This window comes from Bufo bufo, chromosome 10 (assembly GCF_905171765.1).
Source record: "Bufo bufo chromosome 10, aBufBuf1.1, whole genome shotgun sequence".
Taxonomy (NCBI): domain Eukaryota; kingdom Metazoa; phylum Chordata; class Amphibia; order Anura; family Bufonidae; genus Bufo; species Bufo bufo.
In genome coordinates this window covers 82,115,748-82,187,836 of record NC_053398.1, presented here as the reverse complement: position 1 = coordinate 82,187,836, position 72,089 = coordinate 82,115,748, and positions in this window count along the sequence as shown.

Sequence of the window (72,089 nt, the reverse complement as noted above, 5' to 3'; positions counted from 1 at the left end):
CTGTCTTTACAACGCTTGATCTGCAATGTTCCAACTCACTGAAATTATACCTTGCATATTCTGCAGCATCTGAACAAGCAGTATAAAGCAGTAAGTGATTACATCATACATGAGACCACCGCAGGAGGGAGCATGTTTTAATTTGAGCTCCTCAGGGGCGCGTGGCATGTACTCAGGCCCTTTGACAAAGCCACCAGATTTGTAAAAGACAACAACAGCATCATTAACAATGTTATTCTCCTAATATCTATGTTAGAGCAAATGTTCATACTGATGCAACAATGGATGGTGGAAGAATAACAGCTTCCAAATCATGCTCGTCAACCTGTAGTTGTTGGAGTTCTATTGAGAAGGAAGTGAAGGAGGATGAAGATAAGAAGCTACTACTGGAGGAGGAAGAGGAGTTAGTGGTGGAGTTTTTCTAGGCACAGCCTGGGGACATGGCTACTGATGATGATAACACTGGGCAACCAACCATCGCAGTGGGGGCAGAGTATTAAAAAACTAAGTTCTCGAATACACTGGAAAGCATTTGTAACATCCTGAAGTATGTCACTAAACTTCTGTTCCCCTGCTTCATAATGTTGAATGTAAATGTGTATTACCATCTTGTGTGATTTAACTGTGTATTTGCCAAAATGTATATTTTTAAGCCTGTTTTGTATTTATGCTGTAATTCTTAATGTACACCAGCAGGTGGCAGCAGTATACAGCAGGTCAGAGTTAGTATCTAGCCTGGAACAGTCCATTCCAGTCTAGTCTCCCCTACATGAGCAGAAGTGGGATGTCCCATGCCATGCTTTATGATGAGGAGAAGGAAGTTAAGAGGAGTGTGAGCCACCCCCCTGCTGGGGTAGGCTGTGTTAGTAGGAGCTCCCAGAAACAGGGACCCCAACCAAGGATCCAAGCCTCGGCTGAGGCCCCAGATCAACCTTCCCAGCCTGAGTCCTCTACCTCAGCTGGTAGACCAAGAAAGCAGCCTTTCACAGAACTATCAGATCTCCAGGAAGCCACCACCATACCCTGCGAGCAGTCCTGTAAGTAAAGATCCTAAGACAAAGAGAAGATAATTACCTCACCAGCTAGTCAGACCCAAACTAAGCAGACCACAGACAGAGCAGAAGATAGATACCTGCCAGATTCTCTAGGCATATGATCAGATGCAGAATACATAGACTAAAGCTGTAACTTGTATGGATCAAAACGGCATATCATACCACCAAGTAAAGAGAAGTTGGACCCTATTATCTGTGTGGATTTCCCTCATTCCTCAATTACACCTATTAACAGAACTCATTTTGTTGCATGTGAGCCAGAATACAGGAGTCCAGCCGTACTACAGGTAGGAGACACCATTGACACTACACAGAGACATTATCCCCCTCTGGCATTCCTCACCTGGTACGTGAGCTAGAACATCTTAAAGGGCCCTGCTACAGTACCTGCGCAAGCTGCAACTGGCGTCACGAATTTATACATATATAAACTGACCCACTGCATAGCATTCCCACTGACCCAGTGTCCTGCTCATTGCATCAAGTGGCGTCACGAACAGGATCGGATTGAATTGTGTGTCCATCCTTGCTAACAGACCCGGATACAATTGTGAGTTAAAAACTGACTTAAACCGCATGTTTCACAGTATTAGCAAGGCTGAAGATTGTGCAAAGGTCGCTGAAAAGTGACTTTCTTACTTGTATTGCTGTGCCAAGAAAGCGCTGAACGTGCGCTACAGCATTCACAGAGTTAATTCGATATTGTGGAATTCGCCATATTCGTTTAAAATGTCGCCTCATCTTCATGCCCAAAGACAAAGGAACAAAATAACGCCCTCTCAAGAGCGCGAAAATGCTGTCTACGCCCCCCAGAAGCGGGAAAAACTAGCGACACCCCCTCAAGAAAGGCGCGAAGATGTCGAATACGCCCCTTCAGGAGCGGGAAAAATCGAGACTGCCCACCATGAACTTTCTATTGTGGGCCGAGGTGATAAAGTCTCCACCCCCTGGGCTGCACCCTCAGAACCTGCTATCTGCCAGAAGGAAGAAGAGGCCAAGATGGCGTTTCCCCAGCCTCGGTGGAACCAGATGGCGATTTGTGGAGAGGCCGTCTATGAGGAGCGTCCGCCTGAGATCCATGTCTCCCAGATAATAAAGAAAGGTGGACCCTCGGTATTCGCTACCATGTTGGAGGCTGTGGATTCCTTCCTGGCCAAGACAGAAGCACCGCTCACCTTGCCCAGCATTCCGGAGGAGACCGCTGCTGAAGTCCCGGCTCCTGCTGCCAAGAACTCAGACCTGATGGAGTTCCCGGAGGCTGTGGATTCCTCTGCCCTATCAAGTGCTCCAGCAGAAGGCGACGCACCAATGAGGATGGAAGTGGACGTTGTGCCTGTTCCCGCGGACCCAACCACGCCAACCCAGTCAGTAACCAGTCTGCGGCGCAGATGAAAATGACGTCCCCAGATCGTCACCGCCCGGCCGCAACCACAGGTAGGAGCTGCCGCGCTCCCTGAGGCCCCGGCCTGGTCCGTGTCCATCCATCCGCCACGTCCCGAAACCCCAGCAGTGGCCATCAACCTTAGGCCTACCACGCCACTACCGCCAACTGGTGCGGCGGAGGCGGCTGGAGATTCCACTCCGCCGCCCAGCTATGAAAAGTTGCGGAGCCTGAATCCTGACGTCCCACACGAGATCACTGTTTTTGCCCAAACTGCATGGGAATACAAATCCGCGGTTGAGGAATGGGTGAAGCAGGTGATTGCTAACCCTCAGCCCGGAGACCCCAAGCTTACCAGGAGGACCGGAACCGTCTTGTGGTTCTCGGTTGAACGTGGTGTCGGATTTGTGCAGGACAGCCACTCCGGCACTGAACTATTCGTAGGCCGCTGCTCAGTTAAAAGGCACTACTTGCCCCAGGCCCGGCACAATTTATACTCGGGTGACCAAATCGAGTACACCCAGATGCGGTCCATGCAAGGACTTTTTGCTGCCAGAGTCACTCTCCTTGATAAGCCACTTTCTCCTGCCATCACCCCAGAGACCTGGCAGGAGGATCCAGGCTCTGCGGGCAGGACCCGTTGTTTGCAAGAAGCCCCGGATGGCCGTCTACAATTTAAAGAGAGGTCACAACCTGCACCTGCGCCCCTCATACCAGACCTGTCGCCACCACCAACCTTGAGAGTGGGACAGATTAACAACAGCGTCCTGACCTTCAACCCCAAGGTACAGCCATGCTTCATGCCCCCCTACATGCTGCCCTGGAAGCAGCCCCAGCAAGCTGCTCCACCTTTTCCTGCACCTATGCAGCCAGAAGTTCTGTCAGTTCCTGCACCGGCTGTGGATTCCGGGTTGCAGCAAGCTACGGCAGCGTTTTCCAGGCTGTATGCACAGCCAATCCCTACAGCAACCGGTAGAGGGCAGAGGCGCACCACTACCAACACTACCCTCAGCTACCAGCAGAGGCTAGAGCACCCTCTTATGCATTTTAGCAGCTCTAGCAGTGATGAGGAGCTGGACACCTACCTGTAAGGTGTCCCCACTACAATAATATAACAAGTGACATTGTTTGGGAGCCACTCCGTGGACTGCTACCTGACGGGTGAGGACCTGTTGGCATGTTATGTGTTTTAACCTTTTGTTCCAGGTTGCCATTTTTTGTCCTCATCCAGATGGTCATGCCAGTTAGGACTCCCCCCATCAGCACTTAACCCCTTCACTTCCAAGTTAACTGTTTTATCCCCTTTCTCAGGTTACTTGATAGCCTGCTGTTGCTGCTATTAAATATTTTAACCCTTTGGATTACAATTAACTTTTGCCCTGTGGATTGCAGAACTTTTATCAATTTCCAGAGGATTCTGCAACTTCAAGCACTTCCAGGAATAAGGACTCAAGTTATTGTTGAGCCTATCCTTGCACTATTTTATATAATATGTTTTATTGCAACATAAAAGCTTGCACCCAAAGAAAAGACTCAAACGTGATACCTGAGTTCTTTGTGCCAAAGAAAAGACTCAAACGTGATACCTGAGCTCTTTGTGATCTTATATTATGATAATTTTGCACTATTATAACAGTTTACAGTTATGTAACGTTTAAGTAACATGCCCATTGTGTGTAGTATCTTTCCAGATGCCACAATGTGAATTTATGCACTATTCAGAATGATTGCACTTAACCATTGCACTTAACAAAAATATATCAACTTACTTAAAGTGTGCCTTTTTCACAGCTCTTGTTCTCTCCCCTCTTATACGGACTGTCTTTATAGGGACATTGAATACTAATGGCCTACACCCGGTGATATATACCCATAGGTACCCAGGGTAGGACCAAATGGTAAGTCCTGACAGGTCTAGTTACTTCACAGGTACCCCTGCTGCTTCGGGAATCGTTAGAAGCCCTAGGCTGCTCCTTCCCGCTTGTTTTATGTTCCGGATTGTTCCCATCCGTAGGTGTCTCATTTCCAGGAGCGCACGGGATTAAAGACCCTCCTCCTGTGACTTGCCAGACGAAACGGAGACGACAAATACCTCCCCTTCTGAGCGTTTGCCTAAGGTAAGGCGCCTCAAGCCTTAGAGCCATATATTCTAGCTTCCTCATAGACATCATAGTGATCGTGCTATAAGCCAAATTTCTTCAGGCTATGATGCAGGGAAGGGAATACAGGATAAAGCCACCCTTTCATTTGCGGGCTTTGCATTGCATAATGGTGGGATTACGGAGTAAAGACACCCCCATGCTTTCTTTGATGTTCAGGGCCAGAACATACAAAGTCAGTCAGTGATGTTTGCTTTGTGCAGTTATAGGTTCACTGGTTATACCAAGAGAAGGAAACTGTGTGTTGGACACCTTACTCTAGCGGGCAGGAACCTCGAGGAAACCGTTAAATGTTTTGTCTATGTAATGTCTTATATGTATATTCATGCAGCACTTTGTATTTTATTGGGTACCCAGAGCTTTTTCCTCACCGTCTGTCATGCGCCGAGGACAGCTTCACTTAAAGTAACAGGGTATGTAACATCCTGAAGTATGTCATTAAACTTCTGTTCCCCTGCTTCATAATGTTGAATGTAAATGTGTATTACCATCTTGTGTGATTTAACTGTGTATTTGCCAAAATGTATATTTTTAAGCTTGTTTTGTATTTATGCTGTAATTCTTAATGTACACCAGCAGGTGGCAGCAGTATACAGCAGGTCAGAGTTAGTATCTAGCCTGGAACAGTCCATTCCAGTCTAGTCTCCCCTACATGAGCAGAAGTGGGATGTCCCATGCCATGCTTTATGAGGAGGAGAAGGAAGTTAGGAGGAGTGTGAGCCACCCCCCTGCTGGGGTAGGCTGTGTTATTAGGAGCTCCCAGAAACAGGGACCCCAACCAAGGATCCAAGCCTCGGCTGAGGCCCCAGATCAACCTTCCCAGCCTGAGTCCTCTACCTCAGCTGGTAGACCAAGAAAGCAGCCTTTCACAGAACTATCAGATCTCCAGGAAGCCACCAACATACCCTGCGAGCAGTCCAGTAAGTAAAGATCCTAAGACAAAGAGAAGATAATTAACTCACCAACTAGTCAGACCCAAACTAAGAAGACCACAGACAGAGCAGAAGATAGATACCTGCCAGATTCTAATAGGCATATGATCAGATGCAGAATACATATAAATTCCTGCCACATATTGCCAATACCTGCTGGGACTCTAGACTAAAGCTGTAACTTGTATGGATCAAAGCTGCATATCATACCACCAAGTAAAGAGAAGTTGGACCCTATTATCTGTGTGGATTTCCCTCATTCCTCAATCACACTTATTAACAGAACTCATTTTGTTGCATGTGAGCCAGAATACAGGAGTCCAGCCGTACTACAGGTAGGAGACACCGTTGACACTACACAGAGACATTATCCCCCTCTGGCATTCCTCACCTGGTACGTGAGCTATAACATCTTAAAGGGCCCTGCTACAGTACCTGCGCAAGCTGCAACTGGCGTCATGAACTTATACATATATAAACTGACCCACTGCATAGCATTCCCACTGACCCAGTGTCCTGCTCATTGCACATTGAAGCATTGCAAACTGCATGCTTGGTTGTTTACTTGCTGACAGATGTATATTAGCATCAAACAAAGTGATGACTACTGAATGGTCATGCTTTTGCACCCTTGCTATCAAATGGGAGAATGTTTTCCTGATGTTGAAAAGGAGGCAAAATGGTTGTATTACCAGGATACGCTCTGTACGCAGCTTGCCACAACTTTTGCTCAGCATACACTTGCTACGTGCCTGACCAGGAGGCCCCACTGAGACACAAACCTCCCGACCTCTCTGCTAACACAAACAGCAGAAGTCACAGCAGCACCAGATGCAGCCAATTCAGTTTGATGAACAAGATGGAACTATTTTTTCAAGTGCTGCTCCAAGCTGACACACATCAGTAAACTGATATGCCCGTCTGAACGACCAGGTCCTGCCAAACCTGTACTGTTTCCTTTCTCCATCACATACTCTGTTTCCTGACCCCATGAACTTCTAGGCAGGCAGATTGGGACAGTGCCAGGAACTGGCCCAGTTTGCTATTGCTGTACTGTCTTGTCCAGACTCCAAAGTAGTGTCAAAGCGTGTATTCAGCACCCGAGGTGGCGTTGTTACACCCAAGCGGACAAAATTTTACTCCACAAGTTTAGAAAACATCACATTTATCAAAATGAATGAGGCATGGATCCGTGAGGATTTTCGCACACCTCCAACAGAGGCCAATGAATAGATCTGCCAATGTTGACAGTGGCTATTTATCACCGACCAAAATATGCCACAGCTGCTGTCTGCCTGTCCATCATGTTCCATACTGTACTGCTGCTGCCTCAGCTGCTTCTCCACCTACTGCCACTACTTTCTCTATACAACCACACATCTCCTATCCATAAGGTTTCATACTGTACTGCTGCCGCCGCACCTATAGCTGCCACTAATATTACACTTACACAGCCACACATCTCCTTGTCTGTCAGGTTCCATTTCCACACTCTACTGCTGCTGCTCTCAAAAAATTGAGAATTTTTTGATACTTGTTCAGAATAAGCTACTGCTTCTTCCGATACTACTGTGTCGTGTGTGTATAAAAACGGGCAGGAATCTGCCCTATTAGTCGCATCATTTTTGGACTGCTTGCTTCTTCCAATACTGCCATGTGTGTGTATAAACACAGGAAGGCATCTGCCCCCAATCAATGACAATGTTTGGAATGTTCTTTAGTTTAAAAGTTTATAAGAAATCTGATAGGTTCATGCATTGGCTGGGGGTCTCCCTTATTATGGCGAGTGCACTTATAGCAGCCAAAACATACTAAAGAGTAGAGTTGAGCGAACACCTAGATGTTCGGGTTCGAGAAGTTCGGCCGAACTTTCCGGAAATGTTCGGGTTCGGGATCCGAACCCGACCCGAACTTCGTCCCGAACCCGAACCCCATTGAAGTCAATGGGGACCCGAACTTTTCGGCACTAAAAAGGCTGTAAAACAGCCCAGGAAAGAGCTAGAGGGCTGCAAAAGGCAGCAACATGTAGGTAAATCCCCTGCAAACAAATGTGGATAGGGAAATGAATTAAAAAAAAATAAAAAAAATAATTAACCAATATCAATTGGACAGAGGTCCCATAGCAGAGAATCTGGCTTCACGTCAGCAGAGAATCAGTCTCTTCATGCCATAGCAGAGAATCTGGCTTCATGTCAGCAGAGAATCAGTCTTCATGTCATAGCAGAGAATCAGAAGAAAATTGAGAACCGCACACTACTAATATTTTGGTGCCGATCAAGGGCTGCAAGCAGCCAATATACAGTACATGAAAGTAAAATTGAGGCACACAATTTTTGGTATTTGCAATTCAGGCGATTTATTCTTTGTATCATATAGTGATATCATCCATTTGCCCAATCTGTTTCATGATAGGAACATTTTCATAAACCGGACGTTTCGGTCGCGCAGGACCTTCATCTGCGGTTTTATCTGTTCAGACGGGTGTATGAGCTTGTGGGGCGCTGGATGCGCCAGGCAAGGGATGTGCGTCAAACCGGCTAGTCCCAGAGCTGCAACGAGATTTCGCCCATTATTGCACACCACCAGGCCAGGCTTGAGGCTCACCGGCAGCAACCACTCATCGGTCTGTTGTTCTATACCCCGCCACAACTCCTGTGCGGTGTGGGGCCTGTCCCCCAAACATATGAGTTTCAGAATGGCCTGCTGACGTTTACCACGGGCTGTGCTGAAGTTGGTGGTGAAGGTGTGTGGCTGACTGGATGAGCAGGTGGAAGAAGAGGAGGAGGAAGCTGAGTAGGAGGAGGAGGAGACAGGAGGCAAAGAATGTTGCCCTGCGATCCTTGGCGGCGGAAGGACGTGCGCCAAACAGCTCTCCGCCTGGGGCCCAGGCGCCACTACATTTACCCAGTGTGCAGTTAGGGAGATATAGCGTCCCTGGCCGTGCTTACTGGTCCACGTATCTGTGGTTAGGCGGACCTTGCCACAGATGGCGTTGCGCAGTGCACACTTGATTTTATCGGATACTTGGTTGTGCAGGGAAGGCACGGCTCTCTTGGAGAAGTAGTGCCGGCTGGGAACAACATACTGTGGGACAGCAAGCGACATGAGCTGTTTGAAGCTGTGTGTGTCCACCAGCCTAAATGACAGCATTTCATAGGCCAGTAGTTTAGAAATGCTGGCATTCAGGGCCAGGGATCGAGGGTGGCTAGGTGGGAATTTACGCTTTCTCTCAAATGTTTGTGAGATGGAGAGCTGAACACTGCCGTGTGACATGGTTGAGATGCTTGGTGACGCAGGTGGTGGTGTTGGTGGTACATCCCATGTTTGCTGGGCGGCAAGTGCCAACGTCCCTCCAGAGGAGGAGGAAGAGGCCGAGGCAGCGGCAGCAGCAGAAGAGGCCGAGGCGGCAGCAGCAGAAGAGGTAGCAGGGGGAGCCTGAGTGACTTCCTTGTTTTTAAGGTGTTTACTCCACTGCAGTTCATGCTTTGCATGCAGGTGCCTGGTCATGCAGGTTGTGCTAAGGTTCAGAACGTTAATGCCTCGCTTCAGGCTCTGATGGCACAGCGTGCAAACCACTCGGGTCTTGTCGTCAGCACATTGTTTGAAGAAGTGCCATGCCAGGGAACTCCTTGAAGCTGCCTTTGGGGTGCTCGGTCCCAGATGGCGGCGGTCAGTAGCAGGCGGAGTCTCTTGGCGGCGGGTGTTCTGATTTTGCCCACTGCTCCCTCTTTTGCTACGCTGTTGGCTCGGTCTCACCACTGCCTCTTCCTCTGAACTGTGAAAGTCAGTGGCACGACTTTCATTCCATGTGGGGTCTAGGACCTCATCGTCCCCTGCATCGTCTTCCACCCAGTCTTGATCCCTGACCTCCTGTTCAGTCTGCACACTGCACAAAGACGCAGCAGTTGGCACCTGTGTTTCGTCATCATCAGAGACGTGCTGAGGTGGTATTCCCATGTCCTCATCATCAGGAAACATAAGTGGTTGTGCGTTAGTGCATTCTATCTCTTCCACCCCTGGGGAAGGGCTAGGTGGATGCCCTTGGGAAACCCTGGCAGCAGAGTCTTCAAACAGCATAAGAGACTGCTGCATAACTTGAGGCTCAGACAGTTTCCCTGATATGCATGGGGGTGATGTGACAGACTGATGGGCTTGGTTTTCATGCGCCATCTGTGCCCTTTCTGCAGAAGACTGGGTGGGAGATAATGTGAACGTGCTGGATGCACTGTCGGCCACCCAATTGACTAATGCCTGTACCTGCTCAGGCCTTACCATCCTTAGAACGGCATTGGGCCCCACCAAATATGGCTGTAAATTCTGGCGGCTACTGGGACCTGAGGTAGTTGGTACACTAGGACGTGTGGCTGTGGCAGAACGGCCACGTCCTCTCCCAGCACCAGAGGGTCCACTAACACCACCACGACCATGTCCACGTCCGCGTCCGCGTCCCTTACTAGATGTTTTCCTCATTGTTACCGTTCACCACAATAAGAAAAATATTATTCGGGCCAATGTATTGAATTAAAATTCAGGCCTTTTTTTACAGACACCTAACACTATCTGGCTATCTATTTAGGTACCGTATTACACTAATACAGGCACACCAGTAATGACAGATTTAGCTGAATATAAATGTGAGGCCTATTTTTTAGGCGCTGTGTGACAGGTATACGTTTAATCACAGAATTAGACTTGGATCTGCACTGTAGCGTGTGTGTTAAGTTTTTCAGAATGACCCTATCAGCACCTTGAATCTAATATACCCTTTTAGGGATAGATTTAAAGTAGGTCTGATACAGCAGAAACCACTAATTTTGAGAATTGCAAATTCGGGAATTGTTTTTCAACCCAGAACAAAAACTGTGCTTTTACGGTCACTAAAAATAACTTGACCAGCTAAAACAGTACTGATTTGGATGAATATAAATGTGAGGCCTATTTTTTAGGCGCTGTGTGACAGGTATACGTTTAATCACAGAATTAGACTTGTATCTGCACTGTATCGTGTGTGTTAAGTTTTTCAGAATGACCCTATCAGCACCTTGAATCTAATATACTCTTTTAGGGATAGATTTAAAGTAGGCCTGATACAGCAGAAACTACTAATTTTGAGAATTGCAAATTTGGGAATTGTTTTTCAACCCAGAACAAAAACTGTGCTTTTACGGTCACTAAAAATAACTTGACCAGCTAAAACAGTACAGATTTGGATGAATATAAATGTCAGGCCTATTTTTTAGGCGCTGGGTGACAGGCTCAACTTGCCCCTGATGTAGTATATGGCCCAAAAATAACCACACTATTGATGGTTAAATGCACTTGGGTGACACAGGCTCAGCCTGCACCTGATGTAGTATATGGCCAAAAAATAACCACACTATTGATGGTTAAATGCACTTGATGACAGCTTGACCCTGATGTAGGATATAGCAAAAAATAACCACACTATTGATGGTTAAATGCACTTGGTGGTAGCTTGTGCTGGCGCACCACAAGCCACAAAATGGCCGCTGATCACCCCAGAAAAAAGTGACTCAAAAACACTCTGGGCAGCCTAAAAACACTGAGCAATTGAATAGAAGCAGTTCAATGATCCACAGCTGTAGATCGATCACTGAATGAAGTCTTTTGGAGGAGTTAATCTGCCTAATCTCGCCCTAACGTCGCAGCTGCAACCTCTCCCTACGCTTGTATCAGCAGAGTGACGTGCAGCGCTACGTGACCCAAGCTTATATAGAGGCTGGGTCACATGCTGCACTGGCCAATCACAGCCATGCCAATAGTAGGCATGGCTGTGATGGCCTCTTGGGGCAAGTAGTATGACGCTTGTTGATTGGCTGCTTTGCAGCCTTTCAAAAAGCGCCAAGAAGGCGCCGAACACCGAACCCGAACCCAGACTTTTACGAAAATGTTCGGGTTCGGGTCCGTGTCACAGACACCCCAAAATTCGGTACGAACCCGAACTATACAGTTCGGGTTCGCTCATCCCTAGTAGTTAATGATTGTATATAATTAGTTAGATTATAATCAAATATCCACATGACAGGTTCCCTTTAACTGTATAACTGTATCTAACTACCTACACATTCGAAACAGAAGTGAAACAAAGAGGCGCAAACACCTCCATAGTACAGACCAGTGCTTTAAGTGGGCCAAAAGAGGTGCCGGTACTCTATTAGGCGCCGGTGCTCCCCCCCCCCTGCACATCAGACCCCCCCATCACACACATATATATTAGTTCCTCTATGTACCAGTACAGTACCCCCCCCCACCACCGCACATTCGTTCCTCTCTGTACCAGTACCCCCCTGCACATCAGACCCCCCCCCCACTCATCACACACACACACATTAATTCCTCTCTGTACCAGTACCCCCCTGCCAGGGGGGTACTGGTACAGAGAGGAATTAATGTGTGTGTGTGTGTGATGAGGGGGGGGTCTGATGTGCAGGGGGGTACTGGTTCAGAGAGGAACGAATGTGCGGTGGTGGTGGGGGGGGGGGTACTGGTACATAGAGGAACTAATATATATGTGTGGGATGGGGGGTCTGATGTGCAGAGGGGTACTGGTACAGAGAGGCACTAATGTGTGGTGGTGGTGGGGGGGGGGGGTACTGGTAAAGAGAGGAACTAATGTGTGTGATGAGGGGGGGGGGGTCTGATGTGCAGGGGGGTACTGGTACAGAGAGGAACGAATGTGCGGTGGTGGGGGGGGGGTCCTGGTACATAGAGGAACTAATATATATGTGTGTGATGGGGGGGTCTGATGTACAGGGGCCCCCTACACATCAGACCCACCCATCAGACACATATATATTAGTTCCTCTATGTACCAGTACCCCCCCCCCACATTCGTTCCTCTCTGTACCAGTACCCCCCTGCACATCAGACCCCCCCCCCCCCCTCATCACACACATTAATTCCTCTCTGTACCAGTACCCCCCTGCCAGGGGGGGGGGGGGGTACTGGTACAGAGAGGAACTAATGTGTGTGGGGGGAGGGGGGGTGCCTGTCACTCACCAGTACTCTTCAGAAGTTGGATTCCAAAGCAAAGTCGATGTTCTTTGCTGCACCGTCCGACTCCTGACTCCAAGGAGGACCAGTCACTGGTCGCCGCACTGATCGCTCCTCAGTCACAGGCGCGCGGGAAGGAGTTGACGTCACCTAACGTGAGGTCAACTCCCTGCCTGCGCCAGCCTGAGCCGTACTCTGCAACGACCCGCCCCCCTCCACTAGCTGCCCAGCCAACGACATTAGGGAGGAGATACTGCCAGCTCTCCGCTGCGCTCCGGTACCGGAAACCCACGTACTGGGCGCACGGAGAGGTGCTGGTACTCTCCAGGGCAATTTTTGGAAGTGGCGGTACTGAGTACCGCCGCGTTCCGGCCCACTTCAAGCACTGGTACAGACTACCATCTCCCAACAGTAACTGTACAAGAAGCAAACAATTAGAGCTGCTGAAACGCACAGCATTGGAAAAGCAGATCAATCCCAGAAGTAAGCATTTCAGCTACTGACCTAGACATAGTGTACCACAATACATGTCTTTACTGCCTATACAAGTGAAAGCAAGAAACCAACATAACTATTAAAAGATTATTGCTTTACTGAACTGTACAGCATAGAAGTCTCAAAGGTGACACTGAATATTACTTATACAACCTGCCATCCCAACAGAGTCAATGATGCAAAATCAAAGATCATCCTACAACACAAGGGGCACAAATGTGACACACACTGTGACGGGCACCCCACAGAGAAAAAAAGAAAAGGATTGCTCTGGATTCCAAGAAGCTGAAGAACTCTTTCAATATAATAATATCCCAAACTCGCAGAAATTAAAAACAAAACTGGTTAAACTAAAACCTAATTCAGACCTCATTGAAAGCTATACATCAAATCCATCAGCACATCAAGAAAAGAATATACTGTATGTACTGAGTTATTATCACCAGAATCTTACTCTCCAGACAACAGCCCTGTAAAGCAAAAGGCAAAATGGAGCGATGAAGAACAACAAGACACACAAACCGATAACCCTAACCCAGAGGAAACAGATAAAGCAACTGATCCAGATGAACTCCTTGATGCATTACCATCCACTGAAAAGTCAACATCAGAAGCTTTCATAAAATAATCCTTGATGCTACTAAGAAAATCCTTTCTACAAGATATCTCACAAGTGATCTCTCCTATCAACACAAAACTCAAAGAAACAAAAAAAAAGAGTTTCTCATATAGAATCAAAAATGTCTGAATATTGCACCGTACAAAATGCAATTGCAGACCAAGTAAACCACCATACAGAAGCAATAAACCAACTGAAACTCAAGATTGCAGATTTAGAAGACAGGCAGGGCCGTCTTTAATAGAATTTACTTGGGCCCCCTGGATCCCATACCCCCCCCCCCCCCCGCACTTACCTGTCACGTCCAGGGCCTCCAGGTGATGTCTCCACTCTGTCATCATCTTCTCTGTAGATCTTCTCTCTCATCATCTTCTCCACTCGGTCTGGACAACTTCTCTCACCCGCCTCGTCTCTGCAGAGTGTGACACACAGACATCTTAGCTTCCTCACATTCTATCATTATCCCCCAACTGGAGTCCCCACAGTGTTATCCTGCTGCTTGCTGTGCCCCCCCCCCCCCGGGGTGTATATATAGGGGGTGCAGAGGTAGCAGTCGCTACCGGGCCCAGGAGCATGAAGGGGCCCAAAGACACTTGTGCCGCATAAGAAGACACACAAAGCACTGAGGGAAGGGGGGCCCAAGCTGAACTCTTGCACCGGAGCCCATGAGCCTTTAGTTACGCCCCTGCCCCTCCCCAATACCCCCAAAATACTATCCTGAAGAAACATTACTGCCCCCCATAGTAATAGTACTCCTCATAGTCCCACCAATAGTAATTCCCTTCTAGAATGCCCTCATTAGTAACACTGCCCCAACCGTGATAATGCTCCTCAACAATGCCCCCATTATTAGAAGAGCCCTCCCATATTAATAATACCCTCACAGAGTCCCCAGTAGAAATAAGGCCCCCTATTGTTCCCCCAGTGGTAATAAATCTCCCTACAGACCCCTCAGTAGTAATAAGACCGCCTATAATGTCCCCTGGATCTTCAGTGCCCCCTGCAGTTATAATCCTCCCTCCACCATACAGTCCCATGTAAATAACATCACCTCCTCCCCAGCCGCCTCCAACGCACAATCCCATGTAAACATCACCCCCTAAGGCTACTTTCACACTTGCGTTCGTGCGGATCTGTCCTTATCCGCACCGATAATACAAACAAATGCATCCGTTCAGGACCGATTCGTTTGTATTAGATTTGAATTTCTAAGTCCCAATACGGATCCGTCCTGACTTACATTGAAAGTCAATGGGGGACGGATCCGTTTACAATTGCACCATTTTGTGTCAATGCAAAGGGATCCGTCCCCATTTACTTACATTGTAAGTCAGGACGGATCCGTTTGGCTCCGCAAGGCCATGCGGACACAAAAACGCTGCTTGCAGCATTTTGGGGTCCGCCTCCAAAACGGAACGGGGGGCTGTACGGAGCCGAACGAATGCATTCTGAATGGATCTGCATCCATTCAGAATGCATTGGGGTTAAACTGATGCATTTGGGGCTGCTTGTGAGAGCCTTGAAACGGATCTCACAAGCGGATCCCCAAACGCAAGTGTGAACGTAGCCTAAACATTAAGTCCCATGTACATAAACATCATTCCCCCCCACCATCCACTTTCTACATACGGTCCCATGTAAATAACATCACTCCCTCCCCCAGCCACCTCAAGCACACAGTTCCATGTCAATAACATCCCTCCCTTCAGCCCTAACATACATCCTAGTTAAATAACTACAACCCCCAGCATTGCTCTGCCTCTCCCTTCACTTACCTCTCCAGTCCTCATATACCAGCGGTGGGGAACCATTTTGCTGCCAAGGGCCATTTGGATATTTGTAACATCATTCGGGGGCCATACAAAATTCTCAATAAAAATTTTTTACTGCTGTATTTGGTCAAACATATAATTGACTTAGGGATAAGTTACAGAAATTGCACTTCAATTAAAATAATCTAGAGGGCTGTATTTTTGCAGCACAAAATAGCGCCTGCACTATATATATACAGTATATTACATACAATACAGGCGCCATATTGACCACACATAGCAGTCTAATTTTTAAGTTCAGAATGTTACTTATTTGACATTAATGGCAGGAAGCTAAACCCAGGGGGTCCAGAGAGGGGTTCACCCAGCTTTCACTCTCCCTGCCTCTTTCTTCGCAACTGTCCCTGCCTTTGTCCCTTTCTCAGCAAAATATCTGCCCCCACCTCCATCAGCCTGAAATCAGCCTCCTATCAGACCCCCCAGGCCTACATCAGCCTCAGATCAGACTCCCATCAGACCTCTAAGCCTCAGATTAGACCCCAATCAGACCCTTCCTAGCTTCAGATCAGACTCCCATCAGACCCCCAGCCTCAGACCAGACCCGGATCAGACGCCCAGCCTCAGATCAGCCCCCATCAGACCCCCAGGGTCAGATCAGCCCCTATAAGACCCCCCAGCCTCAGATCAGACCTTCATAATACCCTCCCTAGCCTCAGATCAGCCCCCATCAGACCCTCCCCAGCCTCAGATCAGCCCCCATCAGCCCCCCTAGTCTCAGATCAGACCCCTATCAAACCCCAGCCTCAGATCAGACCCTCCCAAGCCTCAGATCAGACCCCCATCAGACCCTCCCCACCCTCCTTTAGCCTCAGATCAGCCCCAATCAGACATCAGATCAGATACTGTATTTAAGATAAACAAATAAACTTACCTCTCCAGCTCCGTACGGCGCTGCCTCTTGGCAGATTCACTTACCCTCCCTGTTCTTCTTCCTGCCGCACTATATTGTCACCTCACACCGCACAGCGTCAGGTCATAGTGCACGTCTACGTGCACTGCGTCCTGACGCTGGATGTGTCAGGACACAGTGTGGGGCTGAAAGAAGACCAGGGAAGGTGAGGACAGCCAGTGGAGTGCTGTTCTCACCTTCCTGTGCCTCCCGTATGCTAATGACCGCTTCCATAATGGAAGGGGTCATAAGCATTTTCACATTATGTTCTGGCAGGGGGCCGGGGGCCACATGAAATGATACCGTGGGCCGCATACGGCCCTCGGGCCGGAGGTTCCCCGCCCCTGTCATATACAGACATCAGCATTAGGCTCCTTCTCCTCTTCACTCCGGTCCAATCCTGCACTGGTCACATGATAGTGACATCATCCAGGTCATCCTATCACAGCCTGTTTTGCTGATCACATGACCTGTGATGTCACCACAGGTCCTTCACCTGTATTAGATTCAATTGTATTGCCATTCTGTGTACGGCAATACAGTTGTATCTAGCAGGCAGGCAGGACATTCGGGGCCTGGGACAAAACATCAGGGGCCCAGGCCCCGAATGTTTTAACCTAGCGACGCAGTCACTAGTGAATGGGAGTCGGGAAACGGAAACGGAGCTCCCCAGGAGCAACTGGGCCCGGGGCAGCTGCCCCTTTTGCCCTGAAGACAGGAGCAGAAGAAATAACCTCAAATACCGTGGAATTCCTGAAAGTATACTGAATAACAACCGTTCTTGCTTCTTAAAAGAGTTTATAAAAAACCTAATACCATCTTGCTCAGAAAGAGACACTGAGATCGACACGGCTCATAGACTGCCCAGACCAAAATCCATTCACCCCTCAATTCCCAGAGATGTAATTGCAAGGATTCACTTTTTTAACACCAAAGAAAAAATCCTGCAAGAAATGAGGAAACCAACTAGTCTTCCTGATAACTTCAAGGACATTGCAGTTTTCACTGACCTATCAAAGACCACGATTCAAGATAGAAGGAACTTTTCACAAATTACCTCTACCTTGAGAGACAACAACGTCCCATATAGATGGAGATTTCCTGTGAAACTCCTCATCCTCAACGAGGAAAAGATGATAACCATTTCAACAGTAGAACAGGGTCTTGATCTTATAAAAGAATGGAACCTCACCATCTCAACTGACTCTGGAACCCGTGACATGGACAGAAAAAGAGATGGCCGAAGGAACGCTATACATCACCCTTCTAAGCATCGCTGACAACATCTTCTTCCATCTGGATGGACTACTGAACTTAGCAGTGGTCGACGAGACAACTAAAGAGGACAGGACTTAACAATTTCTCTTCTTGAAGAAATCCCTGTCCTACCTTATCTGACTGAAACTAAATTCTCCTCACATTCCTGACTATTCTTTTACCCCTCTCACAAATCCCTAATTCCCTTTTAATCTATCCTTGCCTCCCAAACCAGGTAGCAGTGAGCTACACCTCTAAAAACCTATACTTTACTCTACTTAGTAATTGTATTGTGTTTTCTATTTTCTTTTAAGTTTGTTTTAACTGTTTAATTTACTTCGCCCAACAGGGCACATCAGTGAGTTTTATACCTCCTCGGCGTCAACTTCAAACAACTTACCCTCCCTTCTTGAGCGGTAAGAGTCTAATACACCACACAAACAGACTCAAGACACGGGTTTCCACCCGTTACACTGCTGACCCTAATTACGGGATCCTCGGAGTAACGTAGGGAAAGAACATGTCTCTCACTTTCACTAGTTTAAACATAAGAAGACTAAACAGTCCACACAAAAGGTCTTTCCTGAAAAAGGAAATAAAATTAACTAACCCAGATGTTCTTTGCATCCAAGAAACACACTTCAGAAAAGATAATCACCCTGACCTAAAGATCCCAAACTTTTCACACACATTTATAGCAACAAATGAAAAAAGAAACTGCAGGAGTCCTAACGGCCATAAAAAAACTCAGTTACATTTAAACTACTAGATTCAGTTATTGATGTGAAAGGGAGATACATTATTACTGTCTGCAAACTCAACAACAAAATCCTAACAATAGCCAACTTATATGCACCAAATACAGGGCAAATCAACTTTCTAAAAAAAGTTACCAAACAAATAACTAGAATTAAAAGAGGCACACTAATCATTTGCGGAGACATTAACGCAGTAAACAAAGCACATATAGACGCAACTAACCACCCTAGAAAAAACTGAATTACCATTAAACAATGGCTGCAAGAGGAAGAACTATACAACGTATGGCGTTGCTTCCACAATCAGGAAAGAGACTACTCCTACTACTCAGCAAGCATATTCACGCATTGAAATGTTTATCACACAGGCTTTAACCCTCCGAGACATTATTTCATGTTTGATAGGCAATATAACCTGGTCGGATCACGCTACAGTGACACTAACAATAAAAAAACCTCCTCTATCCAACCAATTCTTGGATTTGGAGAAACAACACCTTCGTGATGTCCCACTCAGAGATTAACAAAAAAAAAATTAAGGATCTAATCCGAGAATTTTTTTAAATAAATAACCCCTCGGTCGACAACCCGTTAACAACTTGGACAGCAGCAAAAGCCTACATCAGAGGCATATTAATTCAGCAGTCAGCAAAATACAACAAACAAAACAACCTAAACCTAAAACAAACTCTAGATAACATAAAGAAATTGGAAAAATATAAAATGAACACCTCTCTCACAATACAATTGACCCTGAGAGAAGAAAAAATGAAACTACACAAGCTTTTAGTAGGCCAATTTATGAAGCAAAACAAAAATAAACTACTACACAGACTTTAACAAACCTACCAGATTAATGTCCATAAAAGCAAAGGGAATAAGAACAAAAAATAGAATTCACTACCTACAAACGAACCCACTTGGAGCTATCACCTCTAATCCAATAGAAATCGTTAATGAAATCGCTGAATACTACAAGTCCTTATAAAACTTACAGACAGACAAATCAACTATATACCCACCTCTGGAAGAGATTAAAAAAAAAATCTAGATAATTGTACACTACCCCATATAGACCCTGCTGATAAAATTAAACTGGCAGAACCCATCACGGAATTAGAGGTCAAACAAACCATAAAAAAATTAAAAATCAGAAAGTCACCTGGCCCTGATGGATTCACATCTGAATTCTATCAACTTTTTGAAGAATCGTTAACGCCCAATATCACTTCAGCTTTTAACAAAGCATTCACGACAGGAGTCTTTCCAAAAGAAATGTTAGCCGCAAGCATCATAACTCTCCCTAAAGCCAGGAAAAACCCAGACTGCCCAGGTAATCTACGCCCCATATCCTTACTTAACGAGGACATAAAAATATACACTAAAATATTAGCAGAAAGATTGAAAAACTCCATGCCAAGTTTGATAAATCAAGATCAAATTGGGTTTACACCCGGGAGACAAGCACAAGATGGGACTAGAAAGGTCCTGAACTTAATGGTTAAAGCCAAACAAAACAAAATGCCCTCTCTGCTGTTATCTTCGGGTAAACTGGGTATACATGAAGAAGGCGTCACGAGTTGGAGGTCCCAGGAGAGACCACTGCGTCGTCAAGTAATAAACAAACGGAAATCAGGTACAGACACATAAGAGTTTACTGCACAAACAAAAACCAGGGAAGGCAGCACAGACAAAACATGAGCTCTATGTACCGGCAGCACAGTGGGAGAAAACCCCCACTGTGCCACTGTCTAGTAATACTCCAGAGGGGCGTGACTAAGCAACTCCTGGTATTCACTAGAGCCCTAGATGGTAGGGTTAGACTTTGCCGCAGGAAGTTGCCAGGGTCCACTCTGGAGCGTGAACTAGACAGTGACAGCAGGAACAAATGGACAACAGGTACCAGAAGGTACCGACGGCACATAGGCAAACATAACAGACAGGCAAATACAAAACAGGGCAACTAATAACACAAGCAGAAATACATAGCAAGGAAACAGGAGTGACAATGAGCAGAGAAGGACTTGCTCCACCAGTGGTATACTGCGTGGCCTTGCGCATAGCACTCTGCAGCTAGGCGCTTGCTGAACCGAGACATATGAATACACACAAAGTAACTAAAACATAACTGGCAGAACAGATAACAGAAAGACAGGAAAGAGGACGTCAAATGAACAAGTAGGGAAACCCACAGAGCACAGACAGACAGACACGGATCCCATGGGTCAGCAGCATGGGAGAGAGTACAAACCAGGAGCAGGACAAGACAACACACACCAGGAGAGCTGACCCAGAACTGGGGAAACCTCAGCCTTAGGCCTCCTGCACACGACCGTTGTGTGCACCCGTGGCCGTTGTGCCGTTTTCCGTTTTTTTTCGCGGACCCATTGACTTTCAATGGGTCCGTGGAAAAAACGGAAAATGCACCGTTTTGCAGCCGCATCCGTGATCCGTGTTTCATGGCCGTGAAAAAAATATGACCTGTCCTATTTTTTTCACGGCCAACGGTTCACGGACCCATTCAAGTCAATGGGTCCGTGAAAGAACACGGATGCACACAAGATTGGCATCCGTGTCCGTGATCCGTGGCCGTAGGTTAGTTTTTATACAGACGGATCCGAAGATCCGTCTGCATAAAGCTTTTTCAAAGCTGAGTTTTCACTTCGTGAAAACTCAGAACCGACAGTATATTCTAACACAGAAGCGTTCCCATGGCGATGGGGACGCTTCTAGTTAGAATACACTACAAACTGTGTACAAGACTGCCCCCTGCTGCCTGGCAGCACCCGATCTCTTACAGGGGGCCGTGATCAGCACAATTAACCCCTTCAGGTGCGGCACCTGAAAGGGTTAATTGTACTATCATATCCCCCTGTAAGAGATCAGGGCTGCCAGGCAGCAGGGGGCAGACCCCCCCCCCCTCCCCAGTTTGAATATCATTGATGGCCAGTGCGGCCCCCCCCCCTCTATTGTAATTATTCGTTGGTGGCACAGTGTGCGCCCCCCCCTCCCTCCCTCTATTGTAATAATTTGTTGGTGGCACAGTGTGCGCCCCCCATCGGCCCCCCCTCCCTCTATAGCATTAACAACATTGGTGGCCAGTGTGCGGCCTCCCATCTCCCCCCCCCCCCCCATCATCATTGGTGGCAGCGGAGTTCCGATCGGAGTCCCAGTTTAATCGCTGGGGCTCCGATCGGTAACCATAGCAACCAGGACGCTACTACAGTCCTGGTTGCCATGTTACATAGCAATAGTACAATAGTAGAAGATTCATACTTACCGGCTGGTGGCTGCTGCGATGTTCGTGTCCGGCCGGGAGCTCCACCTACTGGTAAGTGACAGCCTCAGGTCTGTGCGGCGCATTGCTAAATGAACTGTCACTTACCAGTAGGAGGAGCTCCCGGCCGGACACGAACATAGCAGCTCCCAGGTAAGTATGAATCTTTTACTATTGTACTATTGCTAGTAACCCGCTGCCACCAATGATCGGGGGGGGGGGGTAAGAGATGGGAGGCCGCACACTGGCCACCAATGTTGTTAATGCTATAGAGGGAGGGGGGGGCCGATGGGGGGCGCACACTGTGCCACCAACGATTTATTACAATAGAGGGAGGAAGGGGGGGGGCGGGGGGGCGCACACTGTGCCACCAACGATTTATTACAATAGAGGGAGGAAGGGGGGGGCGGGGGGGCGCACACTGTGCCACCAACGAATTATTACAATAGAGGGAGGAAGGGGGGGGGCACACTGGCCACCAATGATATTCAAACTGGGGAGGGGGGGGGGGGGGGGGGGGTTCTGCCCCCCTGATCTCATACAGGGGGATATGATAGTACAATTAACCCCTTCAGGTGCGGCACTTGAGGGGTTAATTGTGCTGATCACGGCCCCCTGTAAGAGATCGGATGCTGCTAGGCAGCAGGGGGCAATCATGTACACAGTTTGTAGTATATTCTAACTAGAAGCGTCCCCATCACCATGGGAACGCCTCTGTGTTAGAATATACTGTCGGAAATGAGGTTTCACGATCTAACTCATATCCGACAGTATATTCTAACATAGGGGCGTTCCCATGGTGATGGGGACGCTTCAAGTTAAAATATACCATCGGATTGGAGAAAACTCCGATCCGATGGTATAAAAGGGACTCCAGACTTTACATTGAAAGTCAATAGGGACGGATCCGTTTGAAATGGCACCATATTGTGTCAACGTCAAACGGATCCGTCCCCATTGACTTGCATTGTAATTCAGGACGGATCCGTTTGGCTCCGCACGGCCAGGCGGACACCAAAACGACTTTTTTTTCATGTCCGTGGATCCTCCAAAAATCAAGGAAGACCCACGGACGAAAAAACGGTCACGGATCACGGAAAAACGGGACCCGTTTTTGCGGACCGCAAAAAAATACGTTCGTGTGCAGGAGGCCTTATATACAGGTTCCATGGGTGCAGCAGAGAGACCACACCCATGGAGCAGACAGAGGATTAACTCCTAATAGGCACACAGGGGAGTAAACCCATAAAGAACCACAAATGACACACAGGAACGGAACTTCAGCGAGGAGGGCCGAACGAGCAAGGACGGAAGGTCACAGCCAGAAATAGTGGCTGTGACAGAAGGTACTAAAAAAAATTGAACTATCTGACCCATACATCAAAGCAGTTCTTTCTATGTATTCGGCTCCTTCAGCCAGGGTTTTATGCAACAATGTACTTTCAGACCATTTTGACATCACAAACGGCACTAGGCAGGGGTGCCCATTATCACCCCTACTATTTGTGCTTACCATGGAACCACTAGCAGAACAAATAAGAAAAAATAAAGACATCGCTGGCATAACCTCTGCAGGACTTGAAAACAAAATAAACCTGTTCGTGGACGACGTATTAATGACACTTACCAAACCTGAGACCTCCCTAACCAATCTCCAGATAGAACTAGAAAAGTACAGTAAAATATCATACCACAAAATAAACTCATCAAAGTCACACATTTATGGAATGAACATCCCCCCACAAGACAGAGAAAGATTAAAACAAAAATTCCCATATACCTGGAACGACAAATCAATAACTTACTTAGGGGTAAAACTAGCACAGGACAACAAAACTATCATATCAGAAAATATCCCAAAAACCTTAGAGAACACAAAGAAAGAACTAGACAACTACCTAAAATCTAGTTGGAGCCGGTTTGGCAGACTAACATTGTACAAGATGTTCATTCTTCCAAAACTGTCCTACCTACTTAGGGTGCTGCCAATTTCCATACGCAAGTCATACCTAATAAAGTTCCAACCACAAATGACCAGTTTTATATGGAATAAAAAAAGACCCAGAATCGCCGCATATACACTTTAAAAAAAAATATGGTCAATGGAGGTATCGCCCTCCCAAACATCTTAGCGTACTATAAGGCAAACCTACCGAAACAGTCAGCAGAATGGTTTAAACCTACAGAAAACCAAAAGCAGTCGGTTAAAATTGAAGCAGAAGTAAACAATGTGGAAAACTGATATCATATAGTCATAAACAATGACAGAACAAGATGAAAATCCCAACCCTTTACTGCAACTGTTAAAGCAGCACTTGAGACCTGGAAATCTAAAGAATTTTCTCACATTGATCAAAGACAAATGATCGCTCACAAAATTCCCCTTTCATCACTACACTCTTAGGGCCAGATTTATCATTAGCTCAGGTCAGAATAATGGAGTGAAAAAGTCCCAAAAAAGTCCCAAACGCTAAAACTGCGCACAAATTTGCGACTTTTTTCTGCTCTGCACTATGCTCGCCAGTTTTCTGAAAGTGGGCGTGTTTTCTTATGTAAATGAATCTCTAGACAGATTTACTATTGGGACTATTTAAAAAAGTCGCAAAAAAGTCGCAAAAAAGTCCCAATTTCACTCCAGTGAGGACCATGCTTATCTTATGAGACTTTTTAATAGAACATGCGACTTTTTCATAAAAACGTGCGACTTTTTCGTAAAGATGTGCGACTTTTGTAAAGCTGCTTACTGACGGATAAACTGCTACCGTCAAACCACATTTATTACAGTCTTAAAGGGCCGATCATAAATCTGACTTGGCTAAAACTGACTTTAGCCATATGTGAAAGTGGAGTGAGCTGTCAGAGTCATGATAAATCTGGCCCTTATTCTGGACTAAACTCCCTTTCAGTTTGGTCAAAAAAGGGAATATCATTCATACACAACGTTATGGATAACGGGAAAATTAAAAGCTTTGACTCCCTTAACCACCTCAGCCCCCAGTGCTTAAACACCCTGAAAGACCAGGCCACTTTTTACACTTCTGACCTACACTACTTTCACCGTTTATTGCTCGGTCATGCAACTTACCACCCAAATGAATTTTACCTCCTTTTCTTCTCACTAATAGAGCTTTCATTTGGTGGTATTTCTTTGCTGCTGACATTTTTACTTTTTTTGTTATTAATCGAAATTTAACGATTTTTTTGCAAAAAAATGACATTTTTCACTTTCAGTTGTAAAATTTTGCAAAAAAAAACGACATCCATATATAAATTTTGCTCTAAATTTATTGTTCTACATGTCTTTGATAAAAAAAAAATGTTTGGGTAAAAAAAAAATGGTTTGGGTAAAAGTTATAGCATTTACAAACTATGGTACAAAAATGTGAATTTCTGCTTTTTGAAGCAGCTCTGACTTTCTGAGCACCTGTCATGTTTCCTGAGGTTCTACAATGCCCAGACAGTACAAACACCCCACAAATGACCCCATTTCGGAAAGTACACACCCTAAGGTATTCGCTGATGGGCATAGTGAGTTCATAGAACTTTTTATTTTTTGTCACAAGTTAGCGGAAAATGATGATTTTTATTATTTTTTTTTTCCTTACAAAGTCTCATATTCCACTAACTTGTGACAAAAAATAAAAAGTTCTATGAACTCACTATGCCCATCAGCGAATACCTTGGGGTCTCTTCTTTCCAAAATGGGGTCACTTGTGGGGTAGTTATACTGCCCTGGCATTCTAGGGGCCCAAATGTGTCGTAAGGAGTTTGAAATCAAATTCTGTAAAAAATGACCTGTGAAATCCGAAAGGTGCTCTTTGGAATATGGGCCCCTTTGCCCACCTAGGCTGCAAAAAAGTGTCACACATCTGGTATCTCCGTACTCAGGAGAAGGTGGGGAATGTGTTTTGGGGTGTCATTTTATATATACCCATGCTGGGTGAGAGAAATATCTTGGCAAAATACAACTTTTCCCATTTTTTTATACAAAGTTGGCATTTGACCAAGATATTTATCTCACCCAGCATGGGTATATGTAAAATGACACCCCAAAACACATTCCTCAACTTCTCCTGAATACAGAGATACCAGATGTGTGACACTTTTTTGCAGCCTAGGTGGGCAAAGGGGCCCATATTCCAAAGAGCACCTTTCGGATTTCACAGGTCATTTTTTACAGAATTTGATTTCAAACTCCTTACCACACATTTGGGCCCCTAGAATGCCAGGGCAGTATAACTACCCCACAAGTGACCCCATTTTGGAAAGAAGACACCCCAAGGTATTCCGTGAGGGGCATGGCGAGTTCCTAGAATTTTTTATTTTTTGTCACAAGTTAGTGGAAAATGATGATTTTTTTTTTTTTTCATACAAAGTCTCATATTCCACTAACTTGTGACAAAAAATAAAAACTTCCATGAACTCACTATGCCCATCAGCGAATACCTTGGGGTCTCTTCTTTCCAAAATGGGGTCACTTGTGGGGTAGTTATACTGCCCTGGCATTCTAGGGGCCCAAATGTGTGGTAAGGAGTTTGAAATCAAATTCAGTAAAAAATGACCTGTGAAATCCGAAAGGTGCTCTTTGGAATGTGGGCCCCTTTGCCCACCTAGGCTGCAAAAAAGTGTCACACATCTGGTATCTCCGTACTCAGGAGAAGTTGAGGAATGTGTTTTGGGGTGCCTTTTTACATATACCCATGCTGGGTGAGATAAATATCTTGGTCAAATGCCAACTTTGTATAAAAAAATGGGAAAAGTTGTCTTTTGCCAAGATATTTCTCTCACCCAGCATGGGTATATGTAAAATGACACCCCAAAACACATTCCCCAGCTTCTCCTGAGTACGGAGATACCAGATGTGTGACACTTTTTTGCAGCCTAGGTGGGCAAAGGGGCCCATATTCCAAAGAGCACCTTTCGGATTTCACAGGTCATTTTTTACTGAATTTGATTTCAAACTCCTTACCACACATTTGGGCCCCTAGAATGCCAGGGCAGTATAACTACCCCACAGGTGACCCCATTTTGGAAAGAAGAGACCCCAAAGTATTCGTTGATGGGTATAGTGAGTTCATGGAAGTTTTTATTTTTTGTCACAAGTTAGTGGAATATGAGACTTTGTATGAAAAAAAAAAAAAAAAATCATCATTTTCCACTAACTTGTGACAAAAAATAAAAAATTCAAGGAACTTGCCATGCCCCTCACGGAATACCTTGGGGTGTATTCTTTCCAAAATGGGGTCACTTGTGGGGTAGTTATACTGCCCTGGCATTTTCCAGGGGCCCTAATGTGTGGTAAGTAGGTAAATGACCTGTGAAATCCGAAAGGTGCTCTTTGGAATGTGGGCCCCTTTGCCCACCTAGGCTGCAAAAAAGTGTCACACATCTGGTATCTCCGTACTCAGGAGAAGTTGAGGAATGTGTTTTGGGGTGTCTTTTTACATATACCCATGCTGGGTGAGATAAATATCTTGGTCAAATGCCAACTTTGTATAAAAAAATGGGAAAAGTTGTCTTTTGCCAAGATATTTCTCTCACCCAGCATGGGTATATGTAAAATGACACCCCAAAACACATTCCCCACCTTCTCCTGAGTACGGAGATACCAGATGTGTGACACTTTTTTGCAGCCTAGGTGGGCAAAGGGGCCCAAATTCCTTTTAGGAGGGCATTTTTAGACATTTGGATACCAGACTTCTTCTCACGCTTTGGGGCCCCTAAAATGCCAGGGCAGTATAAATACCCCACATGTGACCCCATTTTGGAAAGAAGACACCCCAAGGTATTCAATGAGGGGCATGGCGAGTTCATTGAAAAAAAAATTTTTTGGCACAAGTTAGCGGAAATTGATTTTTTTGATTTTGTTCTCACAAAGTCTCCCTTTCCGCTAACTTGGGACAAAAATTTCAATCTTTCATGGACTCAATATGCCCCTCAGCGAATACCTTGGGGTGTCTTCTTTCCAAAATGGTGTTATTTGTGGGGTGTTTGCACTGCCCTGGCATTTGAGGGTCTCCGCAATCATTACATGTATGCCCAGCATTAGGAGTTTCTGCTATTCTCCTTATATTGAGCATACGGGTAATGAGATTTTTTTTTTCCGTTCAGCCTCTGGGCTGAAATAAAAAAATGAACGGCACAGATTTCTTCATTCGCATCGATCAATGTGGATGAAAAAATCTCTGCCAAAAAAAGAAAAAGGAGGGGAAAGGCGTCTGCCAGGACATAGGAGCTCCGCCCAACATCCATACCCACTTCAGCTCGTATGCCCTGGCAAACCAGATTTCTCCATTCACATCAATCGATGTGGATGAATAAATCATTGCCGGGATTTTTTTTTTTATATATACAAAGTGTTTGCCAAAGTATATGAACACCGCCACCTCCTCAGCTCATATGCCTCGGCAAACATATCTTTTACTGCAGAGGAGAAATCTCGTCTTGCAGCGCCGCATACACCGACTTGCGTGTAATCTGACAGCAGCGCAATGCTTCTGTCCGAATGCACATCAGTGCTGCAGCTGGTCGATCGGTTGGTCCACCTGGAAGGTAAAAAAAACAAAGCAAAAAAGAAAAAACCAGGCCGCAAAGCAATAACTTTATTAACTTTAGAACAGAACATATTAACTTTTTTTTTACTTTTTTAACTTTTTTACTTACCGGTAATTTTTTTTTTGTTTAGTTTTTTTTACCTTTATAGAACAAACCTCTCCTTCCCCATGGGACAATGTGCAAAGCGCAAATCGCCCAAAGATGTGGCGAAGTACGTTATGCACTTTATCCCAGGTGAAAGGAGAGGTTTGCAGCAGCTGAGAGTAAAAGGGCCCTAATAGCCCTGTGTGCCTGTCCTGTGAGATGCAATCCCTATGCTAGGTGTACCTGTGTGTGGTACTTCCGGAAACACTCACCAAAGCATAGGGCAGGGTGGTCAGGACAGTCAGGACAGAAATAGCGGGTGTCACGCCTTATTCCACTCCTGCTACAGACACGACATCTTTTTCGGGGTGACGGTTGGGTTGAGGTACCAGGAACGACACTGGGGAAATGTCGCTCGTGTAGACGGCTAACTACACTGGTGGATTGGGCCACGGAACCTCCTGGGTAAAGGAGGTTCTCGATGATCTCTTCCTGGAATTTGAGGAAGGATCGTGTTCTCCCAGCCTTACTGTAGAGAACAAAACTATTGTACAGCGCCAATTGAATTAAATATACAGACACCTTCTTATACCAGCGTCTGGTTCTGCGGGAAACTAAATACGGAGACAACATCTGGTCATTGAAGTCCACCCCTCCCATGAGCGCATTATAGTCGTGGACACAGAGGGGCTTTTCAATGACACGGGTTGCTCGCTCAATTTGGATTGTCGTGTCTGCGTGAATGGAGGAGAGCATGTAAACGTCACGCTTGTCTCTCCATTTCACCGCGAGCAGTTCTTCGTTACACAAGGCAGCCCTCTCCCCCCTTGCAAGACGGGTGGTTACAAGCCGTTGGGGGAAGCCCACGCGACTAGTTCGCGCGGTGCCACAGGCGCAAATCCGTTCTAGAAACAAATGCCTAAAGAGGGCCACACTTGTGTAAAAATTGTCCACATAAAGATGGTACCCCTTGCCGAATAAGGGTGACACCAAGTCCCAGACTGTCTTCCCACTGCTCCCCAGGTAGTCAGGGCAACCGACCGGCTCCAGGGTCTGATCTTTTCCCTCATAGATCCGAAATTTGTGGGTATAGCCTGTGGCCCTTTCACAGAGCTTATACAATTTGACCCCATACCGGGCACGCTTGCTTGGGATGTACTGTTTGAAGCCAAGGCGCCCGGTAAAATATATTAGGGACTCGTCTACGCAGTTTTGCTCGGGGGTATACAAATCTGCAAATTTCTGGTTGAAATGGTCTATGAGGGGCCGAATTTTGTGGAGCCGGTCAAAAGCAGGGTGGCCTCTGGGACGGGAGGTGGTGTTGTCGCTAAAATGCAGGAAACGGAGGATGGCCTCAAATCGTGCACTGGACATAGCAGCAGAGAACATGGGCATGTGATGAATCGGGTGCGTTGACCAATATGACCGCAATTCATGCTTTTTTGTCAGGCCCATGTTGAGGAGAAGGCCCAAAAAAATTTTAAGTTCGGAAACTTGGACTGGTTTCCACCGGAAAGGCTGGGCATAAAAGCTTCCCGGGTTGGCGGATATAAATTGTGTGGCATACTGGTTGGTCTCTGCCACGACTAAGTCCAAGAGCTCCGCAGTCAAGAACAGCTCAAAAAATCCCAGGGCCGAACCGATTTGAGCCGTCTCAACCCGAACTCCAGACTGGGCGGTGAAAGGGTTTGCCAGCACCTCAGGGATTCTAGGGGCTCTACGGGCCTGTCTGTGCGGTGGCTGCGACGGGGTAACTAGTGCACGTGCCACCGTACCAGCTTCAACTGCCCTTCTGGTGCTCGCCACGTCACCATGTTGTACGGCAGTGCTGGTACTAGGTCCAGGGAGGGCTGCGCTGCTGGTGTATGCCTCACCACGTGTGTCGGGATTCGAACCAGTGACCAGCCATGTCCCAGGCAGTAGCTCTAGCCACTAGACTACCAACCCTTCTGGACATTTCCTTCTACTGAACTCTTTGATCTACCTTGTTCCAGCCTTGCCTTGTTAATCTCTGTGATTCCTTGCACCTGCTACTTCCTCTTTATAAGCCCAGCCTCTTGCACCAGATCCCTGCTGGTTATTGTTCTTCTGGACTTGATCCTGCTGCATCTACTGCTGTTCCTCTGCTGCTACTGCTACCAACTTGACTGCTGCCGACCTTGGAATTGTCCCCGACTACTCTTCTGCTTGTCCCTACCAACTGACCTGCTTCCACCGTTCCCGATCCGGATTGTCTGACCACGCTCACTGCCGCCTGCCCTGACCCACCGCCTGCTAACCGATTACGCCTCTGTCTGACTACGCTGCAACTACAACCTGCCTGCGGTCCTTGCCACTGGGCTCCACCTCCAGCCAGCTATCCTCTGACTCAGGTGAGCCTGTAGGATTGTAACAGAATAACCAGCCAGAAAATGGAGTCCGCGATGGCCACCCTGCGCAAACAAGTCTCCGAACTTCAGGAGTTTGGCACCTCTGCCCAAAAGGAAATGACTCAACTTCAAGGCGCAATCCAGAGTCAACAGAGAGAAATTATCGATTTACAGCGTCAACTACTGGACGTACGCAGCGCGGTCACAGACTCCCGCATGCCTCTCCCGTCAAAGTTTAACGGCGATCGGAGCCAGTTTCGGGGGTTCCTCAACCAGTGCCGTATCTACTTTCAGATGCAGCCGGGCTCCTTTTCCTCGGACAGAAAGAAGATCCTGTTCATCATTAACCTTCTAACTGACGAGGCCCTGGCATGGGCATCCCCATATGTGGAGTCCCACAGTCTCTTATTAAATAATCTAGACAACTTCACCGCAGCCATGAGCCAAGTCTTCGACGACCCTAACCGCTGCGCGACTGCCGAGGCTAGGCTGCACAGTCTACGGCAGGGAAGACGCTCTGTAGCCGAGTATTCCTCCGAGTTCCGCCGCTGGGTCACGGACACCACCCGGAACCCCGCTGCTCTGAAAAATCAATTTCGCCGCGGACTCTCCGAACTTATAAAGGATGAGCTCGCCAGGGTAGACGCCCCAGACGATCTGGATGACTTCGTCCAACTGTGCATCCGAATTGACCGGAGACTCGCGGAAAGAAGTCACTCCAATGACTCAGCCGGCTCACCAACCCTCCACCGAACCGATGCAGGTCGACACACTGCGCAAGACTCTATCGGCTGCTGAAAAGGAGAGACGACTGGCCGCGGGCCTCTGCCTTTACTGTGGCGAGCCAGGGCACTTCGCTATTAGGTGCCCCAATAAGACTTGCCGAACCATTGCTGTCACTGAATTACGGGAATTACAACAAGCTACAATTTCACCCTTGGCCTCTGAAACCATGGACACTACAGGTACCGGGTCCCACTTCATTGTTCCCATCCTTATCACCATTGGGGAACGACAGCTTCCCTGCTCCGCAATGCTTGACTCGGGGGCTGGCGGAAATTTCATGGACTTGACCTTCGCCCATGAGAACAACATACCACTGGTAACCAGGGCAGCCCCCATCGATCTGGAAACCGTCGATGGGACCCCGCTCTCTTCTGGGCCGGTTACGCACCAGACCGCTGATCTTCAACTTCTCGTCGAACCCGATCATCAGGAAACCATTCACTTCTCCCTGATCACCTCCCCTAAGTTTCCGGTGATCCTAGGCATCCCTTGGTTGGAAACTCACAACCCCTCGGTGGACTGGGATGCCCGCTGCATACGGTTCCGCTCGGACTTTTGTTCTCAGAACTGTTTACGTAAATCCGTCCCTTCTCCGCCCGAAGAACCTACCATATTCGGACTATCGACCAAGGAGCTTTTACCCCCTCAATATCTGGAGTTTCAGGATGTCTGTGACAAAAGAAATGCAGACAAACTGCCCCCGCATCGGCCTTATGACTGCCCGATTGAGCTGCTACCTGGAGCCGAAATACCATTCGGCAGTATATACTCCCTCTCCGAGCCGGAACTAAAGGCCCTGAAGGAGTACTTAGACGAAAATCTAAAAAAAGGTTTTATCCGACCTTCCACATCCCCTGCAGGGGCCCCTTTCTTCTTCGTGGAGAAAAAAGACTCTTCTCTACGCCCTTGCATAGATTATCGAAAGCTCAACAACGTTACTGTGAAGAACCGGTACCCTCTCCCCCTGATTTCTGAACTCCTTGAGAGACTTCGGGCGGCAAAAGTCTTCACTAAGCTCGATCTCCGAGGAGCCTACAACCTGGTCCGAATTCGCCCGGGGGACGAGTGGAAAACCGCCTTCCGAACCCGCTATGGTCACTTTGAGTATCTGGTCATGCCTTTCGGCCTCTGCAATGCCCCTGCTACCTTCCAACATTTTATCAACGACGTCCTCAGGGACATGCTTGACCAATTTGTGGTAGCATATCTGGACGATATTTTGATTTTCTCAGAAGACCCTGAACAACATCGTGGGCATGTCCGCAGGGTGCTACAGAAACTCCGTGAACAGTCTCTCTATATTAAGCTGGAGAAGTGCGAATTTGAACAGACTTCCACCCAATTCCTCGGCTATATTATTTCACCGGAGGGCTTAAGTATGGATCCCCGGAAGATCCAGGCCGTGACTGAGTGGCCTGCCCCGAAGAACGAAAAGGAGGTCCAGAGGTTTGTAGGTTTTGCAAACTTTTATCGGAAGTTCATCAGGAACTTTTCAAAAATCATCGCCCCAATCACTCAACTAACAAAAAAGACTGTCCCCTTCGGGTGGACTCCGGAGGCACAGGAGGCCTTTGCTAAACTGAAGTCCCTCTTCACCTCTGCCCCGATCCTGGCCCACCCAAACCCTGAATTACCATTTACGGTAGAGGTGGACGCCTCCGACGCTGCGGTGGGCGCAATTCTGTCTCAACGTTCAGGGGAAAAGATGCTCCTACACCCTTGCGCTTTCTTCTCCCGCCAGATGTCCCCCGCTGAACGGAATTACGACATCGGGAATAAGGAACTGCTGGCAATCAAGGACGCTTTCACCGAGTGGAGACACTTGCTGGAGGGGGCCCATAATCCCATCTCTGTATACACTGACCACCGGAACCTAGAGTTTATCCGCAGCGCCAAGAGACTCACCGCCAGACAGGCCAGGTGGAGTCTGTTTTTCTCCAGATTCAATTTTGTTATCTCCTATCGCCCTGGGTCGAAGAACGGCAAAGCGGATGCTCTCTCAAGGATGTTCTCTGAAACCTCTCAGATCAATGAGGCTCCGGCCGGTATCCTTCCCGACAGAAGCATCATAGGAGCCACCTACTTGAAGGAACTTCTGGGTTCCCTCAAGGAAGGGTATGAGAACGATCACCTCCTCACCTACCCACCTGGAGCTGTAAACCTTACTCTCAAGGGTGGCTACTGGTTGTACCGGGATCAGCAGTTGTACGTACCAGAATCTGCACGACTTGACGTACTTAAACTCAACCACGATTCCAAACCGGCCGGCCATCTGGGTATCAGAAGGACCCAGGAGCTCCTCTCCCGTTTCTTCTGGTGGCCAACTTACAGAAAAGATACAGAGAGGTTTGTCTCCTCATGCACGACGTGCGCCCGCAACAAGACCCCCCGCTCCTCCCCCGTGGGCTTGCTATGTCCACTCCCGGTTCCCTCCCGCCCCTGGGGTTCAATCTCCATGGACTTTATTGTGGAACTTCCTCCCTCCAAAGGCATGAACACCATTCTGGTCGTCATCGACCGTCTCACCAAAATGGCCCACTTCATCCCCTGCAAGGGCCTACCTACCGCCAAACAGACGGCCGATCTCGTACTCCGAGAGGTTTTTAGGCTACATGGGGCCCCGGACGATGTTGTTTCGGATCGGGGAGTACAGTTCACTTCCAGGTTCTGGAGAAACTTCTGTCAAGCCCTTGGGATCAAGGTGAACCTGTCTTCTGCGTTCCACCCCCAATCCAATGGGCAGACCGAGAGAACGAATCAAACCCTCGAGCAGTATTTGCGCTGTTTCGTCACCCATCTGCAGGATGACTGGCTGGACCACCTCTCTACGGCCGAGTTTGCCTATAACAATGCGGAGCACAGTTCTACCCAATACAGCCCGTTCTACGCTAACACCGGCCTACACCCAACCTTCATCCCTCACTTGCCCATTTCCACCACAGTCCCAGCTGTGGCCGAACGTCTTGCAAGTCTACAACAGGCACAGGAAAATATTCGGGACAATCTACATCGAGCCCAGAGCCGCTTCAAGCAGGCAGCGGATAAACACCGCAAACCCGCTCCGGAATTCCAGGTAGGGGACAAGGTGTGGCTCTCCACCAGAAACCTAAGCCCAAAGGTTCCCTCCCGGAAGTTGGGCCAAAAATACATGGGTCCTTTCCGGATCACGGCTCGAATCAACGAAGTCACCTTCCGACTCGACCTTCCCGACTCCATCCGAGTGACTCCATCCGAGTTCTCAGAACTGTTTACGTAAATCCGTCCCTTCTCCGCCCGAAGAACCTACCATATTCGGACTATCGACCAAGGAGCTTTTACCCCCTCAATATCTGGAGTTTTAGGATGTCTGTGACAAAAGAAATGCAGACAAACTGCCCCCGCATCGGCCTTATGACTGCCCGATTGAGCTGCTACCTGGAGCCGAAATACCATTCGGCAGTATATACTCCCTCTCCGAGCCGGAACTAAAGGCCCTGAAGGAGTACTTAGACGAAAATCTAAAAAAAGGTTTTATCCGACCTTCCACATCCCCTGCAGGGGCCCCTTTCTTCTTCGTGGAGAAAAAAGACTCTTCTCTACGCCCTTGCATAGATTATCGAAAGCTCAACAACGTTACTGTGAAGAACCGGTACCCTCTCCCCCTGATTTCTGAACTCCTTGAGAGACTTCGGGCGGCAAAAGTCTTCACTAAGCTCGATCTCCGAGGAGCCTACAACCTGGTCCGAATTCGCCCGGGGGACGAGTGGAAAACCGCCTTCCGAACCCGCTATGGTCACTTTGAGTATCTGGTCATGCCTTTCGGCCTCTGCAATGCCCCTGCTACCTTCCAACATTTTATCAACGACGTCCTCAGGGACATGCTTGACCAATTTGTGGTAGCATATCTGGACGATATTTTGATTTTCTCAGAAGACCCTGAACAACATCGTGGGCATGTCCGCAGGGTGCTACAGAAACTCCGTGAACAGTCTCTCTATATTAAGCTGGAGAAGTGCGAATTTGAACAGACTTCCACCCAATTCCTCGGCTATATTATTTCACCGGAGGGCTTAAGTATGGATCCCCGGAAGATCCAGGCCGTGACTGAGTGGCCTGCCCCGAAGAACGAAAAGGAGGTCCAGAGGTTTGTAGGTTTTGCAAACTTTTATCGGAAGTTCATCAGGAACTTTTCAAAAATCATCGCCCCAATCACTCAACTAACAAAAAAGACTGTCCCCTTCGGGTGGACTCCGGAGGCACAGGAGGCCTTTGCTAAACTGAAGTCCCTCTTCACCTCTGCCCCGATCCTGGCCCACCCAAACCCTGAATTACCATTTACGGTAGAGGTGGACGCCTCCGACGCTGCGGTGGGCGCAATTCTGTCTCAACGTTCAGGGGAAAAGATGCTCCTACACCCTTGCGCTTTCTTCTCCCGCCAGATGTCCCCCGCTGAACGGAATTACGACATCGGGAATAAGGAACTGCTGGCAATCAAGGACGCTTTCACCGAGTGGAGACACTTGCTGGAGGGGGCCCATAATCCCATCTCTGTATACACTGACCACCGGAACCTAGAGTTTATCCGCAGCGCCAAGAGACTCACCGCCAGACAGGCCAGGTGGAGTCTGTTTTTCTCCAGATTCAATTTTGTTATCTCCTATCGCCCTGGGTCGAAGAACGGCAAAGCGGATGCTCTCTCAAGGATGTTCTCTGAAACCTCTCAGATCAATGAGGCTCCGGCCGGTATCCTTCCCGACAGAAGCATCATAGGAGCCACCTACTTGAAGGAACTTCTGGGTTCCCTCAAGGAAGGGTATGAGAACGATCACCTCCTCACCTACCCACCTGGAGCTGTAAACCTTACTCTCAAGGGTGGCTACTGGTTGTACCGGGATCAGCAGTTGTACGTACCAGAATCTGCACGACTTGACGTACTTAAACTCAACCACGATTCCAAACCGGCCGGCCATCTGGGTATCAGAAGGACCCAGGAGCTCCTCTCCCGTTTCTTCTGGTGGCCAACTTACAGAAAAGATACCGAGAGGTTTGTCTCCTCATGCACGACGTGCGCCCGCAACAAGACCCCCCGCTCCTCCCCCGTGGGCTTGCTATGTCCACTCCCGGTTCCCTCCCGCCCCTGGGGTTCAATCTCCATGGACTTTATTGTGGAACTTCCTCCCTCCAAAGGCATGAACACCGTTCTGGTCGTCATCGACCGTCTCACCAAAATGGCCCACTTCATCCCCTGCAAGGGCCTACCTACCGCCAAACAGACGGCCGATCTCGTACTCCGAGAGGTTTTTAGGCTACATGGGGCCCCGGACGATGTTGTTTCGGATCGGGGAGTACAGTTCACTTCCAGGTTCTGGAGAAACTTCTGTCAAGCCCTTGGGATCAAGGTGAACCTGTCTTCTGCGTTCCACCCCCAATCCAATGGGCAGACCGAGAGAACGAATCAAACCCTCGAGCAGTATTTGCGCTGTTTCGTCACCCATCTGCAGGATGACTGGCTGGACCACCTCTCTACGGCCGAGTTTGCCTATAACAATGCGGAGCACAGTTCTACCCAATACAGCCCGTTCTACGCTAACACCGGCCTACACCCAACCTTCATCCCTCACTTGCCCATTTCCACCACAGTCCCAGCTGTGGCCGAACGTCTTGCAAGTCTACAACAGGCACAGGAAAATATTCGGGACAATCTACATCGAGCCCAGAGCCGCTTCAAGCAGGCAGCGGATAAACACCGCAAACCCGCTCCGGAATTCCAGGTAGGGGACAAGGTGTGGCTCTCCACCAGAAACCTAAGCCCAAAGGTTCCCTCCCGGAAGTTGGGCCAAAAATACATGGGTCCTTTCCGGATCACGGCTCGAATCAACGAAGTCACCTTCCGACTCGACCTTCCCGACTCCATCCGAGTGCACCCGGTTTTCCACTGCTCTCTCCTGAAACCACATGTTGAGAACACTTTCCCAGGCCGCCACCCCCCTCCTCCTCCTCCGGTAAGAGTACAAGACCAGGAGGAATACACTGTGGCCAAGATCCTTGACTCCAGACTCCACCGTGGAAGGCTGCAGTATCTAGTTGGGTGGAAAGGCTATTCCCCCGAGGATAACTCCTGGGAGCCGGAGGAAAATGTCCATGCCCCCAGACTGGTAAAATCTTTCCACCAAAGACATCCCGATAAACCATCATCTGCGGTGCCCGGAGGTCACCTTGGAAGGGGGGGAGTACTGTCGGGATTCGAACCAGTGACCAGCCATGTCCCAGGCAGTAGCTCTAGCCACTAGACTACCAACCCTTCTGGGCATTTCCTTCTACTGAACTCTTTGATCTACCTTGTTCCAGCCTTGCCTTGTTAATCTCTGTGATTCCTTGCACCTGCTACTTCCTCTTTATAAGCCCAGCCTCTTGCACCAGATCCCTGCTGGTTATTGTTCTTCTGGACTTGATCCTGCTGCATCTACTGCTGTTCCTCTGCTGCTACTGCTACCAACTTGACTGCTGCCGACCTTGGAATTGTCCCCGACTACTCTTCTGCTTGTCCCTACCAACTGACCTGCTTCCACCGTTCCCGATCCGGATTGTCTGACCACGCTCACTGCCGCCTGCCCTGACCCACCGCCTGCTAACCGATTACGCCTCTGTCTGACTACGCTGCAACTACAACCTGCCTGCGGTCCTTGCCACTGGGCTCCACCTCCAGCCAGCTATCCTCTGACTCAGGTGAGCCTGTAGGATTGTAACAACGTGATCCGGCAGCGACAGCCCCACTCTGCTGCTCTTGAAGCGGATCCTGCATAACCTGTGGTCTAGCGACATGGGGCCGGGTACGCCTGGTGCTGCCAGGGACCTCCACCTCCTCGTCCGAACTTTGGGTCAGAGAGCCACTGCTTTCCACAGGTTCATATTCTGACCCGCTAGATTCATCAGATGAGGGTTCCCACTCCTCATCCGACTGGGTCAGAATCCTGTAGGCCTCTTCAGAAGAATACCCCCTGTTTGACATTTTGGACTACTAAATTTAGGGGTATTCCCTGAGACTACCCAAGAAAAAAAGCAAGCCTGTCTTACAAAGGGGAGGCTAGCGAAGTACCGGAGGCCGCTGCGGTTGATAAAAAATATCAAAACTGATTTTTTTATCGCCGCAGTGCGTGTAAAATGAATGTGCAGTGATCAAAAAATATATATTTTTTGTCACTGCGGTGGGGCGGGCGTGGGTGAACGCACGTGTGGGCGACCGATCAGGCCTGATCGGGCAAACACTGCGTTTTGGGTGGAGGGCGAACTAAAGTGACACTAATACTATTATAGATCTGACCGTGATCAGTTTTGATCACTTACAGATACTATAAAAGTACAAATGCTGATTAGCGATATGCTATTCAGCGAATAAAAGTGACTGCGGTGTGGTGGGGTGGGCGCTAACTGACGCTAACTACCTAACCAAGGGGCCTAAACTATCCCTAAAACCTAACAGCCAATACTAGTGGAAAAAAAAAAAGTGACAGTTTACACTGATCACTTTTTTTCCTTTCACTGGTGATTGACAGGGGCGATCAAAGGGGTGATCAAAGGGTTAATTGGGGTGCAGGGGGGTGATCAGGGGCTACAGTGAAGTGTTTGGTGTACTCACAGTGATGTCTGCTTCTCTGCTGGATCCAACCGACGAAAAGGACCAGCAGTGGAGCAGAGAAGCCATATAACAGATCATATTTACTAATATGATCTGTTATATGGCTTGTGATTGGATTTTTAAAAAATCGCCAGCCTGCCAGCCAATGATCGTTGCTGGCAGGCTGGTGACGAACTTGTTCTTTAACTTTTGCCGGCCCGCGATGCGCATGCGTGGGCCGGCTTGGAGCGAAATCTCGCGTCTCGCGAGATGACGCGTATATGCGTGACTGTGCGCAGCGCTGCCACCTCCGGAACGCGATCCTGCGTTAGGCGGTCCGGAGGTGGTTAAAGACCAATATAACTTAGATCCAGAAGAAATACTCACAAAACACCTTAACAACTCCCCACACAAGAAACCTGGTTCCCTAACAACATATCGGACTTAATCACAAAAACAAGCCAAAACAAGAAAGAATCCACTTAGGAATTATACGACATATACAATAAAGACTCCCAATTTGCTGCCTTACACTCACATAGCAAATGGGAGACTGAACTTGGAAAAACTATCCATCCTAAAGAGTGGGAGGCAGCATGCAATAATATTCGTAAAGCAACTACTTGCATCTCGCATAGAGAGCAAATATACAAAATGCACTCCAGAGGGTACTTCACACCAAAAAAACTTCACAACATCTATCCAGACCATTCTGACCAATGCTGGAGAAACTGTGGTGAAGTGGGAATGATTAAACATATATTCTCGTCCTGTCCCAGACTGAAAAAACTGGGCAAAGACCTGGAAAGTCTCCTGTTCTTACTAACAGGGTAAAAGAATATCCTTACTCCAGAGCTGATTCTACTGAATATTGGTCTAGAAAACCTACCAGCAGGCTGGAGATTTCCGATATGCCACATTGCAATCGCTACAAAACTTCTCATAGCCAAATCTTGGAAAACAACATACATTCCAGAGATAAATGACATTATCTCTACAGTGTCAAACAACTATATTGCAGAACAAGCTTTTGCCTGGCAAATCGGAAATGGCCACAAATGCAAAAAAAGGGCTGGAACTGCTGGTTATCACACTTTCCAAATAAAACCTAAACACTTAATCAGGATCTCTCTCATCATTTACACAAAACAAAACCGTCAATTCACCCAAGACTCTTCCTTGAAGCCGAGGAGAATCTCTAATCTCAAGTTTGAGTTTGCATTAATACTTGTTAAACGAGCCGCTTGACTTAAAGAGGACCTTTCACTAGTTTAAAAACTAACTATATCAGTGGGCAGAGCGACGCACAGGGGTCCCCCTGCACTTACTAGTATGTCTGGGCGCCGCTCCGTTTGCCCGGTATAGGCTCCGGTGTCTGCAGCTCCCTCTGTTGTACTGGGCAGAGTTTTTGTATTAGGGTTATCCCTTGCTGCAGCGCTGGCCAATCGTAGCGCACAGCTCATAGCCTGGGAGGCCCCTGGGCGCCGCTCTGCCCACTGATATAGTTAGTTTTTAGTTTTTAAACTAGTGAAAGGTCCTCTTTAAATGCTAATAAAAATAACATTCCAAGGCTCAAATGTTGAGTTCTACCATATTGTATGGTAAATGTTTCATGTTATTTTCTATTCTGTTAACATGCTGTAACAAAGATATACGAATCTAAAACTACAACCAATTATACTGTCAATAATATGTTGTAACTAAACAGCATTCTTGGGGCCATCTACATGATGGTAGTGAATGCTCCCATCACCATAAAGCCTTGTTAGACCAAGGTATCCCAGGCAAGGCAAAGCCCCAAAATCAACTTACTGAAACCCAGCCCGACCAGAAAATCACCCTACACCCCCTCAAAAAAGCCAGGATCAGGAACACAGTAAACAAGAGAAAAGAGGAATATGTCAGTGAATGGAGGAAGAAGGGGAGAGCATCCAAGAAGCTGACGGTGTACCAGAGCCTGCAGAGAGACTACAAACTGGCTCCATATCTGGAGAAACTAGGGAACCCCAGAGACCGGAAAATCCTGAGCTGCTTCAGACTGAGCGCCCACAGCCTGGCCATAGAATCTGGGTGGCATCGACAGACCTACATGCCTAGAGAAAGCAGAATATGTCAGCAGTGCCACCTGGAGGCGATGGAGGATGAGGCCCACTTCCTGATATACTGTCCCAAATACTGAGCAGTGAGGGACATCCACTTTAGGAGACTGTCTGATCTCTTCCCAGACTTCAGCTCCATGGAGGAGGAAGAGAAACTGCCCATCCTGCTGGGAGAGTGTGGCGAGAAAGGGAGAGGCGCTCATAGGGTTGTATGAGATTGAAAAGGTATTTAGAAGAAAAAGGGGTTGCCAATTATTGTGTTCACCTTTTGATGTTGTGCATCAAAAGGGCACAATATTCGTGCTGGCGGTGGGTCGGTGCTGCCGGTACCTCTCAATCCTCGTGAGTGGAGTGGCCGGTTCTCCGGAGGAGTGATGTGAGATTCAGTAAGGGTATATGTACTAGAAACAGTACAGATGGGATACCTTCTTGGCGCAAACACGATTTCGATGGATGTTGGTAAAACTCATTTTTTATTGATATTAGATAATAAGCGACAACGCGTTTTGGAGTAAACAGCCGCGCTGTCTGCAGCTGTTTGGATCCCACAGTTTGGATCATCCCAATGGGAGAAGCTACCATCTGTGCATCGGCACGGACCCCACAGTCTTGAGAAAGGGGTATAATTACTCCAAAACACGTTGTCGCTTATTATCTAATATCAATAAAAAAAAATAGTTTTACCAACATCCATCGACATCCTGCTGGGAGAGGAAGAGAACACTGTGGACATAGCAGCACAATATATCAGTGCCTGCCACAGACTGAGAGGAGCCTTATATGCCATGCACTCCTATACCCTGACCCGGGGTGTGTTCACACACCCCCTCCCCCCCATCATGATACGCCACGGACTCCTATACACCGACCCCGGGTGTGTCCCCATTTCTCAACCCTCTATTTCCCACATGCTTTGGCAATACTAATGTATAATTTTAGACCTGCCAATAAAGCTTTTTTGATTTGATGTGATAGATAATAGATAAATAGATATGTGTTAGATAGATAAATAGATAAAATGTTAGATAGATAGATATAAATTTAGTTAGATATGAGAAATAGATAGGTATGAGATAGATAGATAGATAGATAGATAGATAGATAGATAGATAGAATGATAAATAGAAAGATAGATAGATATTAGATAGATAGATAGATAGATAGACAGATATATAGATAGACAGATATATAGATAAAAAGATAGATATTAGATAGATAGATAGATAGATAGATAGAAAGATAGATAGATATTAGATAGAAAGATAGATAGATATATAGATAGATAAGAGATAGCTAGATAGATAGATAGATAGATAGATAGAAAGATAGATATTAGATAGATATGAGTTAGAAAGATAGATATGAGATAGTTAGATAGATAAATAGATAGATATGCGCTAGATAGATAGATAGATAGATAGATAGATAAAGAGATAGATTGGTCTTGTCTGGTAGGGGTTATGGGGCCGCCATAGGGCGTGGTTATGAACTCTTAAATAGCGTCTTAGAGATCCGCTCTGACATCAGTTTTGGGGGCGGGGCTGGGAGGGTTTGTGGGAGGTACGGGCGGGGTTATGGGTGGTGATAGAGGCTCAAAGGTCCTTGATAAAATAGATAGATAAATTGATAGATAGATAGTTATATAAAAATATATTATAACATGCCCTGACATGTCTGTGAACCTCTGTTCATAGGCTATGAAATAGGGCAAATGAGTAGACAGAATCGGTCCCCGGGAAAGTTGGGTGTCGCAATTAGCTATTGTTAATATTTATAAATGATACATATCTGTGCTAGATGCGTTGATCAAATATTTTGCTTAAATCACGACAGTCTTCGATTTATTAAACACGATCGTATATAATTAAAAGCAAATTTTAAAGATCGCATGTCCATTAACAAAGGGACTGCTCTCTTGCAGGACCTTCGATAACATCACGATGGGCAGGGTTGTAGGCGGGGTGGGGTTATGGGTGGAAAATGGGGCGTTTCGATGACATCATCACAGGTACTATAGATAGTTAGATAGAAGGATCAAATAACTATTGCCAATATTTATAATTAGCCACTGCCAATATTTATAATAGCTTAATAAGGGGTTGATATAAGCTTAATACAAGCTTAATAGCATTTTATTTTTAAACATATTAAACTTAATTTAATTACTGACGTGTTGGACGGCATCGTATACCTTCCAGGATCTTCAGTGACATCATCAAAGGTCATTTAGCTTTAGCAAAGCTAGACAGATTAAATAACTATTGCCAAATATTTATAATAGCTTAATAAAAGGTTAATATAAGCTTAATACAAGCTTGGGGCGGGGTTGTGGGAGGAGTGGGTGGGTTATGGGTGAAAAAGAGGAATTTTCACCTGTCACTTTGAGTTTGACAAGTTATCCCTCCCTATACTACTAATAAATGAAAAAAGCATTTAAATCACTAAAACAGGAGGGTAGCGAGGAAGCACTGAAAAACTATAATAGAATATGTAAAAAAAACAAATAAAAGCAGCCAAACTAGAGACTGAGAGATTAATTGCCAAAGAGAGGAAAACTAACTCTAAAATGGTAAAAAGTATAAATCTGAAGTTGTCGGTCCTTTACAGAGTAATGAGGGGGGAGTTGTAGAGAGCGATGAGGAGAAAGCAAAGCTATTAAATGGTCTTTTCAACATGCAACAGCTTTCAAGTGCAACTCCTTAAGTGCGCATACTGAATTATACCAGAATGTAATATTATGGATATGGAATTCACTTTGTCACCACTGCCTACTGACCACCATCACCCAATTCTCTCCTCTCCAGGTATGTCTGCATTGAACCTAACTGCTGCACCCAACTATTCCAGAGTCTGATATTGTCCACACCCTTCATCTTTCCTTCTCATGTTCTGGTATGTCTGCATTGAACCTAACTGCTGCACCCAACTTTTCCAGAGTCTGATATTGTCCACACCCTTCATCTTTCCTTCTCATGTTCTGGTATGTCTGCATTGAACCTAACTGCTGCATCAGACTTTTCCAGAGTCTGATATTGTTCACACCCTTCATCTTTCCTTCTCATGTTCTGGTATGTCTGCATTGAACTTTTAATGTCTCTTTCCCTGCTGGATTTATGGAGTATTTGTTTAAGTTGACTATTTAACCCCTGTATCTGGATCTTCCCTTGATTAGGCCAAATTTAACCCCCTCCCCTCTTGTTCACACCTGATTGAACACTAAGTGGTATAAATCTAAGTCCTTTGGTCTTTTCAGACTTTGGTCTTTTCAACATGCAACATCTTTCAAGTGCACATACTGAATTATAAGAGAATTGAACCAGAAGGGGACCAAAGGCAATTACAGAAATAGTTCATGCAAACAATGTTTCTATCTTTCATCTTACTCTTCCCACTTTTCCAAAACCTCCTGAAATACCCCCACATTCATTTACCCAGCAAGGAACTATTCATCTCTCCCTCCATCTTACCTTCTCATCTGACCGCTTGAACAAACCTGTTTGGTAACGTAAAACGCTTTCTTTCCAAACACACACAGATACCTCCTGCCCTCTCTTATTCTCACCTATTAACACTTTCTCTGCTTCTCCTTATTGCTGGTGATATCTCTCCAAATCCCCTCAGCAAATCCCCACTATCACCTCTACCTCCTACTACAAATCTCCTTCTACAAATTTCTGCAACCCCTTAAACCTAATAACCATTCCTCTGACCCCTGCTTCTTTGGTTCCTCTTGCAGGAGCATTATGAAATGCACGCTCTGTCTCTAACAAACTGTCCTACATTCATGACCTCTTCATCTCTCAAAAACTTTCCTTTCTGGGTCTCACAGAAACATGGCTGACACCCTCTGACACCTCCTTCCCTGCTGCACTCTCTTATAGTGGATTTCATTTCATTCACACCCCCACCCCGGCTGCAAACATGGTGGAGGAGTTGGTCTTCTCCTATCAGACACCTGGTCCTACAGCCCAACTCCACTGCCACCCTCCATTAGGCTCACTTCATTTGAAGTGCACTCTGTTCGCATCTACTCTCCCTCCAACCTCCAAGTAGTTGTCAGTTACCGCCACCCAGGCCCAGCCACCATCTTTCTTGACCACATTAACACCTGGCTCCTACACTTTCTTTCTGCCGACATCCCCACTATCATCATGGGTGACTTCAACATCCCTATTGACACCTGCCACTTAGCCGCCTCTAAACTCCTATCGCTCTCTTCCTCCTTTGGCCGCTGACAGTGGTCTTCCACTCCCACCTACAGAGATGGTCACATTCTGGATCTGCTCTGCTCGCCTCTACAACCTATCTAACCTTTCTAATTCACCTCTCCCCCTATCCGACCACAACCTACTCACCTTCTCTTCACTCGTCTCTTCTGCTGCTCCCCCAGTCCACACACTAACACCCCCCCACAGGAACCTTAAACATCTCGACTTTCACTTGCTTTCCGACTATCTTCTCCCACTCTCTGCCACTTTTTCCCTCCAAGACCCAGATACTGCCACCACCCTGTATAACACCACAATAAGTACAGCTCTGGACATTGCTGCCCCCCCTCACACACAATAAAACCCGAAAAATCAACAGACAACCCTGGCACACCAACCTGACCAAAAAACGCAGACAAGCTTTCAGGGCTGCAGAACAGCGATGGAAGAAATCCCATTCTAAGGATCACAGCCAAAACCAGAAAACATTACTCTGTCCTCCTTCTCCTTGACCTGTCCTTCCTCCCTTCTGTTACAAACTCTCTCATCTCTTGGCATCACTGACCTGGCTCTCTCCTGGATCACATCATACCTCACAGAACGGACATTTAGCGTCCCCCACTCTCACACCACCTCCTCATTTCATTCCCTCTCTGTTGGTGTCCCGCAAGGCTCTGTCCTAGGACCCCTGCTCTTCTCTATCTACACTTTTGGCCTGGGACAGCTCATAGAGTCCCATGTCTTTCAGTATCACTTTTATGCTGATGATACACAAATCTACCTCTCTGGTCCAGACATCACCACCCTACTATCCAGAATCCCACAGTGCCTCTTCCATATCCTCCTTCTTCTCCTCTGGCTTTCTAAAACATAACATGGATAAAACAGAATTCATCATCTTTCCCCCATCCTCCTCACCCCCCCCCCCCCACCCCAACAGACCTATCTATCACAATCAATGGCTGCACACTCTCCCGGGTCAACAAAGTCCGCTGCCTTGGAGTGACCTTGGATTCTGCCCTCTCCTTCCGACCACACATCCAAGCCCTTTCCACCAACTGCCGCCTCCAACTCAAAAACATTTCCCGCATCCACGCTTTCCTCAACTTTGAGTCTGCAAAACTATTTGGGGCACTCTCGCACCCCTCCAATCTATCCTCAACTCTGCTGCACGACTGATCCACCTCTCACCCTGTTACTCCTCTGCCTCTCCCCTCTGCCAAGCCCTTCACTGGCTCCCCATTGCCGAACGAATTCAGTTCAAAATATTAACAAATACACAACCAAGTCCACAACCTGTCCCCTCCCTACATCTCTGAGCTACTTTTCCGATACATCCCCACACGCAATCTCCGATCCTCACAAGACCTCCTTCTCTCCTATCCTCATATCACCTCATCCCACAATCGCCTCCAAGATTTCTCCCGTGCATCCCCCATTCTCTGGAACTCGCTGCCCCAACATATCAGACTCTTACCTACAGTGGAATCCTTCAAAAGAAACCTAAAAACCCACCTCTTTAGACAAGCCTACAATCAGTGACCCTGCTGCCTCTATACCGCCATGACCAGATTCACCCTCACCTACTGTGTCCTTCTCCCATACTATGTAGATTGTAAGCCCTCACAGGCAGGGCCCTCTCTCCTTCTGTACCAGTTTGTAACTCTTCCTGGTCATGCTTAGTGCATTTTCATATGTACAGCGCTATGGAATGAATGGTGCTTTAATAATCTTTCACAGGCCTTTTTTTCTGGCGGAACGCCCCGGAACGGCGTTCCGCCACCTATTTTGACTCGCCCCGCCCCCTCGTGGGCGTCCGCCCGCCACCGCAAACAAAATAAAACCTAGTTGTGAACAACTTAATCCTCTGCGATTCTGCGGTGCGATCCTCTCTCCGTACTCACAAACTCAGTAGCAGGAAGGCCGGGCGGCAGCGTAACTCACTGACGTCACGCGCCTGCTCCGCCTGCTTCATTCATAAAATGGGAGGAGCAGGCGCGTGACATTAGTGAGTTACGCTGCTCGGCCTGCCTGCTACTGAGTTTGTGAGTACAGAGAGGGAGAAAATCGCACAGAGAGGGAGAGGATTTCTCTTGTTTAAAAATGCCTATTTGCCTACATTTATGAGTTCTCAGTGAACTTCTCACACTACCTGATGCATCAGTAGTCTGGGCCTGGGGTACTCACTCTGTTCTCAAAATGGCCAGTGCTGCTCATTTGAGTTTGATGTCCAAGCCATTCAGAGAACACAGAATGTCTCAGGCTACCCAAGCACAGTGTGCATCAGGTAGTCTGAGAAACCATGTTGGGGGAGAACAGAGAAGTCCAGGAATTGGAGGGTCAGTGGCACAAGGAATGAAAAGGAGGGCACCAGGTTACTTAACTGAGAATTCCTTAGATAATGTTTAATTTTCATGTCAAACTGGAGGGTAGCTTTAATTCAACTGTGCTAGCTAGCATCTTGGTTGGTTTCGTTTCAGTATCACATAAAGACACCGGGCGAGTTTTCAAGTTAATGAAAATATCTAGATTAAGACCTTTGGATGTCTAATCAGAAGAGCAAAAAAGAAACACCACAAACGACTGTTCATTCATTTCATCTTCTTGCAAACAGAAATCTATTTTTTCCCATTTGTCTGATAAAGACAACCAAATGATGAAAGGGGACCACCACTTGGAACTCCCTCAATGATCTGGATAAGAATTTCTCTCACACAGAGTCGATTTTACTAAAGTGGGCCCCAAACCATGAACAGCCACCATATAATACCATCAATGCGGCATTAATCTGTTATTAAATTAATAATGCCTCAATATTACAGTGACAGTAAGCGGGGCCCGATGTAATAGGATACAGTGACTGCACCCGGCCCCGCTGCCATTACAAGTTCAACACCAGATGCCGGCCCCCAGACCCTGTATTGGGGATCATTACCTCACAGGGACACTGTTATGGGGGGATCTGTGAATGACACATAAATAGCATAAGGTGCTATACAGTATATGTGTAACCCACAGATCACCCCCCACAACAGTGCCACCCACAGAGCCCCCACAACAGTGCCACCCACAGAGCCCCCATAACAGTGCCACCCACAGAGCCCCCATAACAGTGCCACCCACAGAGCCCCCATAACAGTGCCATCCACAGACCACCATTAGTTCAAAACCCACCAAAAGCACACCTTTTGGTTCAAAATATTTTTAAATTTGGCTATTCCCCACCCCTCTTGTAATTGTTCCGCTACTTGTGGGCTGCGCGGGCATGAGTTCAGTCACTTCGGTGTGCAATGCCGTCCTGCAGCGCGTGACCCCCCAAATTTTACTTGCATCCCTGTTCTCTAAAGGGGCGGGTTTAGGGGGCGGTCCGAGGGGTGGGTAGGGGCGTGGCCAGGGGAGGGGGGGTGAGTTCCACCACCTTTTCTCTGAGAAAAAAAGCCCTGATCTTTCATATATATAAAAATTCGTTTCTGTCTGTCTGTCTAGACGTCTGTCAGTCTGGACGTATTTTATGCGCAACCAAATGACTGGACCGATCTTCACCAAATTTGGCACACAGGTACATCAGGTGTCCAGGAAGGTTTTAGACTTACCGTTCCTGAGATATTCCTAAAAAATGACCTGCATTAGCCAGTAGAAGCCAGCAAGCCTTTCACTTAAATCCAAACTGCCATTTACACGGTCACATGTCCCATATTAGCCAATAGAAGCTCGCAGGTCCTACTCCAGGTTGCCATAACAACTGATCACAAGTTTTAGCAGTTCACAGGTCCTTAAATATTCAGTCATATGACGTATGACGGCACAACTACACTGCTACATGCATGGGGGGAAGGGGCCACTATTAAACGGACGGCCGCTGTGGAGTTCACTGTTAAAGGGGCAGGCACAGTGGAGGTCACTGTTAAAGGGGCGGTCACTGTTAAAGGGGCAGGCATTGTGGAGGTCACTGTTAACCGCCTCCGGACCGCCTAACGCAGGATCGCGTTCCGGAGGCGGCAGCCCTGCGCAGAATCACGCATATACGCGTCATCTCGCAAGAAGCGAGATTTTCGCTCAAAGCCGACCCGCGCATGCGCATTGCGGGCCGGCAAAAGTTAGAGGGCGGTCGGGTCATCAGCTTGCCAGCCAATGATCGTCGCTGGCAAGCTGATGATTTTTAAAAAATCAAATGAAAAGCCAGATAACACATCATATTTGTAAATATGATGTGTTAAATGGCTTGTCTGCTCCTCTGCTGGTCCTTTTCGTCGGTTGGTTCCAGCAGAGGAGCACACATCACAGTGAGTAGCACCAAACACTACACCTTAGCCCCAGATCACCCCCCATCCCCCGAATTAACCCCTTGATCACCCCTTGATCGCCCCTGTCAATCACCTAGTGAAAGGAAAAAAGTGATCAGTGTAAACTGTCACTTTTTTTTTTCCACTGGTATTGACTGATAGGTTTTAGGATAGTTTAGGCCCCTTGGTTAGGTAGCTTAGCGTCAGTTAGCGCCCAGCCCACCGCACCGCAGTCACTGATTCGCTGATTAGCGTATCGCTAATCAGCATTTGTACTTTTATAGTATCTGTAAGTGATCAAAACTGATCACAGTCAGATCTATAATTGTATTAGTGTCACCTTAGCTCGCCCTCCACCCAAAACGCAGTGTTTGCCCGATCAGGCCTGATCGGTCGCCCACACGTGCGTTCATCCACGCTCGCCCCGCCGCAGTGACAAAAAATATTATATTTTTTGATCACTGCACAATCACTTTCCAAGCGCTGCGGCGATAAAAAAATCAGTTTTGATATTTTTTTATCAATCGCAGCGGCCTCCGGTACTTCGCTAGCCTCCCCTTTGTAAGACAGGCTTGCTTTTTTTCTTGGGTAGTCTCAGGGAATACCCCTAAATTTAGTAGTCCAAATGTCAAACAGGGGGTATTCTTCTGAAGAGGCCTACAGGATTCTGACCCAGTCGGATGAGGAATGGGAACCCTCATCTGACGAATCTAGCGGGTCAGAATATGAACCTGTAGAGAGCAGTGGCAGTCTGACCCAAAGTTCGGACGAGGAGGTTGAGGTCCCTGATAGCACCAGGCGTACCCGGCCCCGTGTCGCTAGACCACAGGTTGTGCAGGATCCGTTTCAAGGGCAGCAGAGTGGGGCTGGCGCTGTCGGATCACGTGGTGAGGCATACACCAGCAGCGCAGCCCTCCCTGGACCTAGTACCAGCACTGCCGTACAACATGGTGAAGTGGCGAGCACCAGAAGGGCAGTTGAAGCTGGTACGGTGGCACGTGCAATAGTTACCCCATTGCAGCCACTGCAAATACAGGCCCGTAGAGCCCCTGGAGTCCCTGAGGTGCTGGCAAACCCTGATTGGCAGTCACCAACTTCAGCCGCACCTGTAGTTCCCCCTTTCACCGACCAGTCTGGAGTTCGGGTTGAGAAAGCTCAGATCGGTTCGGCCCTGGGATTTTTTGAGCTGTTCTTGACTGCGGAGCTCTTTGACTTAGTCGTGGCAGAGACAAACCGGTATGCCACACAATTTATATCCGCCAACCCGGGAAGCTATTATGCCCAGCCTTTCCGGTGGAAACCAGTCCAAGTTTCCGAAATTAAAATTTTTCTGGGACTTCTCCTGAACATGGGTCTAACCAAAAAGCATGAATTGCGGTCATATTGGTCCACGAACCCGATTCATCACATGCTCATGTTCTCTGCTGCTATGTCCAAGGCACGTTTTGAGACCATCCTGCGTTTCCTGCACTTTAGCGACAACAGCACCTCTCGTCCCAGATGCCACCCAGCTTTTGACCAGCTCCACAAAATTCGGCCCCTCATAGACCACTTCAACCAGCAAAACATCTGCGTAGACGAGTCCCTAATACATTTTACCGGGCGCCTTGGCTTCAAACAATACATCCCAAGCAAGCGTGCCCGGTATGGGGTCAAATTGTATAAGCTCTGTGAAAGGGCCACAGGCTATACCCACAAATTTCGGATCTATGAGGGAAAAGATCAGACCCTGGAGCCGGTCGGTTGCCCTGACTACCTGGGGAGCAGTGGGAAGACAGTCTGGGACTTGGTGTCACCCTTATTTGGCAAGGGGTACCATCTTTATGTGGACAATTTTTACACAAGTGTGCCCCTCTTCAGGCATTTGTTCCTAGAACAGATTGTCTGCTGTGGCACCGTGCGACCTAGTCACGTGGGCTTCCCCCAACGGCTCGTTACCACCCGTCTTGCAAGGGGGGAGAGGGCTGCCTTGTGTAACGAAGAACTGTTCGCGGTGAAATGGAGAGACAAGCGTGACGTTTACATGCTCTCCTCCATTCACGCAGACACGACAATACAAATTGAAAGGGCAACCCGTGTCATTGAAAAGCCCCTCTCAGTCCACGACTATAATGCGCTCATGGGAGGGGTGGACTTCAATGACCAGATGTTGGCTCCGTATTTAGTTTCCCGACGCACCAGACGCTGGTATAAGAAGGTGTCTGTATATTTGATTCAATTGCCGATGTACAATAGTTTTGTTCTCTACAGTAAGGCTGGGAGAATGGGATCCTTCCTCAAATTTCAGGAAGAGATCATCGCGAACCTCCTGTATCCAGGAGGTTCCGTGGCCCCATCCACCAGTGTAGTTAGCCGTCTACACGAGCGACATTTCCCCAGTGTCGTTCCTAGTACCTCAACCCAACCGTCACCCCGAAAAAGATGTCGTGTCTGTAGCAGGAGTGGAATAAGGCGTGACACCCGCTATTTCTGTCCTGACCACCCTGCCCTAGGCTTTGGAGAGTGTTTCCGGAAGTACCACACACAGGTACACTTAGCATAGGGATTGCATCTCACAGGACAGGCACACAGGGCTATTAGGGCCCTTACACTCACAGCTACTGCAAACCTCTCGTTTCACCTGGGATAAAGTGCATAATGTACTTTGCCACATCTTTGGGCGATTTGCGCTTTGCACATTGTCCCATGGGGAAGGAGAGGTTTGTCCTATAAAGGTAAAAAAAAAACAAAAAAAACACCAGTAAGCAAAAAAGTTAACTTTCAGTTAAAAAAGTTAAAAAAAAGTTTATATGTTCTGTTCAAAAGTTATTATAAAGTTAATAAAATTTATTGCGTTGCGGCCTGGTTTTTTCTTTTTTGTTTTGTTTTTTTTACCTTCCAGGTGGACCAACCGATCGACTAGCTGCAGCACTGATGTGCATTCTGACAGAAGCATTGCGCTGCTGTCAGATTACACACAAGTCGGTGTATGTGGCGCTGCAAGACGAGATTTCTCCTCTGCAGTAAAAGATACGTTTGCCGAGGCATATGAGCTGAGGAGGCGGCGGTGTTCATATACTTTGGCAAACACTTTGTATATATAAAAAAAATATAAAAATCCCGGCAATGATTTATTCATCCACATCGATTGATGTGAATGGATAAATCTGGTTTGCCAGGGCATACGGGCTAAGTGGGTATGGATGTTGGGCGGAGCTCCTATGTCCTGGCAGACGCCTTTCCCCTCCTTTTTTTTTTTTGGCAGAGATTTTTTTCATCCACATTGATCGATGCGAATGAAGAAATCTGTGCCGTTCATTTTTTCTTTCAGCCCAGAGGCTGAAAGGAAAAATAAAATCTCATTACCTGTATGCTCAATATAAGGAGAATAGCAGAAACTCCTAATGCTGGCCATGCATGTAATGATTGCAGAGACCCTCAAATGCAAGGGCAGTACAAACACCCCACAAATAACACCATTTTGGAAAGAAGACACCCCAAGGTATTCGCTGAGGGGCATATTGAGTCCATGAAAGATTGAAATTTTTGTCTCAAGTTAGCGGAAAGAGAGACTTTGTGAGAAAAAAAAACAAAAAATCAATTTCTGCTAACTTGTGCCAAATTTTTTTTTTTTCTATGAACTCGCCATGCCCCTCATTGAATACCTTGGGGTGTCTTCTTTCCAAAATGGGGTCACATGTGGGGTATTTATACTGCCCTGGCTTTTTAGGGGCCCTAAAGCGTGAGAAGAAGTCTGGGATCCAAACGTCTAAAAATGCCCTCCTAAAAGGAATTTGGGCACCTTTGCGCATCTAGGCTGCAAAAAAGTGTCACACATGTGGTATCGCCGTACTCAGGAGAAGTTAAAGAATGTGTTTTGGGGTGTCATTTTACATATACCCATGCTGGGTGAGATAAATATCTTGGTCAAATGCCAACTTTGTATAAAAAAATGGGAAAAGTTGTCTTTTGCCAAGATATTTCTCTCACCCAGCATGGGTATATGTAAAATGACACCCCAAAACACATTGCCCAATTTCTCCTGAGTACGGAGATACCACATGTGTGACACTTTTTTGCAGCCTAGGTGGGCAAAGGGGCCCACATTCCAAAGAGCACCTTTCGGATTTCACCGGCCATTTTTTACAGATTTTGATTTCAAACTACTTACCACACATTAGGGCCCCTAGAATGCCAGGGCAGTATAACTACCCCACAAGTGACCCCATTTTGGAAAGAAGACACCCCAAGATATTCGCTGATGGGCATAGTGAGTTCATAGAAGTTTTTATTTTTTTGTCACAAGTTTGTGGATGATGAGACTTTGTAAGAAAAAAAAAAACATCATTTTCCGCTAACTTGTGACAAAAAATAAAAAGTTCTCACTATGCCCATCAGCGAATACTTTAGGGTGTCTACTTTCCAAAATGGGGTCATTTGTGGGGTGTTTGTACTGTCTGGCCATTGTAGAACCTCAGGAAACATGACAGGTGCTCAGAAAGTCAGAGCTGCTTCAAAAAGCGGAAATTCACATTTTTGTACCATAGTTTGTAAACGCTATAACTTTTACCCAAACCATTTTTTTTTACCCAAACATTTTTTTTTATCAACGACATGTAGAACAATAAATTTAGAAAAAAATTTATATATGGATGTCGTTTTTTTTGCAAAATTTTACAACTGAAAGTGAAAAATGTCATTTTTTTGCAAAAAAAATCGTTAAATTTCGATTAATAACAAAAAAAGTAAAAATGTCAGCAGCAATGAAATACCACCAAATGAAAGCTCTATTAGTGAGAAGAAAAGGAGGTAAAATTCATTTGGGTGGTAAGTTGCATGACTGAGCAATAAACGGTGAAAGTAGGGTAGGTCAGAAGTGTAAAAAGTGGCCTGGTCATTAAGGGTGTTTAAGCTAGGGGGGCTGAAGTGGTTAAAGGGGCGGGAACTGTTAAAGGGGCGGGCACTGTGGAAGTCACTGTTAAAGGGGAGGGCACTGTGGATATCACTGTTAAAGCGCCAGGCGAACACTGTGGAGATCACTATTAAAGCGATGGACACTGTAGAGGTCACTGTTAAAGGGGCGATCACTGTTAAAGGGGCGGGAACTGTGGAGGTCACTGTTAAAGGGGCGGGAACTGTGGAGGTCACTGTTAAAGGGGCGGGCACTGTGGAAGTCACTGTTAAAGGAGAGGGCACTGTGGATATCACTGTTAAAGCGCCAGGCATTGTAAAGGTCACTGATAAAGGGGCGGGCACTATGAAGGTCACTGTTAAAGGGGTAGTCAATGTTAAAGGGATGGGCACTGTGGAGGTCACTGTAAAAGGGGCAGGCACTGTGGAGGTCACTGTTAACCACCTCAGCCCCCAGTGCTTAAACACCCTGAAAGACCAGGCCACTTTTTACACTTCTGACCTACACTACTTTCACCGTTTATTGCTCGGTCATGCAACCTACCACCCAAATGAATTTTACCTCCTTTTCTTCTCACTAATAGAGCTTTCATTTGGTGGTATTTCATTGCTGCTGACATTTTTACTTTTTTTGTTATTAATCGAAATTTAACGATTTTTTTGCAAAAAAATGACATTTTTCACTTTCAGTTGTAAAATTTTGCAAAAAAAACGAGATCCATATATAAATTTTGCTCTAAATTTATTGTTCTACATGTCTTTGATAAAAAAAAATGTTTGGGTAAAAAAAAAAATGGTTTGGGTAAAAGTTATAGCGTTTACAAACTATGGTACAAAAATGTGAATTTCCGCTTTTTGAAGCAGCTCTGACTTTCTGAGCACCTGTCATGTTTCCTGAGGTTCTACAATGCCCAGACAGTACAAACACCCCACGGAAAGTAGACAGTAGACACCCTAAGGTATTCGCTGATGGGTATAGTGAGTTCATAGAACTTTTTATTTTTTGTCACAAGTTAGCGGAAAATGATGATTTTTTTTTTTTTCTTACAAAGTCTCATATTCCACTAACTTGTGACAAAAAATAAAAAGTTCTATGAACTCACTATGCCCATCACGAAATACCTTGGGGTCTTTTCTTTCCAAAATGGGGTCACTTGTGGGGTAGTTATACTGCCCTGGCATTCTAGGGGCCCAAATGTGTGGTAAGGAGTTTGAAATCAAATTCTGTAAAAAATGACCAGTGAAATCCGAAAGGTGCTCTTTGGAATATGGGCCCCTTTGCCCACCTAGGCTGCAAAAAAGTGTCACACATCTGGTATCTCTGTATTCAGGAGAAGTTGAGGAATGTGTTTTGGGGTGTCTTTTTACATATACCCATGCTGGGTGAGATAAATATCTTGGTCAAATGCCAACTTTGTATAAAAAAATGGGAAAAGTTGTCTTTTGCCAAGATATTTCTCTCACCCAGCATGGGTATATGTAAAATGACACCCCAAAACACATTCCCCAACTTCTCCTGAGTACGGAGATACCAGATGTGTGACACTTTTTTGCAGCCTAGGTGGGCAAAGGGGCCCATATTCCAAAGAGCACCTTTCGGATTTCACTGGTCATTTTTTACAGAATTTGATTTCAAACTCCTTACCACACATTTGGGCCCCTAGAATGCCAGGGCAGTATAACTACCCCACAAGTGAACCCATTTTGGAAAGAAGACACCCCAAGGTATTCGCTGATGGGCATAGTGAGTTCATGGAAGTTTTTATTTTTTGTCACAAGTTAGTGGAATATGAGACTTTGTAAGAAAAAAATAAATTAAAAAAAAATCATCATTTTCCACTAACTTGTGACAAAAAATAAAAAATTCTAGGAACTCGCCATGCCCCTCACGGAATACCTTGGGGTGTCTTCTTTCCAAAATGGGGTCACTTGTGGGGTAGTTATACTGCCCTGGCATTTTCCAGGGGCCCTAATGTGTGGTAAGTAGGTAAATGACCTGTAAAATCCGAAAGGTGCTCTTTGGAATATGGGCCCCTTTGCCCACCTAGGCTGCAAAAAAGTGCGGCGCGCTGGTGCGTCCACTCGGAATCAATCAACCACCTCCAGGACGCGTCTGTGCGTACAGCGGTCCGGAGGTGGTTAAAGGGGTGTTCACTATTAAAGGGACAAGCAATGTGGAGGTCACTGTTAAAGGGGCGGGCACTGTGGAGGTCACTGTTAAAGGGGCAGGCAGTGCAGAGGTCACTGTTAAAGGAACGGGCACTATGGCAGTCACTGTTAAAGGGGCGGATACTGTGGAGGTCACTTTTAAAGGGGTGGTCACTATGAAGGTGACTGTTAAAGGGGTGGTCAATGTTAAAGGGGCGGGGACTGTGGAGGTCACTGTTAAAGGTGGCGGGCACTGTGGAAGTCACTGTTAAAGGGGCAGGCACTGTGGAGATCACTGTTAAAGGGGTGGGCACTGTGGGGATCACTGCTAAAGGGGCGGGTACTGTAGAGGTCACTGTTTTGGGGGAAACTGTTGATATCTTTTTACGACACACGGAAACATAAAATGAAATAGATGAAATATTCCCGGACGAAGCCGGGTCCTTCTGCTAGTAAATAATAATAATATTGCATATTTTTTTCTCCACTGTATTTACTGAGGAAAATAAACTGTCAGATGAAATTCAGAATGTAAAATAAATTCCCTATTAAAAGTGCGCTGTCTGACCCAGTAAGAAGTTTAGCGGCATCCTAAAAAGATTAAAATAGTCAAATTGCCAGGACCAGATGGCATATACCACTGTATCCTAAGAGAATTAAGTAATGTCATAGCCAAACCCTTATTTCTGATATTTAAGGACTCTATACTGATAGGGAGTGTTCCACAGGATTGGCGCATAGCAAATGTGGTGCCAATATACAAAAAGGGTCCAAAAGTAGAGCCTGGAAACGATAGGCCGGTAAGTTTAACATCTTTCGTGAGTAAACTGTCTGAAGGTTTTCTAAGACATGCTATCTTGGAGCACCTCAATGAAAATAAGCAAATAATGCCATATCACCATGGCTTCATGAGGAATCGGTCATGTCAAACTAATTTAATCAGTTTCTATGAGGAAGTAAGATGTAGACATGACAGCGGCGAATCAATGGATATCGTATATATCTTGACTTCTCCAAAGCATTTGACACTGTACCGCTTGAAAGGTTAGTATATAAAATGAGAATGCTCGGACTGGGAGAAAATGTCTGTATGCAGGTGATTATTAAAGGGTTTCTACCATCAGAAATACTGTTATGTAGCCGACTGACATTATCGATGAGCTAATGTCAGCACTACATAACAGTATGTTTTTGACATTTCTCCCTGCAGCCGTTCTGATAAAATAAGCACTTTTATAATATGCTAATGAGCCTCTAGGTGCTATGTGGTCGTAGAATCAGCACCTAGAGGCTCCGTCTACTGACCCTTTATCCCGCCCAAGTCCCCTGTTCTGCCCGCCCCGCTCCTCTTGATTGATGTCACGGTTCGCAGCATCGCTGACGAAATCCCGCACCTGCGCCGTTCACTTTTGTATTCGGCGCAGGCGCAGTGAGTGAATGATGCACTCCTGGTGAGGAAGCCGGCATCAGGAGAGCGGCCTTCACTCACTGCGCCTGCGCGAATACAGAAGTGAACGGCGCAGGCACGGGATTTCGTCAGCGATGCTGAGAACCGTGACATCAATCAAGAGGAGCGGGGCGGGCAGAACAGGGGACCTGGGCGGGATAAAGGGTGAGTAGATGGAGCCTATAGGTGCTGATTCTACGCCCACATAGCACCTAGAGGCTCATTAGCATATTATAAAAGTGCCTATTTTATCAGAACGGCTGCAGGGAGAAATGTCAAAAACATACTGTTATGTAGTGCTGACATTAGCGCATCGATAATGTCAGTCAGCTACATAACAGTATTTCTGGTGGTAGAAACCCTTTAATGGTACACACTCAGATTGGTTCACTGTCACTAGTGAGGTCAGTATTGGGTCTTATTCTCTTCAATATATTTATTAATGATCTTGTAGAAGGCTTGCACAGTAAAATATACATTTTTGCAGATGACACTAAACTGTGTAAAGTAATTAACACGAAAGAGGACAGTATACTGCTAAAGATGGATTTGGATAGATTGGAAAATTGGGCAGAGAAGTGACAGATGAGGTTTAACACTGACAAATGTAAGGTTATGCACATGGGAAGGAATAATACAAGTCACCCGTACATACTAAAAGGTAAAACACTGGGTAACACTGACATGGAAAAGGACCTAGGAATTTTAGTGAACAGCAAACTAAGCAGTAAAAACCAGTGTCAGGCAGCTGCTGCCAAGGCCAATAAGATAATGGGTTGCAGCAAAAGGGGCATAGATGCCCGTGATAAGAACATAGTCCTGCCACTTTACAAGTCACTAGTCAGACCACACATGGAGTATTGTCTACAGTTCTGGGCTCCTGTAAACAAGGCAGACATAGCAGAGCTGGAGAGGCTTCAGAGGAGGGAAACTAAAGTAATAACTGGAATGGGGCAACTACAGTACCCTGAAAGATTATCAAAATTAGGGTTATTCACTTTAGAAAAAAGACGACTGAGGGGAGATCTAATAACTATGTATAAATATATCAGGGGTCAGTACAGAGATCTCTCTCATCATCTATTTATCCCCAGGACTGTGACTGTGATGAGGGGACATCCTCTGCGTCTGGAGGAAAGAAGGTTTGTACACAAACATAGAAGAGAATTCTTTACGGTAAGAGCAGTGAGACTATGGAACTCTCTGCCTGAGGAGGTGGTGATGGTGAGTTCATTAAAAGAGTTCAAGAGAGGCCTGGATGTATTTCTGGAGTGTAATAATATTACAGGCTATAGCTACTAGAGAGGGGTCGTTGATCCAGGGAGTTATTCTGATTGCCTGATTGGAGTCGGGAAGGAATTTGTTTTCCCTTTAAGTGGGGAAAATTGGCTTCTACCTCACAGGGTTTTTTCTGCCTTCCTCTGGATCAACTTGCAGGATAACAGGCCGAACTGGATGGACAGATGTCATTTTTCGGCCTTAGGGCTCTTTCACAATTGCGTTGTCCGGATCCGTCGTGCACTCTATTTGCCGGAGGTGCCCGCCGGATCCGTAACAGCGCAAGTGAACTGAAAGCATTTGAAGACGGATCCGTCTTCAAAATGCGTTCAGTGTTACTATGGCACCCAGGACGCTATTAAAGTCCTGGCTGCCATAGTAGTAGTGGGGAGCGGGGGAGCAGTATACTTACGGTCCGTGCGGCTCCCGGGGCGCTCCAGAATGACGCCAGAGCGCCCCATGTGTATGGATGACGTGATCCATGCGACACGTCATCCATGCGCGTGGGGCACCCTGACGTCACTCTGAAGCGCCCCGGGAGCCGCACGGACGGTAAGTATACTGCTCCCCCGCTCCCCACTACACTTTACCATGGCAACCAGGACTTTAGCATCCTTGAAGCCATGGTAATCATTCAGAAAAAGCTAAACGTCGGATCCGGTAATGCGCCGAAACGACGTTTAGCTTAAGGCCGGATCCGGATTAATGCCTTTCAATGGGCATTAATTCCGGATCCGGCCTTGCGGCAAGTGTTCAGGATTTTTGGCCGGAGCAAAAAGCGCAGCATGCTGCGGTATTTTCTCTGGCCAAAAAACGTTCCATTCCGGAACTGAAGGCATCCTGATTAGGGATGAGCGAACCCGAACTGTATAGTTAGGGTTCGTACCGAATTTTTGGAACATTTTCGTAAAAGTCCGTGTTCGGGTTCGGTGTTCGGCGCTTTCTTGGCTCTTTTTGAAAGGCTGCAAAGCAGCCAATCAACAAGCGTCATACTACTTGCCCCAAGAGGCCATCACAGCCTTGCCTACTATTGGCATGGCTGTGATTGGCCAGTGCAGCATGTGACCCAGCCTCTATATTAGCTTGGGTCACGTTGCGCTGCACGTCACTCTGCTGATTGAAGCATAGGGAGAGGTTGCAGCTGCGACGTTAGGGCGAGATTAGGCAGTGATTAACTCCTCCAAAAGACTTCATTCTGTGATCGATCTGCAGCTGTGGATCATTGAAGTGCTAGTATTGACTTGCTCACTTTTTGGAGACTGCCCAGAGCGTTTTTAGATCACTTTTTTTCTGGGGGTATCGGCGGCCATTTTGTGACTTGTGGTGCGTCAGCACAAGCTATCACCAAGTGTATTTAACCATCAATAGTGTGGTTATTTTGTGCTATATCCTACATCAGCTGCAGGCTGAGCCTGTGTCACCGAAGTGCATTTAACCATCAACAGTCTGGTTATTTTTTGGCCATATACTACATCAGTTGCAGGCTGAGCCTGTGTCACCGAAGTGCATTTAACCATCAACAGTCTGATTATTTTTTGGCCATATACTACATCTGGTGCAGGCTGAGCCTGTGTCACCCAAGTGCATTTAACCATCAACAGTGTGGTTATTTTTTGGCCATATACTGCATCAGGGGCAAGTTGAGCCTGTCACCCAGCGCCTAAAAAATAGACCTGACATTTCTATTCAACCAAATCTGTACTGTTTTAGCTGGTCAAGTTATTTGTAGTGACCGTAAAAGCACACTTTTTGTTCTGGGTTAAAAAACTATTCCCAAATTTGCCATTCTCAAAATAACTAGTTTCTGGTATATGAGGCCTACTTGAAATCTATCCCAAAAAGGATATCTTACATTGAAGGTACTGATAGTGTCATTCAGAAAAACCTAAGACACACGCTACCGTGCAGATAGAAGTCTGATTCTGAGATTAAACCTTAACCTGTCACACAGTGCAAAAAAAAAACAGGTCTCACATTTCTATTCAAGCAAATCTGTACTGTTTTAGCTGGTCAAGTTATTTGTAGTGACCGTAAAAGCACATTTTTTTTTTCTGGTTTGAAAAACTATTCCCAAATTTGCCATTCTCAAATAACTAGTTTCTGGTATTTGAGGCCTACTTGAAATCTATCCCAAAAAGGATATCTTACATTGAAGGTACTGATAGTGTCATTCAGAAAAGCCTAAGACACACGCTACCGTGCAGATAGAAGTCTGATTCTGTGATTAAACCTTAACCTGTCACACAGTGCAAAAAAAAACAGGTCTCACATTTCTATTCAAGCAAATCTGTACTGTTTTAGCTGGTCAAGTTATTTGTAGCGACCATAAAAGCACATTTTTTTTTCTGGTTTGAAAAACTATTCCCAAATTTGCCATTCTCAAAATAACTAGTTTCTGGTATTTGAGGCCTACTTGAAATCTATCCCAAAAAGGATATCTTACATTGAAGGTACTGATAGTGTCATTCAGAAAAACCTAAGACACACGCTACCGTGCAGATAGAAGTCTGATTCTGAGATTAAACCTTAACCTGTCACACAGTGCAAAAAAAAACAGGTCTCACATTTCTATTCAAGCAAATCTGTACTGTTTTAGCTGGTCAAGTTATTTGTAGCGACCGTAAAAGCCCTTTTTTTTTCTGGGTTGAAAAACTATTCCCAAATTTGCCATTCTCAAAATAACTAGTTTCTGGTATTTGAGGCCTACTTGAAATCTATCCCAAAAAGGATATCTTACATTGAAGGTACTGATAGTGTCATTCAGAAAAACCTAAGACACACGCTACCGTGCAGATAGAAGTCTGATTCTGTGATTAAACCTTAACCTGTCACACAGTGCAAAAAAAAACAGGTCTCACATTTCTATTCAATGGTCTGCCGGGTGTTCACTCCACGGTCATGGAAGTCACGCCTGCGGCCACCCCGTTCTCCGAGGGATATGTCCTGAAATCCGGCTGAAAGCTGCAGAACATCAGTCGGAGGTCTCTCCACTACTGGCGGGCCTCTCTGGCGCCCTCTTCCCACAAGCAAAGGCTCGGCTGGTGGCTGCTGGGGTCTTTCAATGCGTCTAGGTTCTTGAGCCTCTTGCTCCTGTCCAGGCTGTCCTTGGCTGGGCTGCCCCCTGGCACGTGCTCTTCCGCGGGCTCTGGCTCGTCCACTCATCTTCTATTCCTGAGAGGATATAAACCGCTAATAAGGTCAATCTGCCGCCTAGCAGCTCCGCCGTGGCACAATCACCTCAGAACTCGCACACTGGTGACTTTAGGTATCTTCACTGGTCACTTTGAGCAGAATGATGACATCCGAGTCACGGCACCAAATGTAACCCTCTTTTCCTTGCACCATCTGCGACACCTCCAGCTTTCACACTCACTCGGTCACCAGCTCCTCCAGGCATAAACTCTAAGTGGACTCTAAGGGATGACACTCAGGTCTTCTGTGGTTTAAAGCTTTATTGAGGTGGAGTACACTTGGCTGGAGCCTGTAATACAACAGGGAAACACTGCCACTATGTGGTATACAGCCAGGTCACCAGCCCACCTATATCATAACAGGCAGTCATTATATTACATTCCCACATACATGTTACAGGATATAACAAAGCATACAGAAAAATGAACAAGAGAAAATCATTTACAAAGATATTGCAGCAGGGTGACCTGGAATACAGCATGTCTTGCAGCCATTTTAGGAAGAACACATGGCTCTCTAACTGTACATCATCTACTCAGCCTAGCATGTGCTGCAGGGTTTAAAGGCTGCTAAAAAACATACATTCTACAGAACTATTATGGGTATATATTATAACTTTTTACAATAGATAAATGAAATTTAGCTTTAGAGAACTTAGACAGAGATCCTACCTCCTTCACAGTAAATGTCTGCACTGAGGAGACCAAACCAAGTAGCAGAATACACAGGGGGCTTTCTGGAAGAGTCCACTGTAAAGACTCTGTCTGTTAAAACTTTCCTCAGTTATCTAATAGCACATTTGAAGAGGTTTATTTAGCATGTCCTGACTCTCTGCTAACAGCTTATGAATATATGGAACTATATTTAACAAGTGATCATTGCTGCAGCTCCTGTATATTGGTATGACCCTATTGCAAACCTGCAGACTGGATATTTGGTGAAACTTCATGTGGTTCATATCGACTGTACTACACCACTGACTTTCAGAGTTCGGAGGAAGAGGCAGTGGTGAGACCGAGCCAACAGCGTAGCAAAAGAGGGAGCAGTGGGCAAAATCAGAACACCCGCCGCCAAGAGACTCTGCCTGCTACTGACCGCCGCCATCTGGGACCGAGCACCCCAAAGGCAGCTTCAAGGAGTTCCCTGGCATGGCACTTCTTCAAACAATGTGCTGACGACAAGACCCAAGTGGTTTGCATGCTGTGCCATCAGAGCCTGAAGCGAGGCATTAACGTTCTGAACCTTAGCACAACCTGCATGACCAGGCACCTGCATGCAAAGCATGAACTGCAGTGGAGTAAACACCTTAAAAACAAGGAAGTCACTCAGGCTCCCCCTGCTGCCTCTTCTGCTGCTGCCGCCTCGGCCTCTTATGCTGCTGCCGCCGCCTCGGCCTCTTCTGCTGCTGCTGCCGCCGCCTCGGCCTCTTCCTCTGCCTCTGGAGGAACGTTGGCACCTGCCGCCCAGCAAACATGGGATGTACCACCAACACCACCACCTGCGTCACCAAGCATCTCAACCATGTCACACGGCAGTGTTCAGCTCTCCATCTCACAAACATTTGAGAGAAAGCGTAAATTCCCACCTAGCCACCCTCGATCCCTGGCCCTGAATGCCAGCATTTCTAAACTACTGGCCTATGAAATGCTGTCATTTAGGCTGGTGGACACACACAGCTTCAAACAGCTCATGTCGCTTGCTGTCCCACAGTATGTTGTTCCCAGCCGCCACTACTTCTCCAAGAGAGCCGTGCCTTCCCTGCACAAACAAGTGTCCGATAAAATCAAGTGTGCACTGCGCAACGCCATCTGTGGCAAGGTCCACCTAACCACAGATACGTGGACCAGTAAGCACGGCCAGGGACGCTATATCTCCCTAACTGCACACTGGGTAAATGTAGTGGTTGCTGGGCCCCAGGGGGAGAGCTGTTTGGCGCACGTCCTTCCGCCGCCAAGGATCGCAGGGCAACATTCTTTGCCTCCTGTCTCCTCCTCCTCCTACTCAGCTTCCTCCTCCTCTTCTTCCACCTGCTCATCCAGTCAGCCACACACCTTCACCACCAACTTCAGCACAGCCCGGGGTAAACGTCAGCAGGCCATTCTGAAACTCATATGTTTGGGGGACAGGCCCCACACCGCACAGGAGTTGTGGCGGGGTATAGAACAACAGACCGACGAGTGGTTGCTGCCGGTGAGCCTCAAGCCCGGCCTGGTGGTGTGCGATAATGGGCGAAATCTCGTTGCAGCTCTGGGACTAGCCGGTTTGACGCACATCCCTTGCCTGGCGCATGTGCTGAATTTGGTGGTGCAGAAGTTCATTCGCAACTACCCCGACATGTCAGAGCTGCTGCATAAAGTGCGGGCCGTCTGTTCGCGCTTCCGGCGTTCACACCCTGCCGCTGCTCGCCTGTCTGCGCTACAGCGTAACTTCGGCCTTCCCGCTCACCGCCTCATATGCGACGTACCCACCAGGTGGAACTCCACCTTGCATATGCTGGACAGACTGTGCGAGCAGCAGCAGGCCATAGTGGAGTTTCAGCTGCAGCACGCACAGGTCAGTCGCACTGTGGATCAGACACACTTCACCACCAATGACTGGGCCTCCATGCGAGACCTGTGTGCCCTGTTGCGTTGTTTCGAGTACTCCACCAACATGGCCAGTGGCGATGACGCCGTTATCAGCGTTACAATACCACTTCTATGTCTCCTTGAGAAAACACTTAGGGCGATGATGGAAGAGGAGGTGGCCCAGGAGGAAGAGGGGTCATTTTTAGCACTTTCAGGCCAGTCTCTTCGAAGTGACTCAGAGGGAGGTTTTTTGCAACACCAGAGGCCAGGTACAAATGTGGCCAGACAGGGCCCACTACTGGAGGACGAGGAGGACGAGGATGAGGAGGAGGAGGATGAGGATGAAGCATGTTCACAGCGGGGTGGCACCCAAAGCAGCTCGGGCCCATCACTGGTGCGTGGCTGGGGGGAAACACAGGACGATGACGATACGCCTCCCACAGAGGACAGCTTGTCCTTACCTCTGGGCAGCCTGGCACACATGAGCGACTACATGCTGCAGTGCCTGCGCAACGACAGCAGAGTTGCCCACATTTTAACGTGTGCGGACTACTGGGTTGCCACCCTGCTGGATCCCCGGTACAAAGACAATGTGCCCACCTTACTTCCTACACTGGAGCGTGATAGGAAGATGCGCGAGTACAAGCGCACGTTGGTAGACGCGCTACTGAGAGCATTCCCAAATGTCACAGGGGAACCAGTGGAAGCCCAAGGCGAAGGCAGAGGAGGAGCAAGAGGTCGCCAACGCAGCTGTGTCACGCCCAGCTCCTCTGAGGGCAGGGTTAGCATGGCAGAGATGTGGAAAAGTTTTGTCACCACGCCAGAGCTAACTGCACCACCACCTGATACGGAACGTGTTAGCAGGAGGCAACATTTCACTAACATGGTGGAACAGTACCTGTGCACACCCCTCCACGTACTGACTGATGGTTCGGCCCCATTCAACTTCTGGGTCTCCAAATTGTCCACGTGGCCAGAGCTAGCCTTTTATGCCTTGGAGGTGCTGGCCTGCCCGGCGGCCAGCGTTTTGTCTGAACGTGTATTCAGCACGGCAGGGGGCGTCATTACAGACAAACGCAGCCGCCTGTCTACAGCCAATGTGGACAAGCTGATGTTCATAAAAATGAACCAGGCATGGATCCCACAGGACCTGTCCATCCCTTGTGCAGATTAGATATTAACTACCTCCCCTTAACAATATATTATTCTACTCCAGGGCAATTCCTTATTTTTAATTTCATTTTACCATTATATTGCGGGGCAACCCAAAGTTGAATGAACCTCTCCTCTGTCTGGGTGCCGGGGCCTAAATGTGTGACAGTGGCCTGTTCCAGTGGTGGGTGACGTGAAGCCTGATTCTCTGCTATGACATGAAGACTTATTCTGTGCTGACATGAAGCCAGATTCTCTGTTACGCGACCTCTCTCCTCTGCCTGGGTGCCTGGGCCTAAATATGTGACAGTGGCCTGTTCCAGTGGTGGGTGACGTGAAGCCTGATTCTCTGCTATGACATGAAGACAGATTCTGCGCTGACATAAGGCCAGATTCTCTGTTACGGGACCGCTCTCCTCTGTCTGGGTGCCTGGGCCTAAATATGTGACAGTGGCCTGTTCCAGTGGTGGGTGACGTGAAGCCTGATTCTCTGCTATGACATGAAGACAGATTCTGCGCTGACATAAGGCCAGATTCTCTGTTACGGGACCGCTCTCCTCTGTCTGGGTGCCGGGGCCTAAATGTGTGACAGTGGCCTGTTCCAGTGGTGGGTGACGTGAAGCCTGATTCTCTGCTATGACATGAAGACAGATTCTGTGCTGACATAAGGCCAGATTCTCTGTTACGCGACCTCTCTCCTCTGCCTGGGTGCCTGGGCCTAAATGTGTGACAGTGGCCTGTTCCAGTGGTGGGTGACGTGAAGCCTGATTCTCTGCTATGACATGAAGACAGATTCTGTGCTGACATCAGGCCAGATTCTCTGTTACGGGACCTCTCTCCTCTGCCTGGGTGCCTGGGCCTAAATGTGTGACAGTGGCCTGTTCCAGTGGTGGGTGACGTGAAGCCTGATTCTCTGCTATGACATGAAGACAGATTCTGTGCTGACATAAGGCCAGATTCTCTGTTACGCGACCTCTCTCCTCTGCCTGGGTGCCTGGGCCTAAATGTGTGACAGTGGCCTGTTCCAGTGGTGGGTGACGTGAAGCTTGATTCTCTGCTATGACATGAAGACAGATTCTGCGCTGACATAAGGCCAGATTCTCTGTTATGGGACCGCTCTCCTCTGTCTGGGTGCCGGGGCCTAAATGTGTGACAGTGGCCTGTTCCAGTGGTGGGTGACGTGAAGCCTGATTCTCTGCTATGACATGAAGACAGATTCTGTGCTGACATAAGGTCCAGATTCTCTGTTACGCGACCTCTCTCCTCTGCCTGGGTGCCTGGGCCTAAATGTGTGACAGTGGCCTGTTCCAGTGGTGGGTGACGTGAAGCCTGATTCTCTGCTATGACATGAAGACAGATTCTGTGCTGACATCAGGCCAGATTCTCTGTTACGGGACCTCTCTCCTCTGCCTGGGTGCCTGGGCCTAAATGTGTGACAGTGGCCTGTTCCAGTGGTGGGTGACGTGAAGCCTGATTCTCTGCTATGATATGAAGACAGATTCTGTGCTGACATAAGGCCAGATTCTCTGTTACGCGACCTCTCTCCTCTGCCTGGGTGCCTGGGCCTAAATGTGTGACAGTGGCCTGTTCCAGTGGTGGGTGACGTGAAGCCTGATTCTCTGCTATGACATGAAGACAGATTCTGTGCTGACATAAGGCCAGATTCTCTGTTACGCGACCTCTCTCCTCTGCCTGGGTGCTGGGCCTAAATGTGTGACAGTGGCCTGTTCCAGTGGTGGGTGACGTGAAGCTTGATTCTCTGCTATGACATGAAGACAGATTCTGTGCTGACATCAGGCCAGATTCTCTGTTACGGGACCTCTCTCCTCTGCCTGGGTGCCTGGGCCTAAATGTGTGACAGTGGCCTGTTCCAGTGGTGGGTGACGTGAAGCCTGATTCTCTGCTATGACATGAAGACAGATTCTGTGCTGACATAAGGCCAGATTCTCTGTTACGCGACCTCTCTCCTCTGCCTGGGTGCCTGGGCCTAAATGTGTGACAGTGGCCTGTTCCAGTGGTGGGTGACGTGAAGCCTGATTCTCTGCTATGACATGAAGACAGATTCTGTGCTGACATAAGGCCAGATTCTCTGTTACGCGACCTCTCTCCTCTGCCTGGGTGCCTGGGCCTAAATGTGTGACAGTGGCCTGTTCCAGTGGTGGGTGACGTGAAGCTTGATTCTCTGCTATGACATGAAGACAGATTCTGCGCTGACATAAGGCCCGATTCTCTGTTACGGGACTGCTCTCCTCTGTCTGGGTGCCGGGGCCTAAATGTGTGACAGTGGCCTGTACTCGTGGTGGGTGACGTGAAGCCTGATTCTCTGCTATGACATGAAGACAGATTCTGTGCTGACATAAGGTCCAGATTCTCTGTTACGCGACCTCTCTCCTCTGCCTGGGTGCCTGGGCCTAAATGTGTGACAGTGGCCTGTTCCAGTGGTGGGTGACGTGAAGCCTGATTCTCTGCTATGACATGAAGACAGATTCTGTGCTGACATCAGGCCAGATTCTCTGTTACGGGACCTCTCTCCTCTGCCTGGGTGCCTGGGCCTAAATGTGTGACAGTGGCCTGTTCCAGTGGTGGGTGACGTGAAGCCTGATTCTCTGCTATGACATGAAGACAGATTCTGTGCTGACATAAGGCCAGATTCTCTGTTACGCGACCTCTCTCCTCTGCCTGGGTGCTGGGCCTAAATGTGTGACAGTGGCCTGTTCCAGTGGTGGGTGACGTGAAGCTTGATTCTCTGCTATGACATGAAGACAGATTCTGTGCTGACATCAGGCCAGATTCTCTGTTACGGGACCTCTCTCCTCTGCCTGGGTGCCTGGGCCTAAATGTGTGACAGTGGCCTGTTCCAGTGGTGGGTGACGTGAAGCCTGATTCTCTGCTATGACATGAAGACAGATTCTGTGCTGACATAAGGCCAGATTCTCTGTTACGCGACCTCTCTCCTCTGCCTGGGTGCCTGGGCCTAAATGTGTGACAGTGGCCTGTTCCAGTGGTGGGTGACGTGAAGCCTGATTCTCTGCTATGACATGAAGACAGATTCTGTGCTGACATAAGGCCAGATTCTCTGTTACGCGACCTCTCTCCTCTGCCTGGGTGCCTGGGCCTAAATGTGTGACAGTGGCCTGTTCCAGTGGTGGGTGACGTGAAGCTTGATTCTCTGCTATGACATGAAGACAGATTCTGCGCTGACATAAGGCCCGATTCTCTGTTACGGGACTGCTCTCCTCTGTCTGGGTGCCGGGGCCTAAATGTGTGACAGTGGCCTGTTCTCGTGGTGGGTGACGTGAAGCCTGATTCTCTGCTATGACATGAAGACAGATTCTGTGCTGACATGAAGCCAGATTCTCTGCTATGGCATGAAGAGACTGATTCTGTGCTGACATGAAGCCAGATTCTTTGCTATGGCATGAAGAGACTGATTCTCTGCTGACATGAAGCCAGATTCTCTGCTATGGGACCTCTGTCCAATTAATAATGGGTCATTTTAATTTTTAAATTTTTATTTTAATTCATTTCCCTATCCACATTTGTTTGCAGGGGATTTACCTACATGTTGCTGCCTTTTGCAGCCCTCTAGCTCTTTCCTGGGCTGTTTTACAGCCTTTTTAGTGCCCAAAAGTTCGGGTCCCCATTGACTTTAATGGGGTTCGGGTTCGGGACGAAGTTCGGGTCGGGTTCGGATCCCGAACCCGAACATTTCCGGGAAGTTCGGCCAAACTTCTCGAACCCGAACATCCAGGTGTTCGCTCAACTCTAATCCTGATGCATCCTGAACGGATTTCTCTCCATTCAGAATGCATTGGGATAATCCTGATCAGGATTCTTCCGGCATAGAGCCCCGACGACGGAACTCTATGCCGGAACCCAACAACGCAAGTGTGAAAGAGCCCTTACAAACTATGTTACTATATTAAAAGTTACGTTTTAAATCAAATAAATAAATGCTCCAAACTCTGATAATTTACCACTGAAAACCAACTGAAAGCCAAATCGTCTGATGGTTTGTAGGGGCTTTGCAGACAGATTACCTAAAACTGAATCCTGAAGAGCCAACAGCAAGGGGAAGAGAAGAAGTAGAGCCAGCAAATGATTCACTGAACTAGTGGTCAGTGTCTACATTGTCAAACACCTCAGGGGCAGAGTCTGGCAGCGGAGCTGAATGCACGTTTCTAAGTGAACTCTGCTGAGGATCACTTGAAAGGGGGCACTCAAAGCTATTATACCCTGAAAGCTATGGGCAAAGTTGGGAAAGACATGCTCAAGGACACCCCCAGACCCCAAAAACCTGGTTGTGGTCATGGGGTCATTACTAAATACACAAAAAAAGCTGGGCTTCTTCCTCCCAGACAGAAAGACAAACCTGCGCACCTCTCACAAGAGGCAGAAGAGGACTCAGAGGGGGAAAGAGACAGCGACAATGTGCCACATGGGAAGACTTAACCATCTCCAGATTTTTCATGCGGGAGATATTGACAGAGGCCCTTGACCTGTTGGTCAAAGAATTAAAAGACTTGAGGAGAGATCTTAAACAACTGGGAGACCAAGTAGACATCTTGAAGGCAAACAAAGCGGTGCTTGTAGAAATTGACATAGTGGTCTCTCATAGCTTGGATCATATGCAGTCCCATATCAATACCCTCTACAACTTAATGGAAGATCAAGATAATCAAGGCCACCATAAAAACCTACATTTGAAAGGGTTTCCTTAATCCATCCCCACAGACTTGCTTTTGAAATCAGTCACAGTTTTTCTCCTCCCTGCTAGGAACAGACACAGCGGCCGACCTTACAATGGATTGAGCACAAAAGGCTCTTAGGACTCTGCCTCAACAAAAGGAACTGCCCAGAGCCATAATATGTCATCTGACAAACTTTCCTACTAAGGAGAAATTTAGAAAATTGGCTAAATTGGCAACCCAACTCCCATTTTCTGGCGCACATGTCTTTATATAACAAGATTTCTCCTCACTGACTCTTCAGAAAAGGTACACCCTGGAGTTCTGGAGTTTCTGAGTGAAAGGAAGATGACATACTGCTGGCTTCACCCCTTTGGTCTTCCAATCAACATCCCAGACAAGAAGCTTGTGCGCATGCAGACTTAAACAGAGTTTATGGTGCCCTAGGTATAGCAGACCTGAATATCAAGGACTGGAACCATGTTAAGGATCTCTCATCCTTGCTTGCACTTCCAGTTATTGAAGCCTGGAACACTTCTGGAGTGGGAAGACCACAGTGACAAAAGAGGAAGCTAGAAAAATTGACCCCTTGGTGGCTTTCAAGTGAATGCAGATTTAATACCTATGAAGACAATGTTATCTGCTCTGGACTATCTGCTCTGGACTAGGTGGTAATTAGACGCTTCTCAATCAACATTGAATAGTATATGGTATGGGTGAGACTGCTAGGTCAGTACTAAAGAAGTTTATCTTCGCATATTTTTTACCCCAGATACAACATCATCCGATGTCTAGCTAGCAGCCTTAACAAGAAGCTGATTGCCCTTAGGCAACCTTCCTGCTTCAACTTGTGGTCCATTAAATGGCAGCTTACTTCCCTACACTATGATTAAGCATCATGGACAACTACTTACTCTTTATACATTCCATGTTTGATTTTTTTATTCTACGGTTAAAGGGAACCTGTCATCAACTTTATGCTGCTTATACTAACAGCAGCATAAAGTAGGGACAGGTGAGTTGATTTCAGCGGTCTGTCATTTAAAAGTTAAAAGTAAGTGGTTGCCGAGAACAGACATCA